Source organism: Adiantum capillus-veneris, chromosome 28, assembly GCF_014529385.1.
Source record: "Adiantum capillus-veneris isolate H3 chromosome 28, ASM1452938v2, whole genome shotgun sequence".
Classification (NCBI taxonomy): domain Eukaryota; kingdom Viridiplantae; phylum Streptophyta; class Polypodiopsida; order Polypodiales; family Pteridaceae; genus Adiantum; species Adiantum capillus-veneris.
The window spans coordinates 49,289,953-49,362,041 of record NC_140958.1 but is presented as its reverse complement, the minus strand read 5'-3'; the positions used below and the strand labels follow the sequence as shown (position 1 = coordinate 49,362,041).

Here is a 72,089-nt window from a genome sequence, read left to right as displayed (position 1 = left end):
TGATGGTATGGCTGTTATGGTTATGGTATGGCAAATAGGTTATATTTATGGTTTTATAATTTTTGACTCATACTTTAATTATGGTTATGAATTTTTTATGCCCTTATGCCATGATCAAGCTTTTGATTTTGTGGTTATGTTATTCTTACAATTTTGCTAATTGCCATACACTCTCTCTTTAGCGTTAGCTTGTAGGTGGAGTGCGGTTGCTTGTGCACTCTTCCTTTGGACAGAGAAGACTGTTTTCTTTTGCTGCAGTACATGCAGCATCAGCTCCCAACCCTCTCAGCCTAAAAACAATTCGCAGGTTTGGCCGTCGGTACAGAATACGGTATGAGCATCGGTACAGACTTCGAAATCAGCGTTGGAATATGCTATAAAAATACCAATGCTTATTTCATAGTTCACTTTGACAGTCATTACAAAGCTTGTTCCGACGTTTCATATACTGATGGTCATACCAACGTTACGAAACCGGCGTCTCTTTTGAGGCCTATTTTAGTGCTTTTTTCTTTTAAAACTAACTTTATTTCGTCGGTACCTGTCTCGATTTCTGCGCGACGTGTTCTAGTGGCAACAGATAGATTTAAGTCAAATACTCTTATTTTTACCTCATGATTGATGTATTCTTGGATAAATGACATTCTACAACCTCATATACTAGGAAATTTTGACTTTGTGTACATTTGAATATAGAAAGATAGTGTATTAGATCACCTACACACCTTGGGAGTATTTGATATATTCTCTCAAAACAATTTTCTAGCATATGGAATTTGTGAAATTAATGGGTGGTACAATTATTAAAATTCAATGTATAGCTTCTATCATGCACTAATTGAAAGGTTGTGCCACCAATTTCTTTGAACCATCCAATAATCTTCTTCACCTCATGATCCAATGTGATATTGATGTGATGCATGTCCAATTGATCTGATGAGTGGACTTCATCTCCACTTAACCACCTAGTAGACATACCTCTATGTACAAACTTTATAGGACAAGCCTAATTATGCTCCCCTATCATTGATCATTGAGGCACAAAATTGAACCCCTTCCTAGGAAACTAGTAATGTTAACAAGGAACCCCCCCCCCCCCCCCCCCCCCCGCCCCCCCTTTCCTACGGCCCCCAATTATGGATATTCCCTTTGTGATAGATTTTGAGTTTGATTAAGAGATTTTTTAAAACAAAAATTCATAGAGTTTCTTTTGTAGCCACGCTCTCATGCTAGTTTTATCATTATTATTTTTAAATTACATAGGGTTTCTTTTGTAACCATGCTCTTATACTATTTTTATCATTAATCTTTTTCAATTTCATAGGGTTTCCTTTGTCCACACCCTCTCAAGCTAGTTTTCATCTCAAAAGCAAGTACCATCTATTCAGTGTAGTGTTCCCACACAATTTGAGGCTTTGAAATCTAAACTTGTCTTCATTGTATCTCAATTATAGACTCGCACAAACCCAAATCTTTGAATATCCATAAGATGCACAAAACACTCACATCCACATGAGAATTGGAAAGAATTTAAAAACAAGGATAGATGCCACCACTTGTCCACTTGATCATATTTAATACACTAAAATATGATAATAGCCATGCCTTGTCTGTAACAGAATATGGCTATAACATTGATATATCAAAATTAAATTAACAATAGTGAGCATTTCCTTAAGAGAATTCTTAAAGAGCATAAGGAGAGAACTTGATTAAAGGTAGCAAAATGAACATTATACCTAGTTATCTTGGCATGAACAATACTTGTAAAAGAGAGAGAGAGAGAGAGAGAGAGAGAGAGAGAGAGAGAAAGAGAGAGAGTTAGAGAAATTGCAATAGTTGAAGATGGGTTTTGAATTATAGATTCTCCCATAAAGAGAGACTTGGTACAATACATGCTTTGTGTTCCTTGAGACCTTGTTGATGCATGAAGATGGTAAACTCCATGCACCAAATTTATTCCCGTTACTACCTTGCAAAAACAATAACTTGTCCTCAACCTCAATCCCAAGACCTCAAACATCTTCAAAGGTGGAGAGAGTTAGCAGGGAATGAGGGAAGGGAAGAGGAAAAAGAAGTAGCATACGAGAAAGAAGTACTTCACTCACCATAGATTACTCTTGAAGCTTAGCTTCACATAGTAATATAGATGGTAGAGAAGATGAGCATGCCATTGAAGCTTGGCTCTTGGTTAGATTTGCATCCCATATCCAAGAGGTGTTGGTGTAGGCTCTCTATTTTTCAAACTTGGAGAAGGAGATGGAGTTCTTGCTCAACACAATGAGAGAGAGTGGGAGTGTCATGTGAGAATAAGACAAAATGAGTCCCCTTCTTGCCTAGGTAGACCCCTCTCTCTCTTTACTCATGCTTGATCACTATTGGCCCTTGCCAAGCCTGGCCAATCACAAGCTATGATCATTTCAAGCAATAGAGATAGCATTTGGACACGTTTCCTTCTTTTCCCTTTTGAGAGAGAGAGCATAGTAATTAATTAAATGCATCTAAATTCTCCTTGGGCCTCCCTAAAGACCATCCAATAAGATTAGTTCACACCATGAGTACAACATGGGTAGTTGCTTGACATATGTCCTTATTGCCTCTTAAGTCTTGGGCTTGCCTTGAGTGTGTGTGTGTGTGTGTGTGTGTGTGTGTGTGTGTGTGTGTTCTCTCTCTCATGTCCCTACCTTTAGGGATCGCCCCCTCCTTTGTAGGAGTCATGCTTGACATTGAACACCTCAAGCACCTTAGTCATCAAGCACGAGAAACACCTCAAGCACCTTAGTCAACTCAAGCAAGGCAAGCACCTCAAGAACATGCCTAGCTTGCCTAAGGTTTAAAGTATCTAAAGGTCCTAGGTCTAAGGACTTTTCATACTAACCTTTGGAGGTCTTTTAAGCTCCATTATCTTCTCATTTCTCTTTGATAGACCATCTCCCTTTTGGACCCTTAATGAGAGGTAGCCTTCTCTCCTTTTTGGTTTCATGTTGAGATAGATCTGAAACCACATATCTATATTCTAACTCTTGTTCCCTTTCATTTTCCCACATTAAATGATCAGTTCAATATGAGAAAATCATATGGGATACGTAGATATTAGATTTTAAAACATTACGCTACAAGAGGTCACTTACATTCCGACGCCAAATTACTAGTGACAATGGCGGGCGTCGGTATATGTGTAGATAAGTATGGAGGGAGATGAACATTTTAAAAATTTCCATTTTCAAATTTTTGACACTTGTATTTATGATTTTTTCGACGCTTATATAGATATGTTTTTCGACGCCTCTTCCGATGTTTAATCATGCGCCTGCATCAGCGTGTGTACCGACGGAACCTGCAAAAAACCGAATACATGGGTCTTTCCCTGCGCATTTCTCTAATTTGTGCGCCTCTTCTCTTGGTCTCCTCCTCCTCACCTACTGCAGATCTGGTGCCCAACAACTTGTCGGAGGTGAGAATGTTGCTTATTGACTACTCCTTAGCATGAAGGTGAGATTCTTTTCAAGTTTGCTTGTAGGTTTAGGGTTTAGGGTTAAACATAATGTGTGTGTGTGTGTGTGTGTGTGTGTGTGTGTGTGTGTGTGTACGTGCATTTTTGCAGGCTTAAAGAGGTTTACAAGACCCTTTCTTGCTCAAATAGACCACATGCGAGTGCTCGAAAGTTTTTAATGCATATTAAATTACTTTAAAATTATATAGTACATTCACAAAATAAAATTTCATCAATTAGGATTTCAATGCTTAAATTTTTATGCAATTTTTGTTTAGAAATTATGCTTTGAAAAAAAAAATGAAATTATGGTTTGGGGTAATTTTGATTTGAAATTATGCTACGGAGAAATTTGGTTTTGAAATTATGTTTTGAAGAAATTTTGTTTTAAAATTACGCTACCATCTCATCATCATCATGTCATTGGTGAGGTTTAGGTTATAGGTTTCGGTAAGGTGTAGTTTAGCTTATAGGTTAGGTTAGGGTATAGGTTATATGTTAAGTTATAAGTTATACATTGTCGAGAAATTTGCGGTCTTGCTAGGAAAGCATCGGGCTTATGGCTGTGAGAGTTTGTGAGAGAACTCCCAAAAACTATATGAAGGGGTTAAACCATAGATGCCATGAAGACTAGGGTTTGGAAAGAAGTGCAATCAAAGAAGCCCCACTCTTTCTCTCTTGCACTCACACACACAAAGAAAGAACAAAAAAGAGAATGTCAAAATAACACAAAGATGAAAACATCAAGGCTATGGTTATATCGTATCATGGGTAGTATGAAAGGGTTAATAGATGAGTTAATGGCATTCAATCTTGGCTGACCAAATAGGCTACGAATTGTTCTTTGGAATCATAGTTTTGTGCTTACCATAATATATATATTTTGTCTAGTGATTGAGATTAATTGTGTGTACAAATCCCCTTGGTTCATAGCAAGATAACTACGCTTACGTCAAAAGAAAAGTTATAGTCTATGAGAGGTAGTATAATCGGATCCGGTGATAGAAGTATTTCATTGAGCTTTTCTAGGCCAAAGAGAAACACTATACGTTGTTGAAAGTGTATTTTACGGCTAATCCATACATTAATTCTAATAGATCGTACAGAGTGAAAGCGATAGAAGATATCATCATGTGGATTATTCATCTAGGATAGCTCTAGTATGTGTAAAATGTAGATATGAGAGAAGAGAAGGGAAGAGAAGAGAAGAGAGTTTCCCTCCCAAGCCCTATTCTTGCCCGTAGGCAATAAGGATACTGCGGGGAGAGATGTACCTATAGCAAGGAGAACCTAAAATTTGTAGAGAGGATGAATTACTAAGAGTGAGAGAGATAGATTTGGTTAAGGAGATGAGATTAGATATATATAGGTGTTGGATTAGAGATGAAAAGTAAAACAACAAGAAATCAAGAAAACATCAATGTAGAACACATCTTACTTGACAAACCCTAAGAAAACATCAATGTAGAACACATCTTACTTGACAAACCCTTCGGCACCATTATTGATGGAGAGAGAAGAAGAGGGGAGAATTCAACTTTGATTGATACGCCAAGTCCACGACCTTATTTGATTAGAGTTGATCTTCCAAGGATAGCATGCAAGAATGGCTAGTCTTCCTCTAGGAGAAAGTGTAGGCTTAGGCTTATGTTAATGGCTAAGTACAATTTGGCATTACTACTCACTCCCTCATGAATTCCTCTCATCAATGGCTTGAATGCTTGCCTTCTTTTCAAGGAAGAAGAGGTCCCTTTTTATAGGTGAAGGGAACCCCCAAGGGTTTACACAAGAAAAGAGGAGCCAGTGTGAACAGAAATTGGAAAAGTTGGAAATGAGTTGTCCCTGCATGATGTGGGCAGACTAGGGTCCAGTATTTTGATCATATCTCCTCAACCATGGCTCCAAATAAAAAAGTAAAAATATGGGCAGAAACTTCAGCTCATTAGCTACGATTTTCATTTTAAAAGAGTTTTCCAATTAGGATTAGAATCTCGTGTTAAAAAATCATCAAAATAGGGTCCATTTCTGGCAGCAAAAGTCTTCCTGTGATCCCCTTAGCCTAGAATTTCATTTGATTCCAAAGGACACCTCATGCCATATGAAAGCATGACATTTCTCTTTGACAAATTTTTGTAATCATGCTTGCAATAATGCATTAAAATAAGTATATCTTTGAAATCATGCCACCTAGTGTCCCACTAGGATCTGATTCCCTCCTAGTAGCTATTTAAAAAGAAATATGAGAAAAATATGAAAAATACATAGAATATATATATATATTGGAGTTTAACCTAAATATAGGATCTAGCTAGGGTGTGACATGATAATGAGATAGTAGAAATAAATAATCAATGCTTTTTGCTCCAGGTTAAAGAGGCGGAGCTATTGATGCTTTTCCCATAGTATTATCTGATGGTAAAGTAAGAATAGGTTACCCTTGAGAAAAATAATAGGATGAGATAGAAGGCTTATTATTATAATTAAACAATCATATGTACATTATAGGAAAGATAATTATGTATCTAAAAAATTACAAGATAGATCTTGTAGCATGCGTTCCCACTATGTACGTGTCACAGCACGACATCCACCCCCTCTAAACCTAAACATCCTCCGGTATGTGGCACATTATTTCATTGTAAGATCAGACCTCTTGTACATCTTCTTTTCTTTCTTCTTCACTGGATGATTCCAAAGCTTCATCTTCACTTTGATCTTTACCTGTGGTTTGCTCTTCTTCCTCATCAACATCTTCGGGATCATTGTCTCCTCTTATCTTAAACATTTTGATCCTTTTTCCTGCAATGGGAATATTTACTTTTGTACAATCTAGTCCAGAAAAGCTGTAAGTAGCATTTTCATGCACATGCTTTACAACATACGATCCAAACCATCTTTTTGAAAACTTACGCATGATTGTGTGCTGGTTATCAAGGCTACTATCATACACCAAAACCCAGTCACCTTTGTCAATTGCTTTGCTCCTGAGTCGATGTCTCTTATCAAAGTAGTCCTTGTTTTTTAACCTTGCATTTTTGAGTCGTTCTTTTGCAGCTTCAATGTCTCCAGGTCTTCTCTCTAGCTGCCTTATACGCAGTGCAAGGAGATCTTCCCTGCTAAGCCCCTCTTGCCAAGGTAGTACATTCCATGTGGGAATGGTATCCTCAATCGGCATCACTGTCTTTTGACTATACATTAGCTCTGCAGGCATGTAGCCAGTTACTGAGCTATGTGTTGTACGATCAGCCCATAAAGCATATGGTAACAATTTTGGCCACTCACCAACTCTTCCTTCGCAAGCCTTGGCCAAAGCTTTAATGATAGGAGGATGCCCTCTTTCACTCTTTCCATTGCCTTCAGGGTTGTAAGCTGTAGTAACAGAAAGCTTGAGTCCTAATCTAGAAAAGAACTCCCTTGATTCTTCGGCATCCATCTCACCTCTATCTGCAGTGATCTTTCCCACACAACCATAACGACAGATCACCTGATCAAGAAGGAATTTGCACACAACTTCTGTGGTTTTAGCTCTTTATGCTCTTCCTTCAACGTGATTAGTTAGGTCCTCTCGTGCAAGAACCAAGTATCTCATCTGCCAGAGTCCTAAAGGCATTGTGACTAGATCCACAACCCATTTATAGTGCATGGCTAGTGGATATGTAGGGTGAAATCCATCACGATGTCGAACATTTGAATACATTTGACAAGTTACACATGACTCTACACTACAAGAGGCTATTCATATTAGCGACGCTCACACAGCGACGCTCAAAAAAAATAATCCCGGCGTCGCTATAAGAGTCGCTATGAGCGTCGCAAATTTACAAGTAAATTTGCGACGCTCATACCGACGCTGACTGGGCTAAAAAAATAACTGAGAGCGCCCAAAAACTCAGATCTCAGATCTGAGTTTTTCGGCGCCCTCAAGCAAGGAGCAGGTAACGCTCTCCCTCTCTCTCTCTTTCTTCTCCACACACACACACACACACGAGGAGAGGAAGGAGAGCCAGGTATGCTCCTTCCCTCTCCTCACTCTCATGTTCCCTTCCCCTCTTTCTCTCTCCCTCTCTCTCTCTCACACACACACATAGTGTTTTTGAGAGAGAGAGAGAGAGAGAGAGAGAGAGAGAGAGAGAGAGAGAGTACAAACATAAACAAAAATGCACACACACATACATAAACAAAGAATGCACACACACATTGAGAGAGGAAAAGAGAGAGAGAGAGCATGCATAAACAAAAAACGCACACATTGAGAGAGGAAAAGAGAGAGAGAACATGCATAAACAAAAAACGCACACATTGAGAGAGGAAAAGAGAGAGAAAACATGCATAAACAAAAAAACGCACACACATTGAGAGAGAAAGAGAGAGAAACTAATTTAACGTCGTAGGAAACTAATTAAAATTAAAAGACCTAAAGATCTAGCCGACGAGGAGTTGAACTCAAGACCTATTATTCAAGAGGGAAATGGCATAACCAATCTATCATACTTGGCATGGGTGATAGAAAGGTTATACCATTTATCTCTTTTTATTGGCACACACATCCACACACGTGCACACACACAAGAAGAAGAGAGTTATAACGTCGTAGGAAACTGTCCTAAAAGATGTTAAAGATTAGGTTAGATGTAGACTTACGTTAAATTAGATTTAGGTTTATTTAAGTTAAATTAGATTAGATTTAGGTTTATTTTTAAATAGATTTACGTTTATTTACGCTAGATTTAGATTTACGTTATATTAGATTAGATTTAGGTCTCCATAGACTGCGATGCCTGCATGAAGCGGGTGAAGAAAGCCCTCAATGGAATATAGGGTATTGCTGCCTTCACTCATGGTGGACTCCGTCGATCCAAAAGTACTGGTGAAATGTCTTCAGAAGATAGGGAAGAAGGTGGATCTTCAGGGCAGCAAGAGTCACTACATCCCCGACACAATGATCATCTAGACAACCTCTAGTCATTCAACAACAACTTCAAAGTTATTAACAAGAGCAAGAACGGTCTAAAGGGCCAATTGCTGTCGTCAGATGTGGATGGAGATGAGGCAGCGTCACCGCCGGAAGTTAACTCTCACATCTTTAGTGATGAGAATGCCAACTCTTGCCGAGTTATGTGAAAACTTGTGTTAAATCAGTTTTAAGGTTCTTATAATCCCTGTTAGTTTAGTTCTTTGTTTTTAATATAACATAATTTACGTTAGATTTAGATTTATGTTATATTAGATTAGACTTAGGTTTATTTAGGCTTATTTAGGTTTACCCACACACACACACACACACACACACACAAGAAGAAGAGAGTTTTAACGTTGTAGGAAACTATCCCAAAAGACCTTAAAGATTAGGTTAGATATAGACTTGCGTTAAATTAGATTTAGGTTTATTTTTAGTTAGATTTACGTTTATTTACGTTAGATCGAGTCCACGCAAGAATTACTTACGGTTTAGGGTTTAGAGTTAGACGAACAGTGAAAAGATCTATTGTGAAAAGATGTTAAGATGCTGTGAAGTGCTACAGCTAGAGAAGAGGCAAAGGGGTTTCGTCCACTACATGCAGTATCATGTAGACGTGGGTCTGTAGATTTCTTGTACCCACAAATATAGGTATTGACCAATAAAGACGAGATTATAACCCGGTGGTTCTGATCTCCGTGCACGTCTAGACCGAGGTGTGCGGGGATTGGACATGACTAGAGAATGTGAGGTAAAGAGAGAGAGAGAGAGAGAGAGAGAGAGAGAGAGAGAGAGAGAGAGATAAGACGAAGAATGCCAATAGAATATTAAATTTGTTGTCCAGGTTATAAGATTTTTATCCTCATTATGAGTAGTGACGAGGATGTGGGACCGTCCAACCGAAACACCTATCTCTCAACGAGAGTCTTATGTCCTTGTAATCAATGCAAGCATGCTGTGCGACGGACAAGACGTGTTTCTTTGCAGCACATTCGTGAATTTTCCGAGTTCGATCCATCTTTTATGGATCGAGTTTTTGCCAATTATAACTCGTCGGACTCTGACGCTGGCCAACAAGCAGCAATCTTGCAACCCAATAGACGTGTTCGCAAGCGCTTTGGTCAAGCAGCATATGTGAGGCCACATGATGTAGCCTCTGACAGCTTGGGGGATGATCATGCAGAGCACATTCCCAACGAGGCAATGTTTGAGCCCGAGATTGATGAAATGATCGAGACGATCATGGATTCAGAAAGGCTTATCTATGATGATATGAAAAGTGAAGCCGATACGCCATTGTATAATGGAGCACGTATGTCTAGATTGAAAGCACTCCTGGTTCTTCTGAACATGCAGGAAAAGTTTGGATGGAGTGACACTAGCGTCACAGCGCTTTTCAGGTGATCTATTACAATTAGTTTACTTTAATAAAACTCTAAATGTATAATGATCTGATAGATTTTTACACGACTGTATCGTATTTTTATGTTGTGTAGATTGCTTAAAGAGCACATACTACCAGCTAACAATGTGATGCCAGATTCCCGAGATGAAGCAAGAAAGATTTTGCGAAACTTGGGGATGGATTATAATTCTATCCACGCTTGTCCTAATAACTGCATTCTTTTCAGAGGGGAATACATAGACATGGAGAAGTGTCTGAAATGTGATTCCGAAAGATATCGAGTAGATCTCCACGGGACAAAAATTCCACAAAAGGTTTTGCGACATTTTCCTCTGCTTCCTCGCATCAAGCATTTCTTCGAATGTAAGTCCATGGCCTCCCTAGCATCATGGCATGAGGAGAATAAATCTTCGGATGGTGTGCTACGAATTCCTGCAGATTGCGCAGCCTGGAAACATATAGATGGAACATGGTCGGATTTTTCCAGGGAAACTCGAAATTTGCGCTTAGGCCTGGCTATGGATGTCATAAATACATTTGGTCAAAGATCAACATCTTACAGTGTATGGCCCGTTGTCATCGTCAACTACAACATTCTCCCGTGGTTGACTACGAAGAAGGGGTACCTATGGCTAAGCTATTGGAAGAGCTACAACAATTGTGGATTGGCATACAGGTGGTGGATATGAGCCGACACACAGGACAACGGAATGCTTTGATCAGAGGCATTCTAATGTGGACCATGCATGACTATCCCGGGCTAACAGAATGCTCAGGTAATCTATTGACACTCCTCACTCAGACACTATAAATCTTGTTTTTTCCCATAGTTGATCTATTATCATGTGTATACATGCAGGGCTTCAAACAAGCGGATACAGAGCATGTGTCACATGTGGACCTAGACTGAATGCACGTAGGGCGCCCTCACTGAAGAAGCAAATCTACGAAGGTCATCAAGCGTATCTTCCAGAGAATCATGTGTTACGCGACGGCTTTTTGGGAAGAGAGCCACCAAGGATGTTTGCACAAGCATGGTTAGAGCAGAAGGAGATGTGCGATGACAGATTGCCTCCAGGGATGAAGAGACTATCTCTATGGTACGAGTTACCATACTGGCCCCGACTCATGATCAATCACTTGCTCGATCCAATGCACATATTCAAGAATGTGGGTAATCTACTATGGGACCATCTAACCGACAAGAAAGATACTTTGGGAGCCAGAGTTGACCTTAGAAATGTGGATCGTATGGAGCAATATTGGCCGCAAACAGCGTGTGATGGATCGATAAAACTCCCTAAAGCACCATGGATTTTCACAGGAGCCCAAGAACGCAAAGTAAAAGAGACCATTCGATCTTTGCGGACCCCCACTGGCGTAATGCACTCGCTCCGAACGTGTTTTACTAAAGAAGGAAAGCTTACCGGTTTGAAGTCACACGATTGGCATAAAATGTGTCAGGTACATTCATAGTGGACTTTAATATCATTGCATAAAATGTGGACTTTAATATCATTGCTGCACATACTTTATAGTTTATTTTACCGGTTGCCATTGAGGGATGTTTGTCTCTCGACATCCGTAACACAATCTACAAACTTGCAAAGCTGGTGCAATGGATCTCACAAAAGGAGATCAACGTAGACTCCATACCATTCGCCAAACTAAATGCTGCGGAGCTTGTGTGCATGTTTGAGAAACATTTTCCTACTACCATGCTAACCATTCAGGTGCATCTTCTTGTTCACATAGTTGATGAGGTGGAAATAGCTGACACAGTTCATTCCAGATGGATGTTCTTCTTAGAACGTTTCATGAAAACGCTTAAGGGATATGTGCGTCAAAAGGCACGTCCGGAGGGTAGCATGGCAGAAGGTTGGTTGGTATCAGAGTCCCTAGTGTACATTGGAGAGTGGCTAGACGGATTTGATAAAGCCCGGGACACGCTATGGCGAACCATAGATGATGAGCGCATATCTGGGATTGTCATGTGCAATCTCGGTGTTGAGAAGAAGATGACGGAAGATCTAGAGGCTAAAATCAACAGATTTTGCATGCTTCACAATCCAGTGATGCAAAAGTGGATTTCACAATATGAGGATGCAAAGCAAGAGCGACAAAGGGCACGAATCGAGTGGAGATGGGGAAGACGACCACCGATGCACTATCCGACGGTTCTGGAGAGCCTACCAACCTTCATGAGCTTAAGATGGCTACACAACCAATTGAAAAGCGCACAACAATGCGGTGACGAAGTGACTGAGGAAGAGTGGGAGTACTCTTGGGGTTGCACGACCAAGGTAAGTTTGCAATGTACGACTAGCTAGTGACTTTATTTCTAAACGTTTGAACGGCCACTCATAATCTTTGTTCGTTGTAGTGTAAGTCATACACAGCAGCATGGTGTAAAGGTCGACATTTTAGGGTGGAACGAATCGACAAAAAGCGTTTTACTCAAGATTGTGGAATCATGGCAAAATTTGAACAGTCTAGTCGATGACGTTCCTCGGATGCAGATCCTGTGGTGGCGGAACTCACTTACTTCGGCACGCTGGAAGAGATTTTGAGGATCGATTAGAGAGGATTTTTTGTCGACTTGTTCGACGTGCAATGGTTCAAGATAATCATGGAGAGTCGCAACGCTACGCTACTGTGAGTAGAGGAGAGTCTGGTTTTCTTGAGGTGGATTCTACTAAGAAATGGACTGACCTAAGAGACACTTTTGTACTACCCGAGCATTGTGAACAAGTAAGTATGTAAATAGTTAACATCCCCCTTTTACAAGTTATGTGCTTGAAAGCTCTCATGTAAGTTATGTGGCTATGGCAGGTAATATTTCATCCTACAAAGTCTACATCAAACTGGTGGTACGTCATAGACGTAGCCCCTCGTAGTGCAAGGACGTATGAAGGCTACCATGTGCCAATCACAACAGCATCAATGGAGGAGATCAGAGAAGATGCTCAATCAGAAGATGCTCAATCAGAAGCCGCTGCGGTGGTGCCAGACGAGCATCAAGATGCTACTACTCTATATGGGGTGCATGCAGAGGAGCTACAAAATGAAACAGAGGATATGTGTTTAAACGGAGAGCTCTATATAGATATAGGAAGGTATGTTGAGTTATGCGAGGATGAGAGAGAGATCTCTTAAAGCCACAAATATTGTATTTGAACAATTTTGCTCCGTGTTGTAAAAGCTCTGGCTCTCTAAGTACCTTCCATGGTGTATAACGCTCTTTTCTACTCGCGCTCACATCTTTTGATTGAAAATTCTGAGGTTTCGACTTGCCTCTTCTATCACTCAATTCATTGCGTCATTGTATTTATATGCGTCATTACGTCATTGTATTTAATGGTCTTTGCGTCATTGTCTACTCTATTCATTCAATATTAAGTTTAAATATTCGTGTGTTTAATGCAAGTATGGATGATGAGGAGTTTCTTTCTTCTTTGTCACCGCAGCAGAGACAGTGGTACGTGGAGCGTCATCACTCTGGCGCATCATCGTGCGTTCCTACTCCATCCGCATCTCCCTCTCTTTCGGAGCATTCGGCGCGCTCCGAAGCTTCGGCGTCGACGAGACGATCTTCACACTCGTCTAGACACCGGCGCTCGAGTGGTGGTGGTGGCGGTTGTTGTGGGGATTCCGCCGCCGATGCCTCCACACCGCCTCGTGTTTGACGAGGCTCTTTACCCTCCCCTTCTTTGCCCGCCCCCACACCAGCCACAGCATCGCCATCTACGCCAAATTTTGCGCGGCTGACTATTCCTAGCAGCTACACACCTCTACCTACTCCGCCAGGAGCCACCCCACTCGACACTCCTCGCTTCGGGGCCCCGACGCCGGTGGAGACACCTGACGTCCGTACCCCCATCGACACGCCGCTAGAGACCCCTACCGGGACACCGAGGTTCACGCGTCACCTGCCAGAGGGCTTGCCTTACTCCGTCGACTTCAACGGCGGCATCATCATGGATGATGACAGCAAGAAGGTGATCTCGCGCATGCGTGGTATTTGCTCTCAGCTGTTTAGACACTACATACTAAAAAAATGGAGTGAAGTACCAAGTGATTTAAAAAACAGAGTCATTAGCATACTTCATGATGAGTTTCCCGTTCCAACACGGGATCAGCGCTTCAATGAAGACTTGATGAAGATTCGAATGCGCGAATACTGCAAACACAAGCGTTCCAAAGTGCAAAAAGCAATCAAGCGTGGGTGGAACAGGCCAGATTGGCTGGCCAAAGAAGATTGGAAGAATGCGAAGAAAGCAGCGCGCGAGAATCCCGACAAGTGGAAGCAACAAAAGGATGCAGCCAGAGCGCGAGTAGAGGCAGGGAGCTCGCACCACTTGGGGAGCGGTGGATGGGCATCATTTGAGGCCGATTTTGTAAGTGTTTTCACATTGCTCTTTATGTTCGATAGTTTAGGTTTTATGAGTTTTTTAATTCTAACATAATGAAATCTTTGTATGTTTTGACAGTGGTCGATGACAGGACGTAATCCCACACCGTACGAGCGCGAGTACGCAGGCAGGAAGGGCTTAAACGCCCTGATGGACATTCTCAGTTCTCGCGGCGGCATGGTTAGTATTAGGGTTTACTCTTTTCTATTTTTTGTATTGTTTTATAAATGTCGTTATATGTTTATACTTACTGAAAGCTGTCTTATTGTCTTTTTTTGCAGAATCCGACAGATACGCCGCTTGGACGCGATGAGACGTCTGACTAGACGACGTCAGTTTAGCCGTAGCTAGATAGCATTAGTTTAGGGTTTCTCATAGCTTATGTATCATGAGACGGATTTTATACGTCTTTTTGAACCATGTATATTATTACATTTGTCACCGCAGTTCATTTTGCCAATCAATTCTTTATGCCTATTATGTTGTACAATTGTCATTATCACATTTTCCAATCAATTCATTTTGCCTATGATATGTACAATTGTCAATTTTACGCTTGTCAATTTTGCAAACAATGCGTCTTGTGGGTGACTATTTTGGGTCTATTATCTACCCTTGCACTTTTTTTAAAAAGTGAATCAAGTACAATATGGTTGATGGGTGGCAGGGCATTCAATGCCCTGTCACCAAACAAAAATTCTCTCGGGCGTCGCTATAACCATCGCTATTTATGGCTCTGGAGCGTCGCTATGAGCGTCGCTATAGACTTCTGTGTAACCGTCACTATCACCGTCGCTATGACCGTCGCTATATAGCGACGGTTTTAGCGACGCCGGGGGTTATAAAAACCCAGTGTATTTCCATCGCTAACAGCGTCACAAGAGCACACAACCTCTTGTAGTGTAGGGTAAATGGTTCTTCCTTCTCCCTAGTGCAAGGGCTAAAACCACATCTCTAAAATTGGGATCAATAGCCTATTCATCTATCATAAGACCAAACGTAGTGCGAAATGTGGTCTTTACAATGTCTTGATCAACTATCCTTATTTGATGGTAGCCACGTTTTAGGTCAATCCTATTGAAATAGGTTAAAGTGGAGCATCTCAAAGTCTACTTGGAAAGAGTTTGAGAATGTCCAAAATCACTTTCTTACAAAATTTCCACAAGCTAAGACACAAAGACTATAAATTATCCTACCTCTCAACTTTTTACAAGTGCATGGGAAGCAAGAAAAAGAAGTCAAAAGATGACAAAAAGCAAGATCTTGAGCATGAGATGGATGCAAGAGATAAAGAAGTGTTTCCATAGACAGAATGCATTATACTTATTACATGATTCTTTGAGAGATTCCCAAGTGAATGAAGATTTTCTACATGCCAATGTACTCCAGTTTGGGAGGAATTTGGTGGGTCATGCTTCATACACTTTTGCACAGTTATAAGGGCTAAAATGTATTGATTGGTGTCATCAAACTATGGAGTGCCGTATGCTAAGACAGAAGTGTTTTTGATTACATGTTTGCGAGCGAATTTCAAGTGCTAAAAATGCCTCGTGTCCCTAAAAACTACACAATGGTGATCCGTTTGGCAATACGGTAAGCCATAAAGCTTGCCCACAAGGCATAGCATTGTGGGCAAGCTCTATGGCTTTCCATTTTGCCAAAAGGATCTCCATTGTGTTGTCTATATTTCTGCGAGCGGTTTTCAGGCCATAAAATCGCTTTGCAACCCTAAATACAACACAATGGTGAGTCTTTTGCCAAATTGGCGAGCCATAGACCTTGCTGACATTGCATATGCATTGTGGGCAATCTGTATGGATTGCCGTTTTGCTAAACACCTCACCATTGTGTTGTTTTTGTGTTATGTTAGGTTAGGAAGTGGCAACTCCCATCGTATATGGTGCTGGAAGTCGAAACACTCAGCTAGCAGTACTGGCACCTTATACATGTTCACATGAAAACAAAGAGCCATGATGAAAAGCCTACCTCATCGACATGACAAGAGAACTTTGTAGGCCAAGCTCCTCCCTATTCATTCCGGTGGTACAAAGTTGACAATATCACTATTTGCCCCATCTGCATATTGGAATCGGCCTTGTTTTGCAGTGAAGCCTCAATATCTAATTATAATCCTACCTGCACCTTCCCCGCGTAGCGATCATAGAAGCTTTGTGTGCAACAAGACCTAGTTCCCAGCTGAACAATATATCTACCTTCAACTACGGCCTTACTCAGCTAGTTTCTGCATGCGCAACTAGTTATGGCCAGCATTATGCCGCTCCAAGTATAGCTCATGCAAATTCAACAACCATATTGTGCCCTCGGCCATCCTTCAATGTTCATGGAAACCATGATATGCAGCAGTCCCCCATGCATAATTCTCAAGATTCACACCAATTCTTTTCCTCGTAATAATTTTCTCGTGCAGTAGCAAGCCGGGAAAAACCAAAAAGGATCAATATTGGAGACCTTTCAAACCCTGGTTATATTTTGCAAATCATCAACCTGGAGGGTACTTTGGATGATTTCCAACGTGATGAGCACTCTCAAAGATCATATATTTTGTGAGATCAACCCATGGCAGAGGTCTGTTCTAGTTCTTCTGAAATAGAAGATATCAGATTTCAATCAATGATCAATTGGACTAATTTAATTCATCTGAAGTCGAATCACCAAAACTCATTGCCTTTGCAGGCCCATCCCAACACTTTTTTTGCTAATGCTATCAAGTGGTTGGCGTTGCAGACAGCGGTCGAAGAGTAAACGTCAAAGTTGACAAGACTAGGACAGAAAAGCTTAGCAGCATCGATCAGAGCAAAGCTTATGATGGATCCTCAAGTAATTAATCTAGTTGCTTCAATGCTTGTACTTTTAGCACAGAGTGTGAGGGGATTAGTGGTAGACAACTCAATGTCAAGGGAAACGCATTGGGGAATATTGCCACTAGTGTAAGTCACTGGTCTGATGAGCCATTGGCTTCAGTCGCACTCCTCGTCTAGATTTTTTGATAGCCTATCTAAAATTTTTATGAAAGAAACATCTCTCATGACCAATTCAATGCAGAATATGGTGTCTGTGGGAGGAAGTTGGTCAACATCTAGATCCAAGCTGATGCATCACTAGCAATGCAACGGAAGTCAATCATGCAGGTGCCTATGTGGCTGTTGACCAAGATCAAAAGAATAGTCAAAGAGAAAAAGCGTAAGCTAATTCTTTTTTCCACACAAAGAAGTTTGATGCTGGAGAAGCCAAAGAACACCGACTATGGAGTAATGGCTCTGGAGATAAGTATACCAATATGTCAACACCTATTAGCCTCTAGTGCCGCTGGCCATTCAACAACTGGGTGGGATAGAAAAAGCTTTACACATAATATGGCCAATATTGCAGCATGTAAAGAGCTTCTCTTGCTAACCCGCGTTGCTCTTCAGTAGCAGCTACATATGAAGTAGGTAATGCTGATGGTGTGGATTTGAACGCACAACAACTATTTCTTCGCAGCTCTTTTCTTGCCAATAACCACGATTGGTGATGGATCCTATGAGCAAAGGTCCATGTACGCAGCAGTTATTGGATCAAGTTCAGATGGCTGCAGATGGCAGACATTAGTTTGGTATTGTATCCATCACAAAGCCTCATTTTCGCTTGGAGGAAATCTACTCCAAGGCAGGCAGTCAAAATCTATTCACGTCTTCTCAAAGGTCTTTTTTCCAGCAGGCGGTCGAGGTAGAAACTTCATATAGTAACTATAGTATGTTGAACAAGCCGAGTGCAATTATCGTCAACAACGACTTACTGATCAGAGGACATGGAACATAGAGTTACATCTTCATGTTTTGTGTATGGCAGGGAGGACAGATATTCACAACACTGCACGTTCTAATTGCACGAGCGCCATTCCATCTCAGCAACACTACAAGGTCTGTTATCTGTATCCAATTTCCCATGCGCATGTGTTTACTTGGCGCAACACATTAACGCTACGGGGCAACGCACGACTTCCGTTTCTTATAATTTTTTGGAGAGACCACAGTGCGAGCTCTCCACCATACTTGTGTATGGTACCTCTATATGATGTGCATTGTATACTTTGCACTTCCAATCTTTGACATTTCATTGCAACACGATTTGTTTAACTATTCACATTACTTTTTTGTAGTTAAACTCAAATATCGGCATGTAGATCGGACAATCAAAAAGCAGGAGTACAACATTGCAGGTCAGTAAAGCACCTCATTTATTGTTGCAGCTCGTTCATACTTTTATATGTTTGCTTCTTTTATAATTATCCGCATTACTTCCTTTACTTCAGTTTATTTGGATCTTGTTTTCATAGCTATACACTCGATCGATGTTGATCAACATTTGCACATGTTAGTTATACACACAACTCTTTGCATACGGTTGCTAGCCAATGCATGTGAAGTATTACAATAGTGAATACACAAGTAGTGAATGCATGTGGTGTATCAAAGTAGTGAATTGACCTTGTGCATCCTTACTTTAGCTCTAAATAGTTGATATTATACTAGGTGTCTAAGTTATTGATTCCATACTATATATGTCCTCGTTTCCCAGTACTAGGTGTCAGTATGAAGTTGTCAAGACCTACAAGATTACAGTCCAAGAGTCAATAAGCTAGGGAGAAAACTGCACACAACTTGAACTAACTTATCGTCCATATGCTAGGCCATGGTCTGAAATTAATGCATTGTATAAAGGTTAGAGCATGCAATGTGACATCTTTGCTCACAATCTAAAAATATGTCCCTCCTGCAGGACGGCATACCTCACATATATAGGGATTAACGAGGTCGACAAAAAAATGAAACAGACACTACTGCTGCTCTCACGTGTGTATTATCATTGGGTGCTTTGCCATCGGAGCGGCAACAACAAGACTTAGCAGCATTGCGTCTACAATCCATTACTAGTTCAAGATACCAGTCCTGAATCAATAGTATCCCCTCTCTATTCATGAGACCGATGAGTGATATTTGGAGATAAAAGAGGCAGATATTATAATTATAGACGAGCTATCCGTGTTAATCCAAACGAATTTTTACCTATCGTAAGACAAAATGTCAACATAGAAAGTAGGACATTGGCAGATCCCTTCAACAACAAATGTGTTCTCTTGCACAATGACCTTGCCCAACTATTCCGAGTTTGTAGTCACGCATGGGAGCTTTGTAACAAATGCCATATATTCACAAGCTCGATCCGGAGGCTACTTGCAAGTTTATACAAGATGTCATGCTTGGTAAGACATGCAACGGACCTTAAATTGCTTATGTTCTTGACCATTATTTGTGAAATAAAACCAGACTTCCTAGATGAGATCAAGTGTACCTTGGGTGCCTGTATTCTAGATGAATCAAATGACATTACAAAACTTGAAATGAATGTCAATTTGAATGTGTCATGTTATATTCTATAGATGTTATATAGCAAGGCCCACCAAGGAAGACTAGTTTCTCTACTAGAGCCCATCAAAAACCCAATAATCGAGCATCTTTGTGTCTAGAAAGAATCTTTGTGCATCATTGAGCTTGAGTGCAAAGAATCTATCATTGAGATTTGAATGGTTTCTCTACTAGAGCCTATTAAAAACCTAATAATCGAGCATCTTTGTGTCTAAGAAAAAAAACTCCAAGTCCTGGCCTGGCTTTTGTTTGGTTTGGAATAGCTAGCTATCAATGGAGGCAAGAGAGCATCGAAGCCTGCAGGAAACCCGCTGCATGCATGCTCATCTACGACCTCATGCAACGTCAAGTTCATTGCGCACGTGTCTACTGTTTCAATTGCGCAGGTGTGGTGCCGGGTCATCGCTCATCTGATGATGGATGATGGCTGATGGATGATGGCTGCTGATATACAAAGTCAACATCCGGTAAGCCAGGCGCTATTATATACCAATACTCTTATCAAGCAGCAAGTGTACAGATCTCTCCCCCCCCCTCCCCCCCCACTATCGAACTCTCTCATAAGACTCTCTCTCTCTCAACTGATCATCTCTGCCTTTCTCTGTGGCTCGCACACGCACCTGCCACGCCCACGTCAGCCTCCACACACACACACACACACACAAATCGACGCCATCATGCATAATCACTCTCAAGGGTTGAAGAAGCACCAGTCGATCCAGGTCTCCCAAAACGTTGCCCTCATGTTGTTAATACTCGTGATGCCAGCAGCCCACGCAGGACGGGCGGCATCCTGGAGCATCGTGCAGTCCAGGCCCCTGGAGTACTATGTCCAAGTGGGGCTGGCCCCCCCTGACATGGACACCCTCATCGCTCCCATTGACCCCACCGGCTCCACGGGCACCTTCGGCCAGACACAGCTCTTCGCCTTCAATGTCACGCACGGCGCTGACCCAGCCTCCACGCTCCTCGGCTCCATGCGTGGTTATACCGTCCAAGCCAGCTCCACCGCCGACTTCCACGGCGTCGAAGTGGAGGTCCTCGCCTTCGACGATGGCTCGCTCAATGGCACCATCAGCCTGCAAGGCCGGAAACTTTCGAGGCACCGGAAACTTTCGAGGCGCTCGCGGCTACGGCATCGTCACCTTCCTCAACTCCACTGCCACCCTTGCACTTTACCACCACCAGCTCTTCTTCCTCTAGATGACAGATGACAGCTTCCTAATATCACCCTTTGCGCCGGCAGTAGAAGCTTAACTCACCCAACCTTTAATATGCACTGCCATATAACACTTGACAGCAGCTCACCCATCAACTGTACCATTTTGTGTTCATATAATATACAAAGAGCTAACGGTTGAACATATTAAAATAGTCCATTGGATATGTAGAATGCAGCAGATAGGTTTAGGTCAAATACTCTTATTTTACCTCATGATTGATGTATGCTTGGATAAATGACATTCTGCAACCTCATATACCAGGAAATTTCGACTTTGCGTACATTTGAATATAGAAAGATGGTGTATTAGATCACCTACACACCTTGGGACAGCCCCCAATTATGGATACTCGCTTTGTGATAGCTTTCGAGTGTGATTATGAGATTTTTTAAAACAAAATTTGATAGAGTTTCTTTTGTAGCCACGCTCTCATGCTAGTTTTATCATTATTATTTTAAATTACATAGGGTTTCTTTTGTAGCCATGCTCTTATACTAGTTTTATCATTAATCTTTTTAAATTTCATAGGCTTTCCTTTGTCCACACCCTCTCAAGCTAGTTTTCATCTGAAAAGCAAGTACCATCTATTCAGTGTAGTGTTCCCACACAATTTGAGGCTTTGAAATCTAAACTTGTCTTCATTGTATCTCAATTATAGACTCGCACAAACCCAAAGCTTTGAATATCCATAAGGTGCACAATACTCGCACATCCACATTAGAATTGGAAAGAATTAAAAAACGAGGATAAATGCCACCACTTGTCCAATTGATTATATTTAATACACTAAAATATGATAATAGCCCCACTCTATAACAGATAATGGCTATAACATTGATTGTATCTGAATTAAATTAACAATAGTGAGCATTTCCTTAAGAGAATTCTTAAAGAGCATAAGGAGAGCAGTGGATTAAAGGTAGAAAAATGAACATTACACCTAGTTAGCTTGGCATGAACAATACTTGTAAAAGAGAGAGAGAGAGAGAAAATTAGAGAAATTGACAATAGTTGAAGACGAGATTTACTTGAAGCCGATCCCCACCTCCAAAAGGCTTTTGTATTATAGATTCTCCCTTAAAGAGAGACTTGATACAATACATCTTTGTGCTCCTTGAGAGCTTGTTGATGCATGAAGATGGTAAACTTCATGCACAAAATTTATGCCAGTACTACCTTGCAAAAACATCAACTTGTCCTCAGCCTCAATCACAAGACCTCAAACAACTTCAAAGGTGGAGAGAGCTAGCAGGGAGTGAGGGATGGAAAGAGGAAAAAGAAGTACCATACGAGAAAGAATTAGTTTCCTCACGATAGATTACTCTTGGAGCTTAGCTTAGCATAGTAATATAGATGGTAGAGAAGATGAGCATGCCATTGAAGCTTGACTCTTGGTTAGATTTGCATCCCATAGCCAAGAGGTGTTGGTGTAGGCTCTCTACTTTTCAAACTTGGAGAAGGAGATGGAGTAATTCTTGCTCAACACAATGAGAGAGAGTGTGAGTGTCATGTGAGAATAACCCAAATTGAGTCCCCTCCTTGCCTAGGTAGACCCCTCTGTCTCTTTACTCATGCTTGATCACTATTGGCCCTTGCCAATCCTGGCCAATCACAGTCTGTGATCATTTCAACTAATAGAGATAGCATTTGCACACGTTTCCTTCTTTTCCCTTTTGAGAGAGAGAGCTTAGTAATTAATAAAATGCATCTAAATTCTCATTGGACCTCCCTAAAGACCATCCTATAGGATTCATGCACACCATGAGTACAACATGGGTAGCTGCTTGACATGTGTCCTTATTGCCTCTGAAGTCTTAAGCTTGCCTTGATTGTGTGAGTGTGTGTGTGTGTGTGTGTGTGTGTGTGTGTCTGTGTGTGTGTCTATGTGTGTGTGTGTTCTCTCTCATGTCCCTACGTTTAGGGATCGCCCCCTCCTTTGTAGGAGTCATGCTTGACTTTGAACACCTCAAGCACCTTAGTCATCAAGCACGAGAAGCACCTCGAGCACCTTAGTCAACCCAAGCAAGGGAAGCACCTCAAGCACATATCTAGCTTGCCTAAGGTTTAAAGTACCTAAAGGTCATAGCTCTAAGGACTTTTAACACTAACCTTTGGAGGTCTTTTAATCTCCATTATCTGCTCATTTCTCTTTGATAGACCATCTCTCTTTTGGACCCTTAATGAGAGGTAGCCTTCTCTCCCTTTTTGTTTCGTGTTGAGATAGATCTAAAACCACATATCTATATTCTAACTCTTGTTCCCTTTCATTTTCCCACATTAAATGCTCAGTTCAATATGAGAAAATCATAAGATACGTAGATATTAGATTTTCTGACATTACACTACAAGAGGTCACTTAAATTTCGATGCCAAATTATGGGTGACAATGGTGGGCGTCGGTATATGTGCAGATAAGTATGGAGGGAGATGAACATTTTAAACATTTTCATCTTCAAATTTTTGACGCTTGTATCAATGATTTTTTTGACGCTTATATAGATATGTATTCTGATGTTTAATCTTGCACCTGCAACAACGCCTATACTGACAGAACCTACAGAAACCGAAATGTAGGTCTTTCCCTGAGCATTTCTCTAATTTGTGTGCCTCTTCTCTTGGTCTCGTCCTCCTCACCTACTGCAGATCTAGTGCCCAACAACTTGCCGGAGGTGAGAATGTTGCTTGTTGACTACTCCTTAGCATCCATTAGGAATAGAATGGGGGTCTATGAGGGCCTCTTTATTTGGCAATTTAAAGAGCTGGTCAAACCTTTAGTATTAAGAAACATGCCAAACGGCTAGTTTATTTAAATTCAAATTTCTCGCCCAAAATGGAATTAAAAATCTAGCAGGTAAAACCATATCATGTAGCATATCTATGGAAAGAATTCAATGCGTAGATTGTAGATCTATCATCTCTGCTCAAATCGAAGATCATATGTGGGAGTTATGGAAAGCCAAAAATCATAAAATTGTCCACCTCCTTTTTGGGGGGAAAACTGCATGCTTTGACCACTCTTACACATCTCTTACACACCCACCATTCTAGCACACATGGCATACACCTATTTGTCAAAATGTTAATCACTTCCATATGCTCATGGCAAATAAAGAGGCCCTCCTATACCCCATCCTCTTCCTAATGAAGCTGAGATTCTTGTCAAGTTTGCTTGTAGGTTTATGGTTTAGTGATTAACATAGTGTGTGTGTGTGTGTGTGTGCGTTTTTGCAAGTTTCAAGACGTTTACAAGACCCTTTTTTGCTCAAAAAGTCCGCCTGCGAGTGCTCAAAAGTTTTATGCATATTAAATTACTTTTAAATTATATTGTATATTGACAAAAAAAATTCTTTAATTAGGATTTCTATGCTTAAATTTTCATGCAATTTTGTTTAGAAATTATGCTTTGAAAAAATTGTTTTGAAATTATGGTTTGGGGTAATTTTGATTTGAAATTATGCTACATAAAAATTTTGTATGGTTTGAAGAAAATTTCTTTCAAAATTATGCTATGGAAAAATTTGTTTTGCAATTAAGTTTTGAAGAAATTTTGTTTTCAAATTACGCTACCATCTCATCATCATCATGCGATTGATGAGGTTTACGTTATAGGTTTCGGTAAGGTGTAGTTTTGGTTATAGGATAGGTTAGGGTCTAGGTTATATGTTCAGTTATAGGTCATACATTAGGTTAGGTTAGGTTAGGTTAGGTTAGATTAGGTTTAGGTTATAGGTTAAGTTAAGTTAGTTTATGGGTTAGATTATAAATTAGGTTAGGTTAGTTTATAGGTTAATTAGGTTAGGTAAACTTATAGGCTAGGTTAGATTAGCTTATAGGTTACGTTCTAGGTTAGGTTTAGGTTATAGGTTGGGTTATAAGTTATATACTAGATTAGGTTATAGGTCAGGTTTAGGCAACATGTTCGGTTATAGGTTTGGTTGGAAAAAAATATGATGCTTCCAACTGAAACATTGGTGGCCCATAACCATGATGTAAATAGCTTACAAATTTATTGCCAAGTCAATTTTCCAAAGAATCTATCCCACTATGGATAAGGGTATCACTCCTCCCCAACAAGATTTTATCAAAGGAAGATCTATTTAAGATAACGCCTTGACAACAATGGTTGGATTAGAATACACACCATTCACCATGCAAGATTGTATCGGTTATAGGTTAGGTTATAGTTAGCGATGTGGGTGGGATGGAGACACACACAATGCCTCTATAATCACCTGACACACAGTCTTGGGATAATACACACACACACACACTATCGGGCACCACTCGGCTTACAAAATCCATCTCGTTGAGACAGGGACCACACCGATGGAGTGAGAGGAAAGAGACTATCCATCTGTCCACTCAACACACATACACACACGTGTATACACAAATCAGCTGGGAAAAGTGAATCCTTTGACCACTCTTACACATCTCTTACACACCCACCAGTATAGCACACATGGCATACACCTATTTGTCAAAATGTTAATCACTTCCATATGCTCATGGCAAATAAAGAGGCCCTCCTATACCCAATCCTCTTCCTAATGAACCTGGGATTCTTTTGAAATTTTCTTGTAGGTTTATGTTGTAGAGTTTAACATAGTGTGTGTGTGTGTGTGTGTGCGTTTTTGCAGGTTTGAAGACGTTTACAAGACCCTTTCTTGCTCAAAAAGGCCACGTGCGAGTGCTCAAAAGTTTTATGCATATTCAATTAATTTAAAATTATGTTGTATAATGACAGAATAAAATTTCATTAATTAGGATTTCAATGCTTAAATTTTCATGCAATTTTGTTTAGAAATTATGCTTTGAAAAAAAATTGTTTTTGTATGCTTTGAAGAAACTTTGTTTCAAAATTATGCTATGGAAAAATTTTGTTTTGAAGAAATTTAGTTTTGAAATTACGCTACCATCTCATCATCATCATGCGATTGATGAGATTTAGGTTATAGGTTTCGGTAAGCTATAGTTTTGGTTATAGGATAGGTTAGGGTATAGGTTATATGTTAAGTTATAGGTCATACGTTAGGTTAGGTTAGGTTAGGTTAGATTAGGTTTAGGTTATAGGTTAAGTTAAGCTAGTTTATGGGTTAGATTATAGACTAGGTTAGGTTAAGTTAGATTAGCTTATAGGTTAGGTTCTAGGTTATAGGTTAGGTTATAAGTTATAAACTAGGTTAGGTTAAAGGTAAGGTTTAGGCAACATGTTAGGTTATAGGTTAGGTTAATTAGGTTAGGTTATAAGTTGTACATAAAAAGCTAGGTTAGGTTATAGTTTAAGTTAACTAATGTTTAGGTTATACGTTTGGTTCGAAAAAAATCTGATGCTTCCAACTGAAACATTGGTGGCCCATAACCATGATGTAAATAGCGTACAAAATTATTGCCAAGTCAATATCCCAAAGACTCTATCCCACTATGGAGAAGGGTATCACTCCTCGCCAACAAGATTTCATCAAAGGAAGATCTATTTAAGATAACACCTTGACAGCAATGGTTGGATTAGAATACACACCATTCACCATGCAAGATTGTATGGGTTATAGGTTAGGTTATAGCTAGCGATGTGAGCAGGATGGAAATGCACACAGCGCCTCTATAATCACCTGACACACACTCTTGGGATAATGCACACACACACACACACACACACACACTATGGGATACCACTCGGCTTATGAAATCCACCTGACTGAGACAGGGAACACACCATTGGAGTGAGAGGAGAGAGACTATCTATCTGCCCACTCAACACACACACACACACACACACGTATACACAAATCAGCTAAAAGGATTTCAATGCATAAATTTTTATGCAATTTTGTTTAAAAAATTATTCTTTGAAAAAAAATTGTTCTGAAATTATGGTTTGGGGTGATTTTGATTTGAAATTATGCTACGGAAAAATTTTGTATGCTTTGAAGAAAATTTGTTTCCAAATTATGCTATGGAAACATTATGTTTTGAAGAAATTTTGTTTTGAAATTACATTACCATCTCATCATCATCATGCGATTGATGAGGTTTAGGTTATTGGTTTCGGTAAGGTGTAGTTTAGGTTATAAATTAGGTTAGGGTATAGGTTATATGTTAAGTTATAGGTCATACGTTAAGTTAGGTTAGGTTAGGTTAGATTAGGTTTAGGTTATAGGTTAAGTTAAGTTGGTTTATGGGTTAGATTATATATAGACTAGGTTAGGTTAGGTTATAGGTTAATTAGGTTAGGTTAACTTATAGGTTAGGTTAGATTATCTTATAGGTTAGGTTCTAGGTCAGGTTTAGGTTATAGGTTATAAACTAGGTTAGGTTATAGGTTGTACATAAAAGGCTAGGTTAGGTTTTAGTTTAAGTTAACTAATGTTTAGGTTATAGGTTTGGTTCAAAAACAATCAGATGCTTCCAACTGAAACATTGGCGGCCCATAACCATGATGTAAATAGCTTACAAAATTATTGCTAAGTCAATTTCCCAAAGTCTCTATGCCACTATGGATAAGGGTATCACTTCTCGCCAACAAGGTTTCATCAAAAGAAGATCTATTTAAGATAGCACCTTGACAGCAATGGTTGGATTAGAATGCACACCATTCACCATGCAAGATTGTGTCGGTTATAGGTTAGGTTATAGTTAGCGATGTGGGCGGGATGGAAACACACACAACGCCTTTATAATCACCTGACACACACTCTTGGGATAATACACACACACACACACACACACTATGAGGCACCACTCAGCTTACAAAATCCACGTGGCTGAGACAGGGAACACACTGATGGAGTGAGAGGAGAGAGACTATCCATCTGCCCACTCAACACACACATATACACAATTCAGCTCAAAGAAGGAATATTTTCTATGCTTAGATACAATTGACCTTAGGTCAACACCAATGGGGCAAATAGCTCACACCATATGGATGAAATATGCCAGATACAATTTGAGCAAAGGCTTCAATCACAGGAGAAACTTACACAACCAAAACATCACAAAAACAATACAAAATTTGGCAAAATAGACAGCACCATTGCGTCCCGAATGGCAAAAAGTCCCAGTCTACAATATCAAAGTTCTCAAATCCGAGCTCGAATAAGTAGTTTATGGCCAAAACAGGCTCCAAAAACAACAAAAACTGAGTTACAGTTGTTCCTCCTCTTCTCTCCATGTTTTTTCTGATTTTTTCTTAGGGTTTTTTTAATGTCCACACTTCACTTTATCCCTTGGGCATCTTTGGCCTTTTGATTGGCCTCAAACAGACCCCCAACAAGCCAAAACCCTTCTACATCCATTCGCACAACTGGCACTAAACTTTTCTCAATCATGCATCCCACAATCACGTAAAGTGGCTCCCAAATATAGTTCTCAAAATGACCTTTTTGCATAATTCATCACAAGAACACACTCATGTTGCATCCTCGCTTATCCACATTGTCGTGCCGCTCCGCTTCCAAGACAAAAAAATGAGCAAAGGAATGCCAATCAGGATTATTTGAATCCTACATGATTATTCACCAGTTATAAGGGCTTGGTAACAAGCCAATTTTAAGCTAAAAGTGTGCTAGATGCCACTCTAAGGGCCAAAATATGTCTTGGTAATGCTAAACAGTTAGTATGCTTGAAGTGCTCATAGCTGGGATTTTATTGATCAAAATTGAAGTACTCAAAGTTCTCTACAGGCCTGTCTTTATGGCTCGTCAATCGGAGCTACAGATAAGAAGTTATGATAGTTTTATTTGAGTTATTAGCAGATCCGTACCGGATCGAGCACCTACTGATAAAAGGTCAAAGATGATAGGAATGCATGGGTCCAAAGTACTCACTTCAACGAGCATGTCAGTCTTTCCAGTTTGTCAATCGGGGTTTCGGTTGGCAAGATATGGCCAGCAGCAAAGATCTTCCCAGGTACCTTGAGTAACAGGGTACTTTTTTATCTTACCTCTATCACCTCAAAAGGTGCTTTTCCCGTGGAAGTATGTATAGTGTTATTGTAAGCATACTCAACTAAGGGTAAGTACTTCTCCCATTGGGACTTTTGATCTACTTCTTTGACATAAGATTTTAGTAGATCAAGAATTGTTAGGTTACCTATTTCACTTTGACCATTTGTTTGAGGATGATAGACCAAAGAGAAGTTTAGCCTTGTAGCTAAATTCTCAAAGAGACCCTTCCTGAAATTATTGGTCATTCTAGGATCTCTATCTAACACTATGGACATTGGCAAGCCATGGTACTTGAAGATTTGTGATATAAAGAGAGTTGCCCTTTGATGGGATTTGATAGTCTTTTTGACAGGTATGAAATGTACTTGTTTGCTAAATCTGTCTACTATCATCCATATCCTGTATTCCCATCGATAGACTTGGGCAATCCAAAGATAAAATCCATGGATATACTCTCCCATGGGGAATTAGGGATTGGAAAAGGTTGAGGTTGCTTCCCTCTATCAAACTTCATCTTTTGGCATACCACACATCTTGAAACGTACATACTCTTGTATGTTTGCTTTCATGGTAGGCCAATAGAAATATGTTTCTATCCCTTTTAGGGTATAATACATCCCTCTATTGCCTACATAAGGAGGAGCATGAGATTCATACATTACTTTCTCGCATATATAGTGACTTAGTAATGCATAGTCTATTGCCATAGAGAAGATAACCATCTTGTAGGGTAAATGGTTCTTCCTTCTCCCTAGTGCAAGGGCTAAAACCACATCTCTAAAATTGGGATCAATAGCCTATTCATCTATCATAAGACCAAACGTAGTGCGAAATGTGGTCTTTACAATGTCTTGATCAACTATCCTTATTTGATGGTAGCCACGTTTTAGGTCAATCCTATTGAAATAGGTTAAAGTGGAGCATCTCAAAGTCTACTTGGAAAGAGTTTGAGAATGTCCAAAATCACTTTCTTACAAAATTTCCACAAGCTAAGACACAAAGACTATAAATTATCCTACCTCTCAACTTTTTACAAGTGCATGGGAAGCAAGAAAAAGAAGTCAAAAGATGACAAAAAGCAAGATCTTGAGCATGAGATGGATGCAAGAGATAAAGAAGTGTTTCCATAGACGGAATGCATTATACTTATTACATGATTCTTTGAGAGATTCCCAAGTGAATGAAGATTTTCTACATGCCAATGTACTCCAGTTTGGGAGGAATTTGGTGGGTCATGCTTCATACACTTTTGCACAGTTATAAGGGCTAAAATGTATTGATTGGTGTCATCAAACTATGGAGTGCCGTATGCTAAGACAGAAGTGTTTTTGATTACATGTTTGCGAGCGAATTTCAAGTGCTAAAACTGCCTCGTGTCCCTAAAAACTACACAATGGTGATCCGTTTGGCAATACGGTAAGCCATAAAGCTTGCCCACAAGGCATAGCATTGTGGGCAAGCTCTATGGCTTTCCATTTTGCCAAAAGGATCTCCATTGTGTTGTCTATATTTCTGCGAGCGGCTTTCAGGCCATAAAATCGCTTTGCAACCCTAAAAACAACACAATGGTGAGTCGTTTGCCAAATTGGCGAGCCATAGACCTTGCTGACATTGCATATGCATTGTGGGCAATCTGTATGGATTGCCGTTTTGCTAAACACCTCACCATTGTGTTGTTTTTATGTTAGGTTAGGTTAGGAAGTGGCAACTCCCATCTTATATGGTGCTGGAAGTCGGAACACTCAGCTAGCTGTACTGGCACCTTATACATGTTCACATGAAAACAAAGAGCCATGATGAAAAGCCTACCTCATCGACATGACAAGAGAACTTTGTAGGCCAAGCTCCTCCCTATTCATTCCGGTGGTACAACGTTGACAATATCACTATTTGCCCCATCTGCATATTGGAATCGGCCTTGTTTTGCAATGAAGCCTCAATATCTAATTATAATCCTACCTGCACCTTCCCCGCGTAGCGATCATAGAAGCTTTGTGTGCAACAAGACCTAGTTCCCAGCTGAACAATATATCTACCTTCAACTACGGCCTTACTCAGCTAGTTTCTGCATGCGCAACTAGTTATGGCCAGCATTATGCCGCTTCAAGTATAGCTCATGCAAATTCAACAACCATATTGTGCCCTCGGCCATCCTTCAATGTTCATGGAAACCATGATATGCAGCAGGTCCCCATGCATAATTCTCAAGATTCACACCAATTCTTTCCCTCGTAGTAATTTTCTCGTGCAGTAGCAAGCCGGGCAAAACCAAAAAGGATCAATATTGGAGACCTTTCAAACCCTGGTTATATTTTGCAAATCATCAACTTGAAGGGTACTTTGGATGCTTTCCAACGTGATGAGCACTCTCAAAGATCATATATTTTGTGAGATCAACCCATGGCAGAGGTCTGTTCTAGTGCTTCTGAAATAGGAGATATCAAATTTCAATCAATGATCAATTGGACTAATTTGATTACTCTGAAGTCGAATCACCAAAACGCATTGCCTTTGCAGGCCCATCCCAACACTTTTTTCGCTAATGCTATCAAGTGGTTGGCGTTGCAGACAGCGGTCGAAGAGTAAACGTCAAAGTTGACAAGACTAGGACAGAAAAGCTTAGCAGCATCGATCAGAGCAAAGCTTATGATGGATCCTCAAGTAATTAATCTAGTTGCTTCAATGCTTGTACTTTTAGCACAGAGTGTGAGGGGATTAGTGGTAGACAACTCAATGTCAAGGGAAACGCATTGGGGAATATTGCCACTAGTGCAAGTCACTGGTCTGATGAGCCATTGGCTTCAGTCGCACTCCTCGTCTAGATTTTTTGATAGCCTATCTAAAATTTTTATGAAAGAAACATCTCTCATGACCAATTCAATGCAGAATATGGTGTCTGTGGGAGGAAGTTGGTCAACGTCTAGATCCAAGCTGATGCATCACTAGCAATGCAACGGAAGTCAATCATGCAGGTGCCTATGTGGCTGCTGACCAAGATCAAAAGAATAGTCAAAGAGAAAAAGCGTAAGCTAATTCTTTTTTCCACACAAAGAAGTTTGATGCTGGAGAAGCCAAAGAACACCGACTATGGAGTAATGGCTCTGGAGATAAGTATACCAATATGTCAACACCTATTAGCCTCTAGTGCCACTGGCCATTCGACAACTGGGTGGGATAGAAAAAGCTTTCCACACAATATGGACAATATTGCAACATGTAAAGAGATTGTCTTGCTAGCCCGCATGCATGCGGCAGCCAATGCAGGTGCAATCGAGATTAGCAACAATAGTATACTGCAGCGTTGCTCTTCAGTAGCTTCATATGAAGTAGGTAATGCTAAGGGTGTGGATTTGAACGCACAACAATTATTTCTTCGGAGCTCCCTTCTTGCCAATAACCATGATTTGGTGATGGATCTTATGAGCAAAGGTCCATGTACGCAGCACTTATTGGATCAAGTTCAGATGGCTGCAGATGGCAGACATTAGTTTGGTATTGTATCCAACACAAACCCTCATTTTCCCTTGGAGGAAAGCTACTCCAAGGTAGGCAGTCAAAATCTATTCACGTCTTCTCAAAGGTCTTTTGTGCAGCAGGCGGTCGAGGTAGAAACTCCATATAGTAGCTATAGTATGCTGAACAAGCCGAGTGCAATTATCGTCAACAATGACTTAACATTCCATAGGGCAAGGCATGCTGCTATTAATATATTGTCCAAATGCAGAACCAACTTCAGCGTCAAGAGGACAGAGTTTGTCTACTGTTGAATGCATTTTCCAACCTCAAGACACAAAAGATATTTTATTTAGTTATACACTCAATATATCATATATGTTAGGTTCAAAGCGCCCTCTTGTGCAAATACATTCCTCATGATGTTGCATCTTATCTTGGTTTTCTTGTAGAGACGAGTTCGCTTTCTTTGCATCTCTTACTGGCTTACCATATAAGATCCATTACATCGGCAAAAATTCGAGAAGGGTTGTGTTGACAGAGGGGTTGGCTAGGGTGCGGTGCTAGCTACGGATTGGAAGGCTGCCAAAGCTTGAGAAGGAGAGCTGGTTGAATGGGGTGGTGGTGGCCCCATCAATTGGATCAAATATGTGCAATCTGACTGTATGCAAAAAAGGGCTAGATTTCTCGCAATCTTTATGCCACCACCTCAATTCCATCATTAACAAAACTACTAGTACCTCTGTCGTGAGCACTCACTTCTGCATCTTTTGGAGGGATCGCACATTGATAGCCTTCAAGTTGCATCTTTTGACTAGAGATATCACTTTCTAATGGATGGTTGTTGCACCCCTTGCATGTAGAAATTGGTTATTGGAGGCCCAAAATCGATGGATCTTTAGAGTTGTTTTTCCTCATTGTACTGCTCAAAGCATGGGACTCACAGACGCTCAATGCAAAAAACAAATCTATTTCTCTTGAAAGTGAGATCATTGTCAAAGGCATCAATAGATCTTTTACAATTTTTCGTGACGAGCTTGATTATGCAATCTCTTGGCCACAAAAACACACCTATTATACCCTCACCTTCTGGCGGTGTTGAATAGAATTGCCACTTGATTGAGATCCTGATTAAAACCCCTTGGAAATAACATACAACAAACAGATTGAAAAATTTGATGTTGTGTTTCCTTGAAGTACAGTAGGATGATGTGTTGAAAAGTATAACATGGGGCATTTACAAGTTCTAGTTGGTCATAGCTTGTCACAATGCCTAGTAGAGAGCTGAATGCAAGGTAGTATGGGCTTCATAACTACTAAATATGACAACGTCTCCACCATTTTCTGGCTCTCTTTTGAAAGTGAATGATTTCGAGCGGAACGCTACCCGTACTAATGCCTATGAGCATCACCTAATAGTAGTTCGCCAAATGCACGTTTAGATTATTGATGAGCGGACTGAATATAGTGCCTTTCGCTACGGGGATGCGGACCTCAAGATGCCCATATCATGTGCAGTTAGGAAGCACGATACGTAACGTGTGCTAGTCAACAAGGAGGCAAGAAGACATAATTGTTGATCAAAGCAACTGACAACACACACACGTGCACATGCGCACGAGGCACGCACGCGCGCGCACACACAGAGACAAGGTAATACTGATCAGAGGACATGGAACATAGATTTACATCTTCATGTTTTGTGTATGGCAGGGAGGACAGATATTCACAACACTTCACGTTCTAATTGCACGAGCGCGATTCCATCTCAGCAACACTACAAGGTCTGTTATCTGTATCCAATTTCCCATGCGCATGTGTTTACTTGGCGCAACACATTAACGCTACAAGCAGGGCACAGCTTCTGTCAGGCCAAGGGCCAAACCAAGGGGTCAAGGACTTGGCCAAGGGCCGGCTGCCAGTGGGAAGGGGTCCGAAAGGGGCTAGGAGCCTATTAAAGGGAGGTTGGGTGGATGGACCAGGGATGGCAGTCCCTTGGTGTTTACACTGGTATCAGAGCTAAACATAGAACTTGGGCACGTTTTTTGCTTGGCTGCATGTTGCATGCAACCTCAAAGTGGAGGAGGAAGAGGGCCGAGGCCGCAACGTGTGTAGAAGCTCTAAGCCGGGGATGAAGCTGTGGGTCGACGGGCTCCAAAACGCTCAAGCTTGGGCTCGTTGGGAGCGCCTTGGCGAGGAGGTCCACTCACGACCCTGCAGCAGGCCCCAACTCGGCCCACATCGCGAGCTAGGGTGACCTTTTCCCTCACGCAGGGGGCCGAACTGCACTGCAGAACAGAGGTCGACATATTTTAAAAAAATCCCCTAAGGGTTGCCCGTTCCCACTCGGACAACCCTATTGGACCTTAAGGGAGCCGAGGCCCGTGCAGCTTCTTTGTTTTTTCTCTCCGGTGTCCCTCTCCGATACGATGGGCATCATCACCTCTGAGTTCTGTTAATTGCAGAAAATTCTGATGTTCGAACTTGCTCCAAACAGTTTTTTGAAGCTTCGACAAACTGCAAATTGCTCACCAAGCTTCAACCGATTTGGTGGTTGCATACGATGCAAGCCACCTCGGCAGTGACTATACATTGATTTGTGTTTTCAACTTCCTCATCGGCTGCCCAAATTGTCGGCAACTTTCAAGTTTATTTGGTGTATTTCATACGCCGCAAACCAGACTATTGGCAACTCGAATTTTCTTCGTGCTTTCGAGTGAATCATCCACTGCAGTTTTGCTCGTTGTTGTCAAGCTGGTAGTGGTCTTGGTTTGAACTTCGCTTTCGAAGTCGGCGTTCTTTCTTCTCAAAGGCGTAATTATACGGTTCCTTATCGCATACGGCTATGAGCTCGTTGGAATTCAGGTATTCTTCTTTCTTTTCTCGCACAGTACGTCCACAACATGGATTCGGACATAGATATGCATCCTGCATTTGATTTCGAGTAGTCCGCACCCATTTCGTCTGCCGATGCCACGCGGATGGTTCCTCTAACGGAGAGTAATCGTGTCCCAATGGCAACAGACGATGCGTATGAGTTGTTGGACATGCAAGATCTCTGTGCATTGCAAACACGCATGACTGTGCTTGAAACGAATTTTGCACAATCACAGAATTATCCGATTTGATTAAGTTGCATATGCGGCAGCAGGCCACGAGCCCTGCTAGTCAGCCAATTCAGGAGCACGGCTCCACACCAGGCCAAGGGCCGGCTGTTGGGCAAGGCCCTCCTCCGGGACCGCTGCACTCTCTGACCCAAAAAGAGGTGGACGATTTGTTGAAAAATACAAAGCCACCAATTTTTCGGGGAGAAGAGCGTGAGCGAAACAAGGACACCGTGAATATTTTTCTCAGTAAGTGGGATGGTATTCATGCCCTTAGACGTACCCCGGATGCAACCTAGGCTTTGCAGACAAGTCTGACTTTGGACGGCAAGGCCTACAAATGGTGGATGTCTCTCAAGGAGAAGGGCATGCTACCACAGACTTGGGTATCTTTTGAGACTGTCTTTGGGAAGGAATTTCTACCTACCAATGAGAAGGATAGAAATTGGACCGCCTGGGACGAATGTTCTATGCGCCAGCATAAAACATTATTGGCATATGTTTCCCATTATCGGGATGTGATCCTCAAACTGGAAGGGATGGATACCTTTCAGCAGGTGCGTGGGTTCATCCGTGGGTTAACTCCCGAGCTTAAGAAGCACGTTAAAACCTAGGATCCACAAACACTTGAGGACGCAATAGTGCAAGCTCACATCCATGATGATCCCGACGATGGAGCATTGCATAGTTCGCATGTGCATGGCACTACACCTGTTTCCACACGTCCACAGCATGTGCATCATAAAAGAAAAAATGTCTCTACTCCATCAGAGACCTCCAAAAAGCCCAAGGGGTCGAGGGGTCCTCTCCAATGTGGATGATGTTTTTAATGATGCTAAAGTTTTGAATAAAACTTCCTCAACGCCGCATTCTTCTCTCTCTCCTCTTCCAGCTATGTCTACTAATTCAAAGCAAGCAAATGTTGCTAATGAGTTGAAGGAACTTTTAAGGGAATTCAAGGATGTGTTCCCAGATGATTTGCCACCAGGGCTACCGCCAACACGTTTTGTGCAACATGGCATAGACGTGGTTGCAGGCAGTAAGCCAGTGAGTAAACCGCCTTATCGAATGAGTCATTCGGAGGCTGAGGTGGAACGACAGCTTGCTGACTATCTCAGTAGAGGGTTTATTCAACCAAGTTCTTCACCATGGGCCTCTCCCATTTTCTTAGTAAAGACAAAGGACGGTACTATGCGCATGTGCGTAGAATACCGTGGATTAAATGTTGTTACTGTTAAGAACAAGTACCCATTGCCACGAGTAGATGAGTTGTTTGATAAGCTCACCCACGCTCGTATATTTTCAAAGATTGATTTAAGATCTGGGTATCATCAAGTACGCATTAGGCTTGCAGATATACCCAAAACAGCGTTCCGAACAAGGTTTGGACATTATGAGTTTTTGGTAATGCCCTTTGGGCTAACCAATGCTCCAGCTACGTTCATGACACTCATGGATAGTGTCTTGAGACCATACTTGGAAAAGTTTGTTATCGTTTTCCTTGATGACATTCTTGTATATAGTGCATCTGAGGAAGGGCACTTAGTACATTTGAAACAAGTGTTTCATTTGTTACGCCAAAATCAGTTATATGCCAAGGAATCCAAATGTGATTTCCTCAAGGAGGAAATTCACTACTTGGGGCATGTTATTTCGGCTGCAGGGTTACACGTGGATCAATCCAAGGTGGATGCCATTCGGAGGTGGCCCTCTCCCAAAAATTTGGAAGAGCTCCAGATTTTTTTAGGCTTTGCAGGTTTTTATCGTCGATTAGTTAAAACCTATGCCCATATTGTTGTTCCCATGACAGATCAACTGAAAGCCAAGGGCAAGGCCTTTCATTGGGGATTAGAACAACAGCAAAGTTTTGACAAACTTAAGGACACATTAGCCACAGCTCCGGTTTTGGCTATTGTGGATCCCTTAAAGCCATTCGTTTTGAAAACGGATGCTAGTAATCGTGCGATTGGAGCAGTCCTTCTGTAGGAGGGAAGGCCAATTGCATTTGAAAGCAAGAAGCTGGATTCAGCACAGCAGAATTACTCTGCTTACGAACGCGAGCTCTATGCAATCGTGTCTGCTTTAAAGACATGGCGACATTATTTGTATAGTGCACAGTTCGAGATTGTGTTAGACCATGATAGTATCAAGTGGTTTACACAAAAAAGTGATTTGAAGGGTCGCAAGGCCAGGTGGGCTGAGATTCTTCAGGAGTAGGACGCCAAGCTACGATATCGCAAAGGGCGGTACAATGTAGTGGTTGATGCTCTCAGCCGAATGCCAGAGATCAACTCTCTCCTTTCACGGAATTGTGGAGTGAGTTTTTGGAATCTCTCAAAGGTAAGTGCGAGCATGATACTGCATACTCCAAGTTGTGGAGCTCTGTTAGAAAGAGGGATCCTTCTCACTCCAATGTTGGTAGTGGTTTTGTTTCCTCCAAACCCAGTTCTCCTCTTTCGAGTGATGAACTGCAGAGATGGAAAAATATTTCCATAGATGATGGGTACCTACTCCACAAGGGGAGAGTGTGTGTACCGACGGACGCGGACATTTGGTGCCAAATTCTTTATGAATGTCACGATAGTCCAAGTGCAGGGCACCCGGGAATTAAGAAAACTTATGCACTCGTAAGACGACAGTTTTACTGGCCAGGTTTACATGGGTATGTTCAAGACTATGTCTTGCATTGCCAAAAATGTCAAGTTAATAAAGTAGAGTGCCTGAAAGAAGGAGGACTCTTACATCCTTTAGAGATTCCCAATGGTAAATGGGAAAGTATCTCCATGGATTTTATTGTGGGTTTACCAACCACTATTCGAGGACATGACTCGGTATGGGTGGTCGTAGACCGGTTGACTAAACTTTGTCAGTTTATTCCAACCAAGTCAACCATTAAGACTCCAGAATTAGCTAAGTTATTTGTGGACAATCTTTACCGGTTGTATGGATTGCCAAGTAACATTGTGAGTGATCGTGATCCCGAGTTTAACAGTCATTTTTGGAGGGCTGTTTTTAAACGATTGGGTACACAACTTAATTTAAGTACGGCTGATCACCCTGAAACAGATGGTCAGACGGAACAAGTCAACCAAGTGCTAGAGGATATGCTACGAGCATACGTTGGCAAGAAGCAATCAGATTGGGAAGATTATCTTCCTATTCTTGAGTTTGCATATAATAGTGCTAAGCATGTTACAACTGGTTTTAGTCCATTCATGCTTATGTATGGTTTTCAACCTAGATCACCAGTGACGGTGGGGTTGGCAACTGAGAAGCTCCAACAGGTCAAGGAGTTTCTCCAAGATCATATGGAAATGCTGAGACTTGCTCGTCAAAATGTTCGACAAGCACAGGATTGGTATAAGAAGTATGCTAATGAGAAACGTCGGCAAGTTACCTTCACGGAAGGTGAAGAGGTATTTTTTTGTGTGCCAGAGCATTCAGAAAGTCTGAAGACTGGACCCACATCCAAATTATCTCCACGTTATTGCGGGCCATTCAAGACACACAACTCTTTGCTAGCCAATGCATGTGAAGTATTACAATAGTGAATACACAAGTAGTGAATGCATGTGGTGTATCAAAGTAGTGAATTGACCTTGTGCATCCTTACTTTAGCTCTAAATAGTTGATATTATACTAGGTGTCTAAATTATTGATTCCATACTATATATGTCCTCGTTTCCCAGTACTAGGTGTCAGTATGAAGTTGTCAAGACCTACAAGATTACAGTCCAAGCGTCAATAAGCTAGGGAGCAAACTGCAGACAACTTGAACTAACTTATCGTCTATATGCTAGGCCATGGTCTGAAATTACTGCATTGTATAAAGGTTGGAGCATGCAATGTGACATCTTTGCTCACAATCTAAAAATCTGTCCCTCCTGCACGACAGCATACCTCACATATATAGGGATTAACGAGGTCGACAAAAAACTGAAATAGACACTACTGCTGCTCTCACTTGTGTATTATCATTGGGTGCTTTTCCATCGGAGCGGCAACAACAAGACTTAGCAGCATTGCATCTACAATCCATTACTAGTTCAAGATACCAGTCTTGAATCGATAGTATCCCCTCTCTATTCATGAGACCGATGAGTGATATTTGGACATAAAAGAGGAAGATATTATAATTATAGACGAGCTATCCGTGTTAATCCAAACGAATTTTTACCTATCGTAAGACAAAATGTCAACATAGAAAGTAGGACATTGGCAGATCCCTTCAACAACAAATGTGTTCTCTTGCACAATGACCTTGCCCAACTATTCCCAGTTTGTAGTCACGCATGGGAGCTTTGTAACAAATGCCATATATTCACAAGCTCGATCCAGAGGCTACTTGCAAGTTTATACAAGATGTCATGCTTGGTAAGACATGCAACGGACCTTAAATTGCTTATGTTCTTGACCATTATTTCTGAAATAAAACCAGACTTCCTAGATGAGATCAAGTGTACCTTGGGTGCATGTATTTTAGATGAATCAAACTGACATTACAAAACTTGAAATGAATGTCAATTTGAATGTGTCATGTTATATTCTATAGATGTTATATAGCAAGGCCCACCAAGGAAGACTAGTTTCTCTACTAGAGCCCATCAAAAACCCAATAATCGAGCATCTTTGTGTCTAGAAAGAATCTTTGTGCATCATTGAGCTTGAGTGCAAAGAATCTATCATTGAGATTTGAATGGTTTCTCTACTAGAGCCTATGAAAAACCCAATAATCGAGCATCTTTGTGTCTAAGGAAAAAAACTCCAAGTCCTGGCGTGGCCCTATATTCCAGTAGGCTTTTGTTTGGTTTGGAATAGCTAGCTATCAATGGAGGCAAGAGAGCATCGCAGACTGCAGGAAACCCGCTGCATGCATGCTCATCTACGACCTCATGCAACGTCAAGTTCATTGCCCACGTGTCTACTGTTTCAATTGCGCACGTGTGGTGCCGGGTCATCGCTCATCTGATGATAGATGATGGCTGCTGATATACAAAGTCAACATCCGGCAGGCCAGGCGCTATTATATACATAGCTGCACCAGCACCAATACTCTTATCAAGCAGCAAGTGTACAGATCTCTCCATCCCTCCCCCCCACTATCGAACTCTGTCATAAGACTCTCTCTCTCTCAACTGATCATCTCTCCCTTTCTCTGTGGCTCGCACACGCACCTGCCACGCCCACGTCAGCCCGCACACACACACATACAAATCGACGCCATCATGCATAATCACTCTCAAGGGTCAGCTCATGCGTTGTTGTTGAAGAGGCAGCAGTCAATCCAGGTCGCCCTAAACGTTGCCCTCATGTTGTTAATACTCGTGATGCCAGCAGCCCACGCAGGACGGGCGGCATCCTGGAGCCTCGTGCAGTCCAGGCCCCTGGAGTACTATGTCCAAGTGGGGCTGCCCCCCCCTGACATGGACACCCTCATCGCTCCCATTGACCCCACCGGCTCCACGGGCACCTTCGGCCAGACACAGCTCTTCGCCTTCAATGTCACGCACGGCGCTGACCCAGCCTCCACGCTCCTCAGCTCCATGCGTGGTTACACCGTCCAAGCCAGCTCCACCGCCGACTTCCACGGCGTCGAAGTGGAGGTCCTCGCCTTCGACGATGGCTCGCTCAATGGCACCATCAGCCTGCAAGGCCTCATCAACGCTGGCACTAACGAGATCGCCATTGTTGGCGGCACCGGAAACTTTCGAGGCGCTCGCGGCTACGGCATCGTCACATTCCTCAACTCCACTGCCACCCTTGCACTTTACCACCACCAGCTCTTCTTCCTCTAGATGACAGATGACAGCTTCCTAATATCACCCTTTGCGCCGGCCGTAGAAGCTTAACTCACCCAGCCTTTAATATGCACTGCCATCCATCAGCTCACCCATCAACTGTACCATTTTGTGTTCATATAATATACAAAGAGCTAACGGTTGAACATATAAAAATAGTCCATTGGATATGTAGAATGCAGCAGATAGGTTTAGGTCAAATACTCTTATTTTACCTCATCATTGATATATGCTTGGATAAATGACATTCTGCAACCTCATATACTAGGAAATTTCGACTTTGCGTACATTTGAATATAGAAAGATGGTGTATTAGATCACCTACACACCTTGGGAGTATATGACTCTCAAAACAATTTTATAGCCATGAAATTTGTGCAATTAATGGGTGGTACGACTATTAAAATTCAACGTATAGCTTCTATCATGCACTAATTTTTTGAGAGGTTGTGCCACCAATTTCTTTGAACCATCCAATAATCTTCTTCACCTCATGATCCAATGTGATATTGATGTGATGCATGTCCAATTGATCTGATGAGTGGACTTTCTATCCACTTAATCACCTAGTAGACATACCTACGGCCCCCAATTATGGATACTCCCTTTGTGATAGCTTTCGAGTGTGATTAAGAGATTTTTTAAAACAAAATTTAATAGAGTTTCTTTTGTAGCCACGCTCTCATGCTAGTTTTATCATTATTATTTTAAATTACATAGGGTTTCTTTTGTAGCCATGCTCTTATACTAGTTTTATCATTAATCTTTTTAAATTTCATAGGCTTTCCTTTGTCCACACCCTCTCAAGCTAATTTTCATCTGAAAAGAAAGTACCATCTATTCAGTGTAGTGTTCCCACACAATTTGAGGCTTTGAAATCTAAACTTTTCTTCATTGTATCTCAATTATAGACTCGCACAAACCCAAAGCTTTGAATATCCATAAGGTGCACAAAACTCGCACATCCACATTAGAATTGGAAAGAATTTAGAAACGAGGATAAATGCCACCACTTGTCCAATTGATCACATTTAATACACTAAAATATGATAATAGCCCCACTCTGTAACAGAATATGGCTATAACATTGATTGTATCGGAATTAAATTAACAATAGTGAGAATTTCCTTAAAAGAATTCTTAAAGAGCATAAGGAGAGCAGTGGATTAAAGGTAGAAAAATGAACATTACACCTGGCATGAACAATACTTGTAAAAGAAAGAGAGAGAGAGAGAGAGAGAGAGAGAGAGAGAGAGAAAATTAGAGAAATTGACAATAGTTGAAGACGAGATTTACTTGAAGCCGATTCCCCCCTCCAAAAGGCTTTTGTATTATAGATTCTCCCTTAAAGAGAGACTTGATACAATACATCTTTGTGCTCCTTGAGAGCTTGTTGATGCATGAAGATGGTAAACTTCATGCACAAAATTTATGCCAGTACTACCTTGCAAAAACAAAAACAAGACCTCAAACAACTTCAAAGGTGGAGAGAGCTAGCAGGGAGTGAGGGATGGAAAGAGGAAAAAGAAGTACCATACGAGAAAGAAGTAGTTTCCTCACGATAGATTACTCTTGGAGCTTAGCTTAGCATAGTAATATAGATGGTAGAGAAGATGAGCATGCCATTGAAGCTTGACTCTTGGTTAGATTTGCATCCCATAGCCAAGAGGTGTTGGTGTAGGCTCTCTACGTTTCAAACTTGGAGAAGGAGATGGAGTAATTCTTGCTCAACACAATGAGAGAGAGTGTGAGTGTCATGTGAGAATAACCCAAAATGAGTCCCCTCCTTGCCTAAGTAGACCCCTCTGTCTCTTTACTCATGCTTGATCACTATTGGCCCTTGCCAAGCCTGGCCAATCACAGGCTATGATCATTTCAGGCAATAGAGATAGCATTTGGACATGTTTCCTTCTTTTCCCTTTTGAGAGAGAGAGCTTAGTAATTAATAAAATGCATCTAAATTCTCATTGGACCTCCCTAAAGACCATCCAATAGGATTCATGCACACCATGAGTACAACATGGGTAGCCTTGAGTGTGTGAGTGAGTGTGTGTGTGTGTGTGTGTGTGTGTGTGTGTGTGTGTGTTCTCTCTCATGTCCCTACCTTTAGGGATCGCCCCCTCCTTTGTAGGAGTCATGCTTGACTTTGAACACCTCAAGCACCTTAGTCATCAAGCACGAGAAGCACCTCAAGCACCTTAGTCAACTCAAGCAAGGCAAGCACCTCAAGCACATGCCTAGCTTGCCTAAGGTTTAAAGTACCTAAAGGTCATAGGTCTAAGGACTTTTAACACTAACCTTTGGAGGTATTTTAATCTCCATTATCTGCTCATTTCTCTTTGATAGACCATCTCTCTTTTGGACACTTAATGAGAGGTAGACTTCTCTCCCTTTTGGTTTCATGTTGAGATAGATCTAAAACCACATATCGATATTCTAACTCTTGTTCCCTTTCATTTTCCCACATTAAATGCTCAATTCAATATGAGAAAATCATAAGATACGTAGATATTAGATTTTATGACATTACACTACAAGAGGTCACTTAAATTTCGACGCCAAATTATCGGTGACAATGGCGGGCGTCGGTATATGTGCAGATAAGTATGGAAGGAAATGAAAATTTTAAACATTTTTATCTTTAAAATTTTCACTCTTGTAGCCATGATTTTTTCGACGCTTATATACATATGTATTCCGATGCCTCTTCCGATGTTTAATCCTGCACCTGCAAGAGCGCCTGACTGACGGAACCTGCAAAAACCGAAATACGGGTCTTTCCCTGAGCATTTATCTAATTTGTGTGCCTCTCCTCTTGGTATCACCCTCCTCACCTACTGCAGATCTGGTGCCCAACAACTTGCCGGAGGTGAGAATGTTGCTTGTTGACTACTCCTTAGCATCCATTAGGAATAGAATGGGGGTCTATGAGGGCCTCTTTATTTGGCAATTTAAAGAGGTCAAACCTTTAGTATTAAGAAAGTAATCAAAGGACAACTTTTGAATTCAAACATGCCAAACGGCTAGTTTATTTAAATTTAAATTTCTCGCCCAAAATGGAATTAAAAATCTAGCAGGTAAAACCATATCATGTAGCATATCTATGGAAAGAATTCAATGCGTAGATTGTAGATCTATCATCTCTGCTCAAATCGAAGATCATATGTGGAAGTTATGGAAGGCCAAAAATCATAAAATTCTCCACCTCCTTTTTGGGGGGAAAAGTGCATCCTTTGACCACTCTTACACATCCCTTACACACCCACCATTCTAGTACACATGGCATACACCTATTTGTCAAACTGTTAATCACTTCCATATGCTCATGGCAAATAAAGAGGCCCTCCTATACCCCATCCTCTTCCTAATGAAGCTGAGATTCTTTTCAAGTTTGCTTGTAGGTTTATGGTTTAGGGTTTAACATAGTGTGTGTGTGTGTGTGTGTGTGTGTGTGTGTGCGCGCGTGCGTTTTTGCAGGTTTGAACAAGACTCATTTGTGCTCAAAAAGGCTGCGTGCGAGTGCTCGAAAGTTTTATGCATATTAAATTACTTTAAAATTATATTGTATATTGACAAAATAAAATTTCATTAATTAGGATTTCTATGCTTAAATTTTCATGCAATTTTGTTTAGAAATTATGCTTTGAAAAAAAATTGTTTTGAAATTATGGTTTGGGGTAATTTTGATTTGAAATTATGCTATGGAAGAATTTTGTATGCTTTGAAGAAAATTTGTTTCAAAATTATGCTATGGAAAAATTCTTTTTTGAAATATTGTTTTGAAATTATGTTTTGAAGAAATTTTCTTTTGAAATTACGCTACCATGTAAGGTTATAGGTTTTGGTAAGGTGTAGTTTTGGTTATAGGATAGGTTAGGGTATAGGTTATATGTTAAGTTATAGGTCATACGTTAGGTTAGGTTAGGTTAGGTAAGGTTAGATTAGGTTTAGGTTATAGGTTAAGTTAAGTTAGTTTATGGGTTAGATTATAGACTATGTTAGGTTAGTTTATAGGTTAATTAGGTTAGGTTAGATTAGGTTATAGGTTAGGTTATAGGTCAGGTTTAGGCAACATGTTAGGTTAAAGGTTAGGTTAATTAGGACTCTATCCTACTATGGATAAGGGTATCACTCCTCGCCAACAAGGTCTCATCAAAGGAGAATCTATTTAAGATAGCACCTTGACATCAATGGTTGGATTAGAATACACACCATTCACCATGCAAGATTGTGTCGGTTATAGGTTAGGTTATAGTTAGCGATGTGAGCAGATGGAAACACACACAACGCCTCTATAATCACCTGACACACACTCGTGGGATAATACACACACACACTATGGGGCATCACTCGGCTTACAAAATCCACCTGGCTGAGACAAGGAACACACCGATGGAGTGAGAGGAGAGAGACTATCCACTTGATTGACTTAGGGAACACACAGATGGAGTGAGAGGAGAGAGACTATCCATCTGTCCACTCAACACACACAAACACATACGTATACACAATTCAACTCAAAGAAGGAAGATTTTTTATGCTTAGATACAATTGAGCTTGGGTCAACACCAATGGGGCAAATAGCTCACACCATATGGATGAAATATGCCATATACAATTTGAGCAAAGGCTTCACTCACAGGAGAAATTTACACAACAAATGCATCTCAAAAACAATAAAACATTTGGCAAAATGGACAGCACGATTGCGTCGAGAATGGCCAAAAGTCCCAGTCTACAATATCAAAGTGCTCAAATCCGAGCTCGGATAAGTAGTTTATGGACAAAACAGGCTCCAAAAACAACAAAAACTGAGTTACAGTTGTTCCTCCTTTTCTCTCCATGTTTTTTCCAATTTTTTCTCAGGGTTTTCAATGTCCACACTTCACTTTATCCCTTGGGCATCTTTGGCCTTTTGATTGGCCTCAAACGGACCTTGAACAGGCCAAAACCCTTCTACATCCATTCGCACAACTGGCACTAAACATTTCTCAATCATGCATCCCACAATCACGTAAAGTGGCCCCCAAATATAGTTCTCAAAATTACCTTTTTGCATAATTCATCACAAGAAAACACTCCTGTTGTGTCCTCACTTATCCATGTTGTCATGCCGCTCCGCTTCCAAGACAAAAAAATGAGCAAAGGAATGCCAATTAGGCTTATTTGAATCCTACATGATTATTCAGCAGTTATAAGGGCTTGGTAACAAGCCAATTTTAAGCTAAAAGTGTGCTAGATGCAGCTCTAAGGGCCAAAAGATGTCTTGGTAATTCTAAACAGTGAGTATGCTTGAAGTGGTCTTAGCTGGGATTTTATTGAAGTGGTCCTCAAAGTGCTCTACAGGCCTGTCTTTACGGCTCGTCAATCGGAGCTACATATAAGAAGTCATGATAGTTTTATCTGAGTTAGTAGCAGATCCATACCGGATCGACCACCCACTAATAAAAGGTCAAAGATGATAGGAATGCATGGGTCCAAAATACTCACTTCCAGGAGCATGTCAGTCTTTCGAGTTTGTCAATCGGGGTTTCGGTTTGCAAGATATGGCCAGGTTAAGTATCACCGAGGTGTTGGAATTAGGGTTGCAGAGAGACACACACAGCTTGGAGAAGACAAAGGAAGCTCAAGGCACACAATACTGAGTGTGTTACTTAGTGTGCAATCGAAAGATAGCTAGATAGCCCTAGAGTGATGGGCGTATATACAATGCACGGGGGAAAAAACCTCTTTAGGAGGGAAAAAATGCCCCGACGGTCCTAGTCTGTTCACACACATCACTACCACATGTATATGGTAACAAATCCCCCCTGGAGTGATGCGGTGAATGAGAGCTGGCACATGAGTAAAGGGAAGTGCCATGCCCTGAGGGCAGGATTAGTCCACAAAGGGGAGTAAGCCCAAAGCTTTGCGGAAAGCTTCAAGCTTCTCATGAGACAATGCCTTTGTGAAAAGATCTGCAAGGTTGTCCTGTGTTGGCACATAAGCCAAGCTGATATCTCCTGCTGAGAGCCTCTCCTTGACATAGTGGTAATGCACCTCAATGTGCTTTGTGCGAGCATGAAAAATTGGGTTCCTCGCAACTGCCAATGCGCTCTGACTGTCAGTGTAGATAGTGTTGGCAGTGTCCTGTCCAACACCCAAATCAGCCATAAGGCGTCTGAGCCATACACACTCAATCGTAGCTGTGAAGACTGCCTGGTACTCAGCCTCACAACTCGAAGTGGCCACAGTAGGTTTCTTCTTTCTCAACCATGATATACATGAACTGCCAAGCATGAAAAAAAAAGCCACTTGTGGACACTCGCGTGTCAAAACAACCAGTCCAATCTGAGTCCGAAAAAGCATGTAAGTCTGGCGGCAATGATCCCCCCTTGGGATAAAACAAGCCCAGATGTAAAGTGCCACTAAGGTAGTGGAAAATCCTCTTGACAGCCTGCCAATGCTTAGACCCTGGGCTATGCATAAATCTGCTGACCTATGAGACTACAAACTGAATATCCGGCCTCGTGTTGCATACATAAATGAGGCAGCCAACAGCAGCTTGGTAAAGAGTGACATCAACAGGATCTCCAACATCATGTAGACTCAACTTTAAACCTATTTCCATGGGAGTGGCGATAGGTTTGCAATCCTCAAGTCCAAACTTACATAGCAATGTCTCTATGTAACTTTTCTGACACAAGGCAATACCACCATCACACTGCTTAAACTGTATACCCAAGTAATGATGCAACATCCCCAAATATTTCATCTTGAAAGTAGCATTCAAAACAACCTTAAATTTAGCAACATGTCTCTCATTTGGTCCAGTGATCAGCAAATCATCAACATACCACAATGAGAAGTACATCACCCTCACGCTTTACATACAATGTGCTTTCTGTTGGACTGTTACGAAAGCCTCGCTTAACCAAATCAGTGTCAGCTTTCTCATACCAAGCACGAGGAGATTGCTTCAACCCGTACAAAGCCTTCTTACATATGCACACTTTGTCCTCTTGTCCTTTTATGACAAAACCGCGAGGCTACGTTACATTAAAACTTCCTCAAATATGTCACCATTGAAGAAAGCAGTAACAATGTCTGATTGATGTACATCCCAACCAAAATGATCTTCCAATGCACATAGAAAACATACAGTAGTCATACGACAAGTGGGAGAAAAAGTCTCTTCATAATCTATGCCTTTTTGCTGTGCATAACCTTTTGCAACAAGTCGAGCCTTATCGCGAAAATGGCCTTTTTGCTAGGAGGGAAATCACATAAAGTCCATGTGTTATTTTCTATAAGTGCATCATATTCTGATTGCATGGCAGCCATCCAATTTTCTGAATTCTGTGCTTCATCAAAAGACAGAGGCTCCTCAACATCATGTAAGCTAGATACAGCCAAAGGATAACAATCTGATGCATAAGATGCATGGCGAGAGCCTGAACAAGTACGAATAGACAAAGGTGCATCGAATTTACTGTCACGCAAACATTAGGAAAAAAATGGACTCTCCATGGGCCTTGTAAGAATCTCTAATTTAAAGGAAGCCTGCCAAGATTAAGGGGGACAAAGGCTTTGAATGGGGCTATTTTGGTAGGGTCTCCTCCACCTTTGACCCCTAAAAAGGTAGGGGGAAGGGGGGGGGGGGGGGGGGGGGGGGGGGGTAACCATTCAAAAAGTAGGGAAGGGGGGGTAAACCATTTGAAAAGTAGGGGGGTAGGGGGTCTTCTCTCTCTAGATTTTTGGCCAACTTGTAAGTGGCCTCTTAACTCTCCCATGCCACCTAAGCAAATCCGTGGATCAAAGAGGTAAAAAAAAATGACTTTTTTTCAAAAACTTTCAAAAAAATCTATTCCCCCCTAAAAAGTACCCCCAACATATACACATAATAAGAAAAATAAATTTAAGTTAAATTACTCATAATTCAACATTTTTTGACTCCCTCCAAAACTTTTAAGAAATTCCCCCCAAAATTGAAAACTTTCCCTCCTAATCTAATCTCCTCTCCTACACCCATCCCCCTTGCACTTGCACTTGGTGCACCTACACACCCATCTCTCCATCCTTCAAGCTCCATCTCTCCATCCTACAATGCCTCTTGACGACGTGACCAATGTCCCAGCAAGCTCTTCACGCGGTAGGTCTCCAGGGCTTTTCCTACGCCTACCTCAAGAGTATGTTCCGACAAAGAAAACATGCTTGGGTACATTACCTTCAGCCAACGAACGCCGCGCTCAAGGGGAGAAGAATGTGGATCTCTGGACAGACGGATGCTTGTATCCAAAGGATCCTTCTCTCAATGTTCATCCATCTTTTACAAACATTCCATCACTGTTGCAATACGTTGGAAATGGAGAGCAAGGTTTGTTGGCTACTACAAGAGACTCAACAAACACGAGATTGCGCGGTCCGAGATCTACTTGCGTCATTGGTAGTTGCTCAATGGGAGTTTCCACAATCTTCAAGATTAGATGCAAACAGCTACTAGTGCCCTTGAGGAGGCAAAGAGCACCATCACAACCAAGGAAAATGTAATTAAAAAGCTTGAGGATACTCTTTCACACATAAAGAGTACTGCCATGGGAGGTAGGGTGAGGAAACGAGAGTTGTCCGAAATTCAGACTCTTGCACCACGTGGAGGTGCAAGAAAACGAAGGGTGACAGCTATGAGGTAACATGTTCTGTCCCTCATGTTCTTTAAGTCTAATACCACTCATCATTGTTGTTTTTGGCAATAGGAACTTTGTCCAAGAAACGTGCGGCGGCGAGAATGCGTCAACTAGGGCTACTTTACTTCGTTCTTGTTTCAACAAAGAGGATTTTATTGGGATGCTTGATGCTCTAGAGGCAAAACACTTGAAAGACGCAATCACTAAGAGAGTTCTTAGTGATTTTTCTAATATTGTCACTGATCTAGATGTTCAAGATATTTGTGATGTTGTTGGGATTAGTACCAAGGGATATCAAGCAATACATCAAGTGTTAAAAGATGCATTAAGAAGTTGAGGAGTCACGGAAAACCTATTTCCACTTCCTGACAGAGTGGCGATTGCCAAGAAGGTGTCAAATGAAGATGTTGTTCACCGATTAGGGGACTACTTGTATATTGAAGACACGATGCGTCTTCAGCCGCTCCGTAGCAAATTAGTTTAGAGTTGCCTACATGCTCTATGATGTGTCATAACATGCATTCTGAGGCTTTATATTGTTGGCAGTTCTTAAAGGCAAGCTTGTGTTCGTGCTGAAGTTGGATGAGTGTGTAATTGTTAAAGGGAGAAAGTTGGAGAGAATGAGCATCACGCTTATGAATGAAGCCCTAGCTTATGCCAAGAAATCTTGCAGTTCGAGTGAAGCAACAAAGCCCTCTTTTAGTGTACAATCAGAGAAGGATATATGGTGGCTTGGTGCAATTGAAGTTCCGAAAGAGACACATGAAGTCCTTGCATGGATTTTTAGTAGAATCCCATGGGTCACAAAGGTCATTAAAGCTCAAATAAACGGTGAGAAGCTCATGGTTCCAGGACGTGGGGAGTTTGATGTTGAATGGCATTTAGGTGGTGATCTAAAGACCATAAAGTGCATGCTTGGATGCAAACAAGGTGCAAATTATTTACTTCCCTGTCCATTCTGTACGAAATGGAACAAGACAAGTCGAGCAACTCAAGTGGAAGGTCAGGACAAAGATAATGATGACCATATAAATAGGGAGTGGCAAACTTCGGTTCTTTCATGTGATATGCTGCAGGTGCCCAATAGGGATAGCAAAGATCCTGGATGGAACCCCATAATTCCCTTCTCCCTCAACAATGTTCACTTTTGTACATTGCATGCGTTTATGCAAATATTTGATAGGATCCTAAAGCATCACATTGATTATGCTTTCACAATGAAGCCCCTTCAACGGTCAAAAGACTCCTTGCAGGGGGTGGAGATGCTCCTTAATGAGATTGGATGTCACCGATCAAGGGTGAACATTGTAGCAGAGACTTGTAGGGAGAAGACATATGAGGTGGCACAGAAGGTTTCCATGAATGGAGCCAAGGCACGTCGATTTTTCAAGAAGATGTCAAAGTCTTCAATGCAGGTATCCAAGGCAAGTGTTGATCTAGCAAGTGAGAAGCGGTGGGAGTTGTGGAAAGATTTGTGTTCATGCACGACGGACAAAGATCCCAATGTGGAGGTTGCTAACCAACGTAAGCTAGTATGGTCATCCTTTTAAAAGGTTGTGCAATTGATGAATCTTTCAAGCACCACCGTTGAGCAGCGAGAGGAATTCAAGAAGTTGCTTTATGAATTCACAAAGGCCGCTAAGGACGGATGGTCTGAAAGCAAGATTACACACTACATGGTTTGTTTTAACGGACTTAATACATATGCAATGTTTGAAAATGCAACTTTTCTATTAGCTTATCTCCTTCTTGGTTGTTTTAGCACATTCTCTATGCGCATGGTGCATACTTCATGGACAGCTATGGTTCGCTTGATATATGGAGTACACAAGGCATGGAGAAGTCCCACTATTGAGCAAAAGGAGTCTACTTCAAGAATACTCGGCATGGTGGTGGTAGTTCACACTCCAACTACCTCCAACAGATGTTTAACTGGTTTTTTAGGCACACCTTTGGGAGAACTCGTACTATTGAGAAGGCAAGAGAGTCAATGTTTGCAAAGCAGTTACGTAACGCGTCCTGTACTGCAGCATCCGAGAAGTGGAAACGCTCACGAGCGTCCCTGGGCCATGAAGCTTGGCGTGCAACTAAGTATCGAAAAGGCAGCGTTTGGGCATCGCGTCAGCTGTCCGCATGATCCAGGTTTAGTTGTTAAATTCAATTGGTTTATTTGAGTTTCACTCAATTGGCCGCATAGTGTGAAAGGGCCCAAAGCTCAAAAAAACCTATTTAAAGGTTGAAGGCGCTCATTTTGTCATTTTCCCTACTTGGTGCTACCATCGCAAGAACAAAACAAACGGCTAGGATTGCATATCCAGAGGGGCCGGATGGCCAACGACTCAAAGGTACAGCAATAGAAGCTGGAACTTCACAAGCTCAAGGTGAAGTCCACACAGAAGAAGCTGGAGCTTCAAATCGGCATGGCCAGTCCTTTACAGCAGCAAAAGAGAGACGGAAGCATCGCCTTGTTGTCTATTCATCGGACTCCAATGATTCTGATGGCAACAGGGAGGATGAGAGCGACCAAGGCAAAGAAACAAATAGCCAAAAGCAACCGTTAGAAGGCTCCGAAGAGACGCAAATGGATGAAGATGCCCCATGGGTTGGCGTCCAAATACAAACTTATCAGGCTCACATGTCTATTGGGGGTAAGACACTTCCTAAAGGGAGTGGACCTACACCATCACATCCGGTCAATAGTGAAGAGCACGAATCAGATGGAGAGTGGGTGGAATCAGATTATGAGGTGTTGGAAGTGCCTGTGAAGAAAAAAAAGAGAAAGAGCATTGTCTACAAGAAGAGGAAGCAAGCTGCCCCAACTTGTGCCAAAAATGCACCTCCACGTTGACCTCAGAAGGTACGAAAGTGCAGCCGTGCTTTTGTGAAGATTCAACACTATCAAAAGAGCACCGAGCTCTTGATTCGGAGGGCCCCTTTTGCAAGGCTATGCAGGTAGGTTTTGCAATTGTACAACACTCAGTTTCGGATGGGCGCCGTGGCCATAGAGGCAATCCAAGAGGCAGCAGAGCAATATTTAACTAGCATATTTGAGGATTCTAACCTCTGTGCCATCCATGCAAAGCGTGTAACCATTATGCCCAAGAATATGCAGCTTGCTCGCCGTTTGCGGCATGAGGAGTTGTAATTAGGCATCAAACCTTTTTGTATTTACGGAACTCCAAGATTGGGAAGAATTTGAATACAAGCATCTTTTGATTGTATACCCCACTCTGTGCATTGTATTGGGAAGAATTTGAATTTAAGCATCTTTTATTGTATACCCCACTGCGCATTGTATTGTTTTAATTCTGTACCATTCAATGTAGCACTGGTCCAAGTTTTGTCTACCTTCTATTGTATGTATGTAGCCATTAGCTTGTTATTGTGAAAAATTGCCTACGTTTAGCACCTTGGCTAAGTGGGGCATGCACTTCTTGATGTATCCATGCTATGTGACTCACTATTGCATGGCAAAAGCATCTACAAAGTGTTGAAAATGGCTTGGAATGCCCCAAAACTGGCTGCCACAAGGGCGCGCATTTGGGGCTTCTAGAGGCCTATGGATGGACACAATGCACGCCCTTGTGACAGCCTTTCCTAGTGCTTTCCAGACACTTTCTAGTGGTTTCCAGACAATTTTGACAAGAAATAAGTATGTTTTGTTTGCTTCAATGCTTCAATTAGCATAGATACTTCTGGCAATCATCCCCCCTTAGTCCATGTCAGTCATATACTCCAAAAAGGGCTAGATATTGCCACATAGTTTACTCTTGTGGTTTGCGCGCATTTGCACACTTCATCTGCTAATGGAAGGCCCCAATGCGTGCCCTTGTGGCAGCATATTTTAGGGACTTCAATGCCCTTTACTAGGCACATCCATAAGTTTGGAAGCCTAGATATAACAAAGTATGCATTTTATAAATTTTAATGCCTGCCAAACCCTTTAGTAGTCATAGCAGAAATTATGGTGCTTCTCATACACAATGGAAGCCCAACGTATAAGAAATTCAAAACCTTGCAAGAAAGAGAGTCATAGACAACAAAATGTAGTTTCATTAAAGAAATCAATGCTTTACATGATATCCGGCTTTTGCTTTAGGATCTTTCTAATTACAATTTTTTGGCGCTTGGCCTTTTGGGGTGGCTCCCTGTTAAGTAAAGTGGTTGTGATTTCTTGGGTGTCATTAACCCCTACAGCTTGGTTCATGCCAACATGGGCAATAAGGCACCCGCAAAAGTTTACACCGAAAGTGGATATTGCAAAATCTTTCTTTACAAGCACTACAAGGTTGGCCGTTTGGGCAAGTGTTGTTAAACACAACGCCTTGGAGAGTGAACGGAGAGCAAAAATGTTGTAGCAACCATTGGGAGAGTAGTCGGCATGGACAAACACCACGACACCAATGGGAAGTGTGCTGAGGTAGTGAGCAAGTGCCGCTTGAGGTCCGAACGGCGTCCTCCTCCCCCCTGACCGTTGCGCCCATGCGTCAACCTCCAGAACATCCTGCAAAACATAGTTTTTCTGAGATAGGGCACAGAATTATGATATAACATTAACAAAATCATTTGTAACAATCAAATTTAAGTGAGCATCTATACCTCTTGTCTACGATCCTCCTCATCGGCATCCGGGTGCAAGTAAATATCCACACTTGACTTCCCCTTTGCATCGAGAAAAACAGGTGTTGCAGAAGGTGGTGGTGAATCCACTCTTGCGCGTTTAGCCAAACACATGGCTTGCACGGCCACAAACTCCTCCTCAGAGACCTTGGCCTACTCGGCCGCTGCCACCTCGGCTTGTGCGATCGCCACTGTGTCCGCCAAAGTATTCCCCATGGGCAGTAGGAGATCATCATCATGGGAGGTGGTGGTATCAAACTCAAACTTTCCATGGGCATCGAGGATGGCGAAACACTCATCCATGAGAAGCTCAAAGGATTTCTCGAGATCGTGCATAAACAAAAACTCCTCCCCACCCACCACAATGGAGGAGAAGCGGATAATGTCTACCTCAGGAATGGCATCCCGAGTGGTGGTTCCTTCTAGCGGTCCCGAGGATGAACCGACTGATGGAGAAGCCTCCAAGAGGCCTTGAATCCCTACAGGGTAGGTCAAGGCAAGCGTCCTCTCCTCTGCGGATGAGTCAATGGCCGTGGGCTTGGGGTCCTTCACATCAGCCAATACCCCGCCGATCTGCAAGTGTGGTAGCACTACATCAGGGCCTGCTGAGCACTCGTGAAGGAGGAAGATCATTAGGGCCTGGACAGAGAAAAAAGTGTTTTTGATCCTTCCCTTACGCATTGCTCGCACATCATCAGCTTCAAGCCGCACATATTGTCCGCCGGGTTGTGCTATGGTGGCAAAGCGTGCAAGCCGCTAATGAAATGGCCCGTCCCCTTGGTAGATGTGGTGGAGAAGGCCTTCAGGGACCCATTGCCCTGGCCGGTTTGGTAACTCAACAATGAATCTCCCCATGCACGTGGAAATGTATGAAGTAATGTGCTCAAGAGATTGAGAGTGGAGGGTCAAAGTGGTTTCCAAATCGGGTTGGGTTGTGAAAAATGCTTGAAGCTCAGGGCGATTTGTATGCCCAACCTCAGTAAGGATGCATCTAAAGCACTAGTAGCATCCATGTCTTCTCTTTGCGTGATTGGGTATGCTAGGTCTCTCTGCAATGCTGGGATGAAAATGGTGAAATGAGGAGGTGGTCCTCCTTATATAGACATATTCCATCTCGAAAAAAATAAAACTTATATGCATTTAAAAAATAAATTTAAACCACCTTAAAAATCAAGTACAACACCTTAAAATTTTTTAAAATCTTTAATAAAATATCCAATATATAAACGATTAAAGTTACAAGCCAATTCACTTAGACAAGATGATTTTGTCTGTAGCCCAATCTTTGTAAACAAGCATAGTGGCCTCCATCCGCCTTCCAATCTATACAACCAAAAAATGGACAATCAAAATACAAAAACCCACAGAAAATAAGAAAAGGTAGCTAAGCAAGCACAAAGCAGACCTTGCGTTGTTCTAGTTTGAAACTTGCAGTACCGACATCCTCGAATCCCATTATGACAAAGTGTTCCCGAAGATTGGCAAGAGTCCAATGCGGATTCACTGTAACCACCTCCACCTCATTATTGGGCATGCGGACACGAATTTCAAAGGATTGAACCTCTTCGGCTGTCAGCTGCAAGGGTATCCATTTGCTACATTTGTGCATCCACCTCTCATAGCTAAACCGTGCATACAAGGTGCACCTTGCTTTCAAATACCGAAGGCAAAGCTGTGTGGGGGACACATTGCACTTATAACGGTCACCATCATGCAAACCGTCAACATAGCCCCAATTGACACCTAGAATGGTGTCCATTGCATCTATGTAAACTTCTTTGCAAACAAACATTGTTGGTGTTTCTACAATCGGCAGAGAGCGGAATGCATGCACAAACAAATGAATGGGACAATGGCAACTGAGACCCACCAATCTGGTTGCCTTACCAAACTTTAGGGACCCTTGGAAATCTTGCAACACCTTGCGCTTGAAAGAAAGAAAAGACCAATGGTATGGAGTTGGCCATTCTACACTCTGCAATGAGGGTGTTTCGACGGCTTCTAACCTACCATAGCTTTGGCTTGACTTCGACACCACGTACTTGTGGGAGTACATGAATATTCGCTGCTCGGTAAGTTTTTTCGATGAAACATTAGGAAACATAATCTCCCCAATGTGAGCATGCACAACCATGAACGTACCTGAGAGGCACTCAAGCGGCTGCTCCTCAACTAAGAAGGATGGAAAAACATCTTTACAAATGCCCTTAGTTAAACATAATGATCACATAAACGTAAACATGACATATGCATGGGATAGCTAAACCATGAAAACTTACAATGAGGTGCAAATTGAGTTGAAGCTCTCTTCAGGTGGATCTCAGCTGTACTGTAGACGTGTTGCACAATGGCCACCATTCTGGACTTTGTTTCTTTGAATGCCAATAGCCGGCCCTTCCAATGACGTTCCAATACGCCTCGACACCGTACGCGATGAGGTCCAGCACGTGACGGTTGCATGTAGACCCATGCACCCTTCTTGAATACTTGTGGGATCCATACCCCCTTTGAGTCTTTTGTGTTGTGAAACACAATCTCCTCTATCTCTGGTTTGGGCCGTCTATGCGTAGACATGCTTGGGAAGTTGGGCTTAGGAAGGGATTTGAAAGAGTTGAGTACTGTGGAGAGAGAATGAGGAGCTGAGGGGAGGGTGAGGTGATCTGCCTATGGTGGCTATGGTGGCTTTGACAGTGGAGATAGAGAAAGAGGGGAGGAGTGAGAGGTAGAGAGGATAATGGAGTTGTGGGCTATGGAGTGTGGGACTGTAGAGGGTTGATGGAGGTGTGAGAGAAGGGGGAGCTATGGAGAGAGAGGAAGAGAGTGGTGGAAAGCTTTTGGCTATGGCTGCCTTGACTGTAGAGAGAGAATGGGAGGAGGGAGAAGAGGGAGAGTGTGGGAGAGAAAAGAAATGAGGGAGAGAGAGAAAAATGGATTTTGGGGGGAAAATTTGACTTTTTTAAGTTAGTTTATGTTTTGGGGCAGTTTTGAAGGCAAATGGGTCAACTTTGGAACTTTAAAAAAAAATTCAATTTTTAGGGTCCCTCCCTCTTTTATGACACCTCTCTCCTCCTATTTACCCCCCCCTAGCCTCTTTTATGACACCTCTCTCCTCCTATTTACCCCCCCCCCCCCCCCCCCCCCCCCCCCCCCCCCCCCCCAGCCTACCTTCCACCTCTCTCTAAGAACCAAGCATTAAAGAGGGAGACAATTAGGCTGTACCCCTACCATTCCTCCCCCGCTAGGTGATATCCCAAGAGCCTTCTCATTGGTTCTCCCTTAAGTCTTCACTAATAAAAAAGGCCCAAGGAGAGTCCATATTTTTTCTAATGAGTGTACACCAGCCATTTTTGCATACCTCTAGCCTGCTCATTGTCAGCCCTTTCCTCATCAAGTACATCATGTACATCTTCATTAGTAATAGGCTGATCTAAAACATTTTCAGAAACCCCCATAGGCTGTACATTTGCCTCATTGGAACTTACATTCGTATTTACACCACTGAAAAGAGGCAACAAAGTGTCATAAATGTCCTGTGAGATTACATTACTGTCTCTAGTACATGAAAGCAAGGGCTGAATAGAATCTTCCACAAACACTACATCCCGAGAAACCAGAATACGTTTTGTTTGCAGATGATACAACCTGTAACCTTTACTTTCAGCACTATAACCAACAAAAATACATTTGACAACCTTATCATCCAATTTTCTACGATGCACTTGTGGCACCAAAGCATATGCCAAACAGCCAAAAACACTCATGTGGTCAATAGAAGGCTTTCTATCATGCCATGCTTCATATGGATTAATAGAGTGCAAAGCTTTTTTAGGACACATGTTAAGTACATAACTGGCACACATGATGGCATAGAGCCAAAAAGAATGCGGCAAAGCTTGACTTTTGACCATATATCGTGCCATTTCCGTCAGTGACCTGTTTTTCCTCTCAGTAACACCATTTTGTTGAGGTGTATAAGGCACTATACATTGGTGTTTTATCCCACGACTAGCCAAAAATGCATTAAATTCATGAGACATATACTCCCCCCCTCGATCGGAACGGAGGGTGCCCATAGTACATTTCGAGAAATTTTCAGCCATAGCCAGAAATTGTTTGAAGCACATAAAAACTTTGAACTTCGATTTAAGCGGAAATACCCATGCATGCCTGGAGTAATCATCAATGAAAGTAATGAAGTATAGGTAATTGCCCAAGGACGGAGTTTGCATGGGCCCACAAACATCACTATGCACAAGCTGCAACCTGCATGTGGCCCGAACTGAACCATCCTTTGGAAATTTAGAACCCTACATCTTACCCAATATACAGCCTTCACAAACATGTTTGATAGGTGCTTCAAGAGGCGGCAAAGAAGCAACCATATCAGATTTCTGCAAACGCAGCAAACAAGCAAAATTCAAATGACCAAAACGTGCATGCCAAAGTTTTGCATCTGAAATAGCCCTTGAATCTGCAACAGCATTTGCAAAATTTTGTCCACACTTGTCATACAAAGTGAGCTTATACAGCCCACGGCACAAAAGCCCAGATGCAACAATTTCATCACCAAAACTGAGATCATGAACTGTACATCTGTCATCCACAAATTTGACTACAAGTCCACGTCTAGCAAGTGCGGATACAGACAAGAGATTCTTCTTGATCCCAGGTACATAAAGTGCATCAAAAAGTGTGAAGGAACTGCCATTAGCAGTAGTGAGCACAATCTTTGCACCTCGGCTTGTGCGATCGCCACTATGTCCGCCAAACTATTCCCCATGGGCAGTAGGAGATCATCATCATGGGAGGTGGTGGTATCAAACTCAAACTTGCCATGGGCATCGAGGATGGCGAAACACTCATCCATGAGAAGCTCAAAGGATTTCTCCAGATCGTGCATAAACACAAACTCCTCCCCACCCAGCACAATGGAGGAGAAGCGGGTAATCTCTACCTCAGGAATGGCATCCCGAGCGGTGGTTCCTTCTGGCGGTCCCAAGGATCTCAACCGATTGATGGAGAGGCCTCCAAGAGGCCTTGAATCCCTACAAGGTAGGTCAAGGCAAGCGTCCTTTCCTCTGTAGATGAGTCAATGGCCGCAGGCTTGGGGTCCTACACATCAGCCAATACCCCGGCGATCTGCAAGTGTGGTAGCACTACGTCATGGCCTGCTAGGCACTCGTGAAGGAGGAAGATCATTAGGGCCTGGACAGAGAAAAAAGTGTTTTTGATCCTTCCCTTACGCATTGCTCGCACATCATCAGCTTCAAGCCGCACATATTGTCCGCCGGGTTGTGCTATGGTGGCAAAGCGTGCAAGCCGCTAATGAAATGGCCCGTCCCCTTGGTAGATGTGGTGGAGAAGGCCTTCAGGGACCCATTGCCCTGGCCGGTTTGGTAACTCAACAATGAATCTCCCCATGCACGTGGAAATGTATGAAGTAATGTGCTCAAGAGATTGAGAGTGGAGGGTCAAAGTGGTTTCCAAATCGGGTTGGGTTGTGAAAAATGCTTGAAGCTCAGGGCGATTTGTATGCCCAACCTCAGTAAGGATGCATCTAAAGCACTAGTAGCATCCATGTCTTCTCTTTGCGTGATTGGGTATGCTAGGTCTCTCTGCAATGCTGGGATGAAAATGGTGAAATGAGGAGGTGGTCCTCCTTATATAGACATATTCCATCTCGAAAAAAATAAAACTTATATGCATTTAAAAAATAAATTTAAACCACATTAAAAATCAAGTACAACACCTTAAAAATTTTTAAAATCTTTAATAAAATATCCAATATATAAACGATTAAAGTTACAATCCAATTCACTTAGACAAGATGATTTTGTCTGTAGCCCAATCTTTGTAAACAAGCATAGTGGCCTCCATCCGCCTTCCAATCTATACAACCAAAAAATGGGCAATCAAAATACAAAAACCCACAGAAAATAAGAAAAGGTAGCTAAGCAAGCACAAAGCAGTCCTTGCGTTGTACTAGTTTGAAACTTGAATTACCGACATCCTCGAATCCCATTATGACAAAGTGTTCCCGAAGATTGGCAAGAGTCCAATGCGGATTCATTGTAACCACCTCCACCTCATTATTGGGCATGCGGACACGAATTTCAAAGGATTGAACCTCTTCGGCTGTCAGCTGCAAGGGTATCCATTTGCTACATTTGTGCATTCACCTCTCGTAGCTAAACCGTGCATACAAGGTGCACCTTGCTTTCAAATACCGAAGGCAAAGCTGTGTGGGGGACACATTGCACTTATAACGGTCACGATCATGCAAACCGTCAACATAGCCCCAATTGACACCTAGAATGGTGTCCATTGCATCCATGTCAACTTCTTTGCAAACAAACATTGTTGGTGTTTCTACAATCGGCAGAGAGCGGAATGCATGCACAAACAAATGAATGGGACAATGCCAACTGAGACCCACCGATCTGGTTGCCTTACCAAACTTTAGGGACCCTTGGAAATCTTGCAACACCTTGTGCTTGAAAGAAAGCAAAGCCCAATGGTCTGGAGTTGGCCATTCTACACTCTGCAATGAGGGTGTTTCCACGGCTTCTAACCTACCATAGCTTTGGCTTGACTTCAACACCACGTATTTGTGGGAGTACATGAATATTTGCTGCTCGGTAAGTTTTTTCGATGAAACATTAGGAAACATAAGCTCCCCAATGTGAGCATGAACGTACCTGAGAGGCACTCAAGCGGCTGCTCCTCAACTAAGCTGGATGGATCGAAAAACATCTTTACAAATGTCCTTAGTTAAACATAATGATCACATAAACGTAAACATGACATATGCATGGGATAGCTAAACCATGAAAACTTACAATGAGGTGCAAATTGAGTTGAAGCTCTCTTGAGGTGGATCTCAGCTGCACTGTAGACGTGTTGCACAATGGCCACCATTCTGGACTTTGTTTCTTTGAATGCCAATAGCCGGCCCTTCCAATGACGTTCCAATACGCCTCGACACCGTACGCGATGAGGTCCAACACGTGACGGTTGCATGTAGCCCATGCACCCTTCTTGAATACTTGTGGGATCCATACCCCCTCTGAGTCTTTTCTGTTGTGCAACACAATCTCCTCTATCTCTGGTTTGGGCCGTCTATGCGTAGACATGCTTGGGAAGTTGGGCTTAGGAAGGGATTTGAAAGAGTTGAGTACTCTGGAGAGAGAATGAGGAGCTGAGGGGAGGGTGAGGTGAGCTGCTTATGGTGGCTATGGTGGCTTTGACAGTGGAGATAGAGAAAGAGGGGAGGAGTGAGAGGTAGAGAGGATAATGGAGTTGTGGGCTATGGAGTGTGGGACTGTAGAGGGTTGATGGAGGTGTGAGAGAAGGGGGAGCTATGGAGAGAGAGGAAGAGAGTGGTGGAAAGCTTTTGGCTATGGCTGCCTTGACTGTAGAGAGAGAATGGGAGGAGGGAGAAGAGGGAGAGTGTGGGAGAGAAAAGAAATGAGGGAGAGAGAGAAAAATGGATTTTGGGGGGAAAATTTGACTTTTTTAAGTTAGTTTATGTTTTGGGGCAGTTTTGAAGGCAAATGGGTCAACTTTGGAACTTTTAAAAAAAATTCAATTTTTAGGGTCCCTCCCTCTTTTATGACACCTCTCTCCTCCTATTTACCCCCCCCTAGCCTACCTCCCACCTCTCTCTAAGAACCAAGCATTGAAAAGGGAGACAATTAGGTTGTACCCCTACCATTCCTCCCCCTCTAGGTGATATCCCAAGAGCCTTCTCATTGGTTCTCCCTTAAGCCTTCACTAATCAAAAAGGCCCAAGGAGAGTCCATATTTTTTCTAATGAGTGTGCACCAGCCATTCTGGTATACCTCTAGCCTGCTCATTTTCAGCCCTTTCCTCATCAAGTACATCATGTACATCTTCATCAGTAATAGGCTGATCTAAAACATTTTCAGAAACCCCCATAGGCTGTACATTTTCCTCATTGGAACTTACATTCGTATTTACACCACTGAAAAGAGGCAACAAAGTGTCATAAATGTCCTGTGAGATTACATTACTGTCTCTAGTACAAGAAAGCAAGGGCTGAAAAAAATCTTCCACAAACACTACATCCCGAGAAACCAGAATACGTTTTGTTTGCGGATGATACAACCTGTAACCTTACTTTCAGCACTATAACCAACAAAAATACATTTGACAGCCTTATCAACCAATTTTCTACGATGCACTTGTGGCACCAAAGCATATGCCAAACAGCCAAAAACACGCATGTGCTCAATAGAAGGCTTTCTATCATGCCATGCTTCATATGGAGTAAAAGACTGCAAAGCTTTCGTAGGACACATGTTAAGTACATAAGTGGCACACATGATGGCCTCAAGCCAAAAAGAATGCGGCAAAGCTTGACTTTTGACCATATATCGTGCCATTTCCGTCAGTGACCTGTTTTTCCTCTCAGCAACACCATTTTGCTGAGGTGTATAAGGCAGTGTACATTGGTGTTTTATCCCACGACTAGCCAGAAATGCATTAAATTCATGAGACATATACTCCCCCCCTCGATCGGAACGGAGGGTGCCCATAGTACATTTCGAGAAATTTTCAACCATAGCCAGAAATTGTTTGAAGCACATAAAAACTTTGAACTTCTCTTTAAGCGGAAATACCCATGCATGCCTGGAGTAATTATCAATGAAAGTAACGAAGTATAGGTAATTGCCCAAGGACGAAGTTTGCATGGGCCCACAAACATCACTATGCACAAGCTGCAGCCTGCATGTGGCCCGAACTGAACCATCCTTTGGAAATTTAGAACGCTGCATCTTACCCAATATACAGCCTTCACAAACATGTTTGATAGGTGCTTCAAGAGGCGGCAAAGAAGCAACCATATCAGATTTCTGCAAACGCAGCAAACTGGCAAAATTCAAATGACCAAAACGTGCATGCCAAAGTTTTGCATCTGAAATAGCCCTTGAATCTGCAACAGAATTTGCAAAATTTTGTCCACACTTGTCATACAAAGTGAGCTTATACAGCCCACGGCACAAAAGCCCATATGCAACAATTTCATCACCAAAACTGAGATCATGAACTGTACATCTGTCATCCACAAATTTGACTACAAGTCCAAGTCTAGCAAGTGCGGATATAGACAAGAGATTCTTCTTGATCCCAGGTACATAAAGTGCATCAAAAAGTGTGAAGGAGCTGCCATTAGCAATAGTGAGCACAATCTTTCCAACTCCCTGAACTGGATAAGAGACGTTGTTGGCACAAGTGACTGAATTCCCATGAGGGACAGACTCGAGAGAGGTAAACAATTCACAATGTGAGGTAATGTGCTTTGTAGCAGCACTGTCGAAATACCACACATGTGAATCTGCAGCAAGTGAGAAGCATGCATCATGGACAGTAGGATTGTAAGTGCACTCTGCGCTAAAAGCCCATTCTGCATCAACATCAGCAACACAATCTCCTTTCACAGAAGACTCAACAATGGCTGCATTTGTAGTGGAACCAGCATTTGCAGTGGAACCACCCTCTTTCTTCTTAGCCTCTTTGGCCTTCAACTTAGGACACGACTTGATCAAGTGATCATCGGCTTTACAATAATGGAAATGCATCTTCTTTTTGCCCTTATCACCATAATTTACAAATGAATTGCTGCCAGCAGAAGCATTAGGAACATAATTTTTTCCACTCGCAGCAGAACCATAAGAAGTGGCTGCATTGCTGTTACCACCCTTTCTTTGAGAAGCAATAAAAGCCTATTCAACTGCACGTTGTCTAGTCCTGTTTTTTCTGGAAAGTGACTCTTGCAACAGCAATGTGCAGAATGCATCAAACTTGACAACTTCTGGATTTCCTTGGGTCATAAGTCTCCAAGTACTAGCAAAAGTCTGGTAAGAATCTGGTAAGGCATCAAGAACAGTCTGCACAAGGGAACTGTCTGAAATAACTTCACTTGCAGAAATAAGTTGCTCATTGATATCCTTGACACTAGCAAGGAAAGTGTCCATATCATCTTCCTCATGCATAATCTTCGACTCCAGCTCTTTACGCAGCAAAGCAATTTTAGCCTCATTGCGGCTTGCATAAAGACCTGCTAGAATATCCCAAGCCTGTTTTGTAGATTTTGCTGAACGAATGTGAGTAACAATGGTACTCTTCACAGACAACACAATCAATGCATGAGCCTGTGCATCCTTAACATCCCAACGAGCTTGTTCTACCGTAGGAAAAACAACTCTAACAACAGCAATCCTTGCAGCAAGACCTGCAACAACCTCAACATCGCCTACATCCTCAGAACTAGGACGTACATCAATGCCCTGCACAATGTTCCAAATGCCCTTTTGACACAAGAACATGTTGCATCATATAAGCCCACGGGTAGTTGTCCCCATCCAACCTGTCCTCAATAGCAAACATCTTGAACACATCTGTGTTGTTGTTGTCACCCATGGTAAATGCTGCACTTGATGTGAAAACTGCCCAAAAATAGGAGAAATGGAGCGGGAACAACACGTGCTATATAGCACAAACCATAGAAGACCATAAGGCACCTGTTATGTAGAAAATGGCACTAATAGAAATTTTGCACAAAATGATGAAATAGCCTGTGCAATACTCCCTATAGTGGAAACGGAGGCCGAAATGAGCCCAAATCAAAATTTTGAGCGGACTCAGCTCTACGAGCTGTCCCAAAATATTTGTTGACCTGCGAACACTTGCCAAAGCTCACTGAAAGCGGAGAAAGTGAGCAGGCATGTGCTGGAGCAGCTGGCAACGAAGCCTCAGAGGACATGACCTGCTCTAATACCAATTGTTGGAATTAGGGTTGTAGAGAGACACACAAAACTTGGAGAAGACGAAGGAAGCTCAAGGCACACAATAGAGAGTGTGTTACTTAGTGTGCAATGGAAAGATAGATAGCCCTAGAGTGATGGGCGTATATACAATGCACGTGGGAAAAAACCTCCTAAAGAGGGAAAAATTGCCCCGACGGTCCTAGTGTGTTCACACACATCACTGTCACATGTGTATGGTAACACGGGGGCCGGTTCCGAACCGATTTGGTCACCTTGATTAGTCAAGTTCAAGTTCAAGGTATCGCCGGATAGTCTTACCACCTCGTATACCTTGTCTTTGTGTCAAAGAATGGACTCTAGTTGCAGCACCTCTTCATACTATATATGTCCTCGTTTCCCAGTACTAGGTGTCAGTATGAAGTTGTCAAGACCTACAAGATTACAGTCCAAGTGTCAATAAGCTAGGGAGCAAACTGCAGCCAACTTGAAACTAACTTATCGTCCATATGCTAGGCCATGGTCTGAAATTACTGCATTGTATAAAGGTTGGAGCATGCAATGTGACATCTTTGCTCACAATCTAAAAATATGTCCCTCCTGCAGGGCGGCATACCTCACATATATAGGGATTAACGAGGTCGACAAACAAATGAAATAGACACTACTGCTGCTCTCACTTGTGTATTATCGTTGGGTGCTTTGCTTTCGGAGCGGCAACAACAAGACTTAGCAGCATTGCGTCTACAATCCATTACTAGTTCAAGATACCAGTCCTGAATCGATAGTACCTCCTCTCTATTCATGAGACCGATGAGTGATATTTGGACATAAAAGAGGCAGATATTATAATTATAGATGAGCTATCCGTGTTAATCCAAATGAATTTTTACCTTATCATAAGACAAAATGTCAACATAGAAAGTAGGACATTGGCAGATCCCTGCAACAACAAATGTGTTCTCTTGCACGATGACCTTGCCCAACTATTCCCAGTTTGTAGTCACACATGGGAGCTTTGTAACAAATGCCATATATTCACAAGCTCGATCCAGAGGCTACTTGCAAGTTTATACAAGATGTCATGCTTGGTAAGACATGCTTGGCCAGGTTAAAGTCAACATCCGCCAGGCTCATATACAAAGTCAACATCCGGTAGGCAGGCGAGGCGCTATTATATACATAGCTGCACCAGCACCAATACTCTTATCAAGCAGCAAGTGTACAGATCTTGTGGAAAGTGCAATGCACTTTACACCTAAGCTGGAGTTCAAACCTCACCACAGATACCTTATCCCTACAACGGCTAGATTGCTTATCCAAGCCTATAAAAGGAACTCCCCTTGTATTGTTCCCAGTAGTTGTTGTATGCAATTTGAATTTGAATTTCCCCCTTTACTTGGTGTCGGCTCCCCCTTCCCTTCTCTCACACACCTCTCTCTCTTCTCTACCTCCATCTCTCTGTCTACTCTCTCCTTCTCTCCTCTCTCACTCTATCTTCTATATATATCACTCAAGTTCACATGGTATCAGAGCTTCAGAACTTGAGCTCCTAAGTACTCTACGAACCTTCTCTCGAAGCAACGGCCTATTTACACGCCCATCTCTCACTTCCAAGGTTTACTCGGCTAGCATGACTAGCACCTCATCACCTATGGTTGCAACCACCAAGTCAAGATACTTCACCATTGACAAGCTCAATGGGAACAATTACAATGTGTGGAAGCTGAGAATGGAGCTATATTTGAAGCAACTTGGTCTCTGGAAGATTGTTTCTGGAAATGAAACAAGACCAAGTGAAGACGTCGAGTACGCCTCCGATACGGAGCTACACTCGGCATGGGATTCAAGGGACATTACGGCTCAAATGGAAATTATACTCCATTGTGAGGATAGGCAAGTCCAAATGGTGCGGACTCTATCCACCTCTAAGGCTATTTGGGAGTTCTTCAACAACAATTATGAGCACACTGATCTTGTTTATCAAGTCTCCCTGATCAAGAGGCTTGTGAACAATACTATGCAAGAAGGCCAATCTGCAATCAAGTTTCTTGACAATTGGCAGCCACTGTTAGATGAAGTTCTCATCTCTGGAATGGAGATTTCAGAGAAATTTCAATGTATGCTTCTTTTGGCGGCTTTACCCGCAAGCTGGAGAGCCTTTGTTACTACTCAAGCCCTGTCCAAGATGCAATTGCAAGGCCTTGTATCCAAAATCCATCAGGAAGAAGCTTTGAGAGACCAGTCTAATGGCTCTACTCCAGTGGCTCTAGCCACTCATATCAATTTCAGAAAAGGTGGTCCTAACCACCATTACAACAACTCAAGGCAGTTGCATAAAGGTGGTTCTAACCGCCCTAGAAATGCACCTTACGGTCAAGTTCAATGCCACAACTGCAAGAAGTTCGGACACATTGCCAAGGAATGCAAGTCCAAAACCAAGCATCATAGTGGTAATCATGGAGGATTCAACGGACATAAAGCAAATGGAGGCTATCATCACAAAGCTCATGCTCATTTCACCAATATTTCAAGCTATGATGGTGACACACACCCTACTTCTATACAACTTTTTGCTGCAAGCTTCAGCTCCTCTAAGCCACATCACAACTCTTCTATTTGGTATCTAGACATTGGAGCTACACATCACAGAACATATCATTATGATTGGCTTGCACACTACACTCCTCTTCAACACCCACTTGAAGTCCTCATGGGGGATAGCAACATTCAACATGCTAAAGGATATGGCAGTGTTGCCATTACCCTACCAAATGGCACTATAGCTCACTTAGACAAGGTATACTATGTACCTGGTCTAAAGCAGAATCTGATCTCAGTAGGAGAGCTCACCTCCAAAGGCATTACAGTTTCTTTCACGCATGATAAGTGCATCCTGCATACAATTGACACAAATCACAAGCCTTTCTCTATATCTTGCCCCAAGGAAGGACGCTTGTATCCTTTCGGCTCTAGCAAAGACCAAGCCAAAGCACTTTCAACAGTCATCATTTCTCCTAAGCAAGAGGAGACACTTACTTGGCACTACAGGTTAGGTCATGTCTCGCAACAAGTGCTCAAAGATATGCAGCAGAAAGAGCTAGTGGTAGGTTTGCCAACCACAATTACACCAATTACATTTTGTGAAGCATGCGTATTGGGCAAAGCTAAGCATTTCAAGTTTCCAAGGTCAAAGTCCCATACAACTCAACCTCTTGAGCTTATCCACTCGGATTTGTGCGGCCCAATGCAGACACAATCACTCTCTGGCAACAAATACTTCCTAATCTTCATCGACGACTATACAAGGTACACTCATGTCTATTTCTTGGCAGATAAAGCTGCAACCTTTATCAAATTTCAAGCTTTCAAAGCTGCCGTGGAGACACAACTCGATCGCAAAATCAAGGCACTAAGGACAGACAATGGTGGGGAATACAAAAGCAACGAGTTTCAACAATATTGTGTATCAAATGGCATTCGAAGGGAATTTACAATTCCGGATCACCCTCAGCAAAATGGAGTCGCCGAGCGCAAGAATCGCACTTTAGTCGAAGCTGCCCGCTCAATGCTAGCCCTCGCTCGACTTCCTATTTCTTTCTGGGAAGAAGCCATAGCGACCGCAACCTACATTCAGAATCGAGTCCTCTCATCAGTCAATCCACAGAAAACTGCTTACCAGCTATGGTTCAACCACCCGCCCAACATAACCCATCTCAAGATCTTTGGTTCCCCGGCATATCCTCTGCTCACCAGTAATCAACCCAAATATTCCCCTAAGAGCATCCACACTATCTTCTACGGATACGGCGACACTCATGGCGTTAAGGCCTATCGACTTTATGACTCGAAAACAAATAAGTTTTTGTTCTCAAGGTCAGTAATATTCTGTCAATTTCTTCTATTTAATCATCCTGGAGATGCTCCGCCCTCATCGGCCACTGAGCCCCTTTTACCTACCCCATTTAAAATGCCCGGTAAGTACCCTACAGCTACTACACTTACCATATCAATGAACAATGGTGTGAACACACCCTTGACCGCATTAATTCAACATCAAAAGCTCACAGGCTTAAAAATGAATTCTGCCAACACAATTAAGCTGGCGCAACCTGTAGCGCTACCCTTAGCTTCAGCTTATCATCGTTCTAATCCACTTATCCCAATCCATGTCATGCACACACACTCTCTTCCTCTCTCAAACACACTACAAGAGGGCCACACACACACACATTTTCAGCCATCTGTCTCAAGCTATTCCTCTCCTCATAAGCTCCAACTCTCAAGCTCCATAGCACCAACTCCTGCTCCAAGCAACATCAGCCCCTTACATCAATCAAAAACGACCCCAAACAGCTCTCAATTCAGCCCCTTAGCTTCTCCTTCCTCGCCTCTCAGCATGGCACACACTCCTATAATCGTATCATCCTCCTTCTCCACCCCGCCTACTTCTACTACTCGTAGAAACACCATCAATCCCATCACCATTTCCTCTTCATCCTCAGCTCTCAAGGAATCTAATCAACACTCTAATCAACCCTCCGGATCAGGCCCAATGGATGATGAAGGGATCTCACCTCCCCTTCGCCCTCGACACCGCTCTCTGGAAGCCATCTACGAAACAACATCATTCGCCGCATTCTTGCTTCAAGAAGAAGAAGACCTCTCCATCAACATCCCTGACCCGCTCGAAGAGAATACACTCTTAGTCGAAGACGCCATTGCCTCTCCCGAAGGCGATCAATGGATTGAAGCCATGAAGGAAGAGCTTCAAGCACATGAAGAAGCTCAAACTTGGACTATCACGCCTAGGCCCGACGACGCCAATATCATCGGTTGCCGATGGATTCTCAAGAAGAAGCATCGCCCCAATGGTTCTGTCGAACGCTACAAAGCAAGGCTTGTCGCGAAGGGCTATACGCAACAACATGGTACAGATTTCCCTGACACTTACTCTCCTGTCATGGGTATCACCTCATTTCGCATACTTGTTGCATTAGCCGCTTTCTTTGACATTCCTCTTCACCACATTGACATTCGCACTGCATTTTTACATGGATGGCTAGATGAAGTCATTTATATGGCTCAACCGCCCTACTTCTATTGTGATGATCCCACTATCTATGTATGCAAGCTACATAAGCCTATATACGGTCTCAAACAGTCTGCACGACAATGGTTCAAGCGCTTGCATGCTTTTCTTATCAAATGGGGATGGGTTCAATGCACTTCTGACCCAAACTTGTTCTATCACACTCTCTTTCATGGATGGGCAATCATTGGTGTCTATGTCGATGATATTCCTATCATTGCTAGTGATGAGACATATGTCTCACATGTTGTGGAAATGTTCAAAGAGGAATTTCCAGTCCATGACAACGGCCCTATGACCTACTTCTTGGGCATAGAGGTCAACAGGGATCCAAATGGCAGATTCATCAAGCTTTCTCAGCGGAAATACATTGAAGACATATTGGGTGAGTATGGTCTTCTCTCTTCAAATGCACAACTCTCTACACCACTCCTTGTCAAGCATAAATTATTCACTTCTATGCCACCATCTGATGATGATACTTATTCTATGTCAAGCTTTCCCTACGCTCGCTTAACCGGTCAGCAAAGGTATCTCATATCATGCACAAGACTTGACATTAGATTTACAGGTCATGTATTATCTCGTCATATGAAGGCACCTCACAAATGCCATGGTCTCGCTACCAAGAGATCACTGCGCTACTTACACGACACTCGCCATCATTCTCTCACATATTATAGTCAGCACCACTCATCACCACTGCAAATCAAAGGTTTTGTTGATGCCGACTGGGCCGGCCAAGACCCAAATATGCATAGCATCTTTGGGCATGTATTTCTTCTTGCAGGAGGTGCTATTTCTTGGCGAAGCAAGCGCCAGACTTCACTTGCTCTATCATCTGCCGAGGCAGAGTATATAGCAGCATCCCTTGCTGCTCGTGAAGCATTGTGGCTTCACCAACTCCTAGAAGAATTGCCGATTCCATGTGCAACTCCGCCAATCATTCTACATTGCGACAATCAATCAGCAATTGCAATGGCGAAGAGTCCTCAGCTTACCGAGCGCACAAAACACATCACGCTCGCATATCACTTCATCAAGCAGCTAGTAGAATACAACTTCATCCACCTCAAATACATCTCTACCACAGAGAATGTTGCCGATTTCCTTACCAAGGCAGTTCCTCCTGAAAAACACCTTCTTTTCTCAGCAAGAGCCGGTTTGGAAGCTCCCTAGCTTCATCTTCACCAACACTCATTGTATTTCAGCATGGATTTATTTTGTATTCGCATTTGAGGGGGGATCTCCTCACAAATGCTCTATGCTTTCTGTTATGATTTCAGTTTGAGGGGGGATGTGGAAAGTGCAATGCACTTTACACCTAAGCTGGAGTTCAAACCTCACCACAGATACCTTATCCCTACAACGGCTAGATTGCTTATCCAAGCCTATAAAAGTAACTCCCCTTGTATTGTTCCCAGTAGTTGTTGTATGCAATTTGAATTCGAATTTCCCCCTTTACTTGGTGTCAGCTCCCCCTTCCCTTCTCCCTCACACCTCTCTCTCTTCTCTACCTCCATCTCTCTGTCTACTCTCTCCTTCTCTCCTCTCTCACTCTATCTTCTATATATATCGCTCAAGTTCATAGATCTCTCCACCCCCACTCTCGAACTCTCTCATAAGACTCTCTCTCTTTCTCAACTGATCATCTCTCCTTTTCTCTGTGGCTCGCACACGCACCTGCCACGCCCACGTCAGCCCGCA

The 72,089-nt window shown here is 42.2% G+C and overlaps 1 protein-coding gene and 1 pseudogene across 1 annotated transcript; both read left to right on the top strand.

Annotated features, from left to right (window-relative positions):
- Positions 1–20,454: 20,454 nt before the first annotated feature.
- On the top strand, positions 20,455–20,896 carry LOC147420418 (uncharacterized; annotated as a pseudogene).
- Positions 20,897–40,647: 19,751 nt separating this feature from the next.
- Positions 40,648–41,217, top strand: LOC147420417 (uncharacterized). The gene has a single exon (XM_086504528.1). It carries the CDS (start codon positions 40,648–40,650, stop codon positions 41,215–41,217), a length of 570 nt encoding a protein of 189 aa, XP_086360654.1.
- The last annotated feature ends 30,872 nt before the right edge of the window (positions 41,218–72,089 follow it).

Excerpts from the sequence above, each read along its gene's own strand:
- LOC147420417 (XM_086504528.1), top strand. The coding sequence starts at position 40,648 with ATGCATAATCACTCTCAAGGGTCAGCTCATGCGTTGTTGTTGAAGAGG.